Here is a 54,414-nt window from a genome sequence, read left to right on the forward strand (position 1 = left end):
CGCCGATGCAATTCAAGGTTTTTACTGTGACTCACAGTCACAGTCGTGATTGAAGCGATGTGTCGTTGCCCTACATAGGTACCTGCTTGTACCCGCCTATAGCGACATCAAAGCGTGGAGCATTTCGAGTTGGGGACCAGACAAGCTCTCGCCAATCAAATGTCGTGCGACCAGCCATAAGCTCACTATTGGAGAGCATTGTAATGTATCGATGTCGGCGGATGCCAAAGGCTATGATTGTCAATGCATCAGGCGCCCAGAGATTGGGGGCCGTATTTGGAAGTTTTCACCGGTCAGTCCATTTGTAGTCTGTCTCAGAGAACATCGTGCAAGGCGACAGCTCACACGAGGCTAGGTGCATACATATACTCCTCATTACCCGGACCTATAGACTCGGTGGTGCAGTGTCAGAGATATGCATGAGAGCGTGCTCGTCACAATGGGTTTGTGGCTGTGCTCGGCTCGACCAATGAGAACGCGTCGCAAACTGGGAGTCTATTTTGGCCTCCAGCCTCCCGCTTCGCTGACCGTCATCTGCATCTCGAATTGTATCAACTCGCATCGCTCATCTGCAGGTTTACATGACAGTTGCCTGTATCTAATGCTGGCATGAACATCTGACCACGGCCTCGTCTACCTAGGTACTCCCAGCGAAGACAGAGACAAGCTGACGAGCAAAAGGGCAGACGTCGCATCAACTGCAGTAAGCTTATCGCCATCTCATCTCAAGTACGTTCTGACATGCTATATCTAACCTGCATCTACGGTGTGAGAATAGCTGCCGCAGCCAAGATCGCCTTTGCCGTCCTCCCGATAAACTCCCCTGCCAGAGTAAAATTGCCCGCAGCAACAGCCTCTGTCACTCCAGGATATGTAACAGGCGCATAACCAGTATCGATCCCAGGAGCAAAGACAAGATGCCGATAGAACTCTCTGCCTGGAAGTCCGCCCTGGCTGACGAACCCGCGCCCAAAATCGCGCGCCTTGTGGTTGAGCTGTCTGACCAGAAGCGAACTGTTTGAACTCACGGCCATGTCCCGAGCAGCATTGAACTGCTGTGCCGAATCCTCGAATGTCGCAACTGCACTCTCAAGCTCTTCTACAATTACTGAGGTTGTCGCGTTCGCAGTCCCAATGACACCCCTCAAGTCATGGAGCCACGCCCGCATCTCGACCCCATAATTCGCGGGCTCAAGCGGTACAACCTCTTCGTCAACCAAGCGATACAACATTAAGGTCAAGAACTGGCCGATTGCCTTGTGCATCACGAACCCCGGATCCGCAAATTTAGTCATCCAGTGGTAGGAATCGAAGTTCGAATGCGTATGATAAATCGGGTCGAGTGACGCTCGTGTGGTGCCCATATCAATAGCGGAGATGCCCACGCCATGTACGAAAGCCGTATAGTCACTCTGTGCACCTAGAGTATCAATCTCGCCAGTCATTTCCTCCCATTCGTCATATAGGGTGCGGTTTGCGCCATGCGGCCAGATGACCTTTCGCGCTGTGAACGTGGTGAGGGCGTGGAGATCGGGGGTGGCACCGAAATCTGGGATGGTGCCTGCTATGCCAACATCGATGTTCAGGTAGGATACTGCGGAGGATTTCAACCAGGGTAGGTATTCTTCGACCCACTCGGTGCTATGACTTCTTTTAGCTGGAGTGCTCATCGTCGTTCCGACTTGATGGCTCACCTTCCGACTAGACCGTATTCCTCAGCATCCCAGCTGCATAGCACGATGGTTCGCTTTGGCTTCCAACCCGTCTTCACCAGAGCACCGATTGCTTGAGCCAACTCAATGAGAATCGCGGAGCCCGAATGCGGATCCGCTGTGGACGTTAGTCTTGTACAACCTCGCGGCTTGCGTTCCCGACTTGCCTGCTCCGCCGATCATCCAAGAATCATGATGATTTCCAACGATAACAACCTCGTCCTCGTTCGTACCGTTGATAATACCAATCGCGTTGTGGATCCAATTGGTCTCGCCCCTCATCATATTGCTCATCGATAGCACAGCTTTTGACGGCCCGGAACTGTACTCAACCCCATCGATTCCACCTACCCAATTCGGTCGATCCGCAGTCTTTGCATCAACACCATGACCATTCAGCGCGACCAACAATGGTTTCGCTTCAATCCACGAAATCGGCAAACTCGGGATTGTAGGCACAGTCTTCTTTTCCTTCCGCTCTACGCCCTCTTTAGATGGGTATCCAGGTGTTGTCGGATCTCCGGGATACGTGCTCAAATCCATGACACTACCTTTTTGAATGCTCGTTGGATTTCTTGCTGGTCCGTCCGGGTACGTGTCGTAGTTCTTGGCTGTCATGTTTCTGTCGTCCCCGGGATCTGTGAAGATCACAGCACCGATCATACCAAAGGCTTGTGCGTTCTTCACTTTGAGACCGCGAAATGGGCCGCCGTATTTCGCGAGGGCGATTTTGCCTTGAAGCGTGATGTTGAGGGCAAGAAGACGTTTGAAGTCTTCTTGGGAACCTCGGCCTGGTACGTTTAGCATCGAAAATAATTTAATACGAGTAACACGTACCGACGTAGACGTACTCGGCCGATGCGTTACCTGAACCGGAATACCCATGGAATGCAGGAACCCTGTCAGCATCACCCGTTGTTTCCTCTTCATCAATTACTTCTTCTTCGAGAGTTGCGTGGTACATGCTACCGTTGCCATAGTCAAGCGACAAAGCTCGGTGGACTGGGTAGTCAAGGTAGACGTCTTCCTCTCTGATCAGTCGGTGTGTTAAGCTGAATACTGCGAGAGACGTACGATAACTATCTAGCCTAGTTTCGAAGCCATGTTCAGCCCATCGCTCAGCAGTCCATTTCGGAACCGCGTCACTTTCGCCGGCGAGGTTTCGTTCATGCGCTGCGTCAATCAGTAAACTTACTATTGATAGCAAAAGTGAGGAGTTTGCTGTTACAATAGTAGCTTGACCATGACGCTATAGACGTGTTATCGAAGGATGAGACCAAAATCTCTTCGTTTGGCGTCAACATTGGAGGGAATATGGGGGACGTATCACGCCGTTGCAAATGGCGATCATGGTGTCGGTAGTGATGTTCTTTGTCGCATGCAAGAACTTTTCTAGAGTAAAGCAAAGCCAAAATGAACAGCATCGTCGTTAATTCCATGAACCATAAGGAGGTGCTGATGACGAAGGGTTACCCAGGTCGTGGAATGTACATATAGTGCCAAGTGGCGGCAAATGTACCGGTTTAGCCAACATCCAGGTTAGTTCTAGTTCGATCCCGGTCGATGCACTTTATGTCCTCATTATATTCTGTGGGGTATTGAGGACCTATTCATCTTTATGGCAGTAGCGCTCATCGGCAAACAAGGTATGATGTAACGCTACACATGATATTCTGGTCAGATATGCAGTATCATACGTAAGTGATTTGAAGTTAGTGGAAGACAAGGGTAGCAGGTTTACGAGCATTCTTACGCAGAACGTGTTGCTAGCTATATACAATTTATTTGAAGCTACAGGGAAGACCCTTCAACAAGACATCACATCGACCAGAGGTGCTACTAAGCACTGACTTCCACAGCACTCACTTCAACACCAGAGTTCTTCGCGTCAACAGCGACAGGCTTCGCCTGAGGAAGACCGTAAACATCAGTCTCATCTTCCTGCATGCCACCCAAGAGCAAAGAGCTCGGAGCAGCCGCCTGATCCGCAGGCGATGCAAGGAAAGCCAGGAACTTCTCGTCATGCCACTGACGCGAGGTGACGTAGCGACCCTCGCTGTCCTGGAACATGGTCTCGTCCTCAGCGCGAAGGAAGTATGCAACCGAGTAGCGATGCTCGGTGTAGTCGTATGGCACAACACGGTGGATGCAAGACTGGAAAGTGTGGCCGCTGGCGAAGCGAAGAGAGTCGCCGACGTTGATGATGGCTTGGCCCTTCCTGGGCTCCACGAAGCCAAACTCTTTGCTGCCTGGTGGGCGGATCTGGAGGCCCCACTGCTCGGTGAAGAGTACTGTCAGTGAGCTGATGTCGGTGTGCTTCTGGTGGCCGACGTTGCCGTCCTTGACTGGGTGCGAAGGGATGTAGTGCATCATAGACAATGTGCTCGTGGAAGGGCGGTGGTTGCGGTGTAGGTTCTCGAAGCGCGCACCACCCGTGAGGCCGAACGCTGTTGACAGAGCTGCCAAAATGGCCTTACCCATGATGTTGTTTCCCGAGATGGCGTTCTCGATGACCTTGAGATCGGAGCTGTTCTTGATGTTGCGGGGAATGTGGGGTGACTCGCGTTGGATCTCATCGCGAGAGATCTTGACCATCTCGTAGCCGTCTCGCTTGCCTTCCAGCGAACCGTTGCGTGAGCCAACAGGTTCGTATCTGAGAAATTTTAGTACTTGCATGGATATTGAGGTATGCTGGGCTTTGGAACTCACCCAAGGTGAGGAGCGATAAGTCCATACTCGTTCTTGATCTCAATAGGAGACTCGAAGAAGCGGTGCATGGCCTTCAACAACTCCTGGTGGTCATCGATGAATCGACGTCCATCGACATTGTTGAGGTCCAAGTAGAAGAATCCTTCTTTCTTGCAGCACTCAAGAAGCTTCTCAAGCTCAGCGGGCTCTTGCGAAAGGATCGCGGAGAAGTCGATCGTCTCCATAGGGTAGACCGGAACCTGCTTTCCGTTCCACTCGACCCTTCGGGGTACTTCGGTTACCGGAGCCATGTTGATGATTGATGTGATCGTAGTTGTAGTGAAGACGACGTGCTCTCTGATTGTGTTGGAGCTATGTTATAACGTACTGCGTATTCTTCAACGCTTTTTTCTATGCTTTATAGCAACCTCTCGCGCGTTCATCAGATACGAATCGGGATGCACTCCCTGTTGACATGTTAATTGGCCTTCATCTCGATGATACATGATCTGTTGCCTTCCAAGATCTAGAGATGACCATAGATTGGGTTTGGTTTCTCTCTGTCCCGGATTCCAAGTGTATTGTTTCGTACCCCGCATCTTGTGCAGCTACGAGGACCGCCGTGAGGTCGGCATATGGAAACAGTTCGAGTGCTACAACAAGGGCTGCCTATTGTGCTGCGGCTGAACACCTGATCGGCTTGTCGATACATAGGATTACTGAGCCTTCCGCATACACGTGGGGTCGCTGCACCCTGCACATCTGCCATCTATCCTTTGTATGGATAAAATCTAATATCAGAACACTTGACCAGATCCCTAGGGATGGCGTAGTGGGATCCTTTGCCTCTGTGAGACCACCAGTAAGGTCATGGGTTGTAATCTTGATGCGGTCACAGGTTGTATCGAACATATTGTCGGCAGCTGGGCAGTAACTGCCGTAGATGAAGCTGTAACTGGTGGGGCTTCCGCGGGGGTAAACACCCTGAACTCGAAGCTGGCGACATGACTCGAATGACCTCAATTGAGATGTACATGCAGCTTAAATGATTGCAACAGTACGTGGTTGCTACTAAGTGGAGTCGCAAATAAGCTGTCTAGTTGCGGCGACGCGTCGTGGTCTCGCGATGATGGAGCTGGGAGGTCAGCCCTGGAGGATCAAATTCATTTCCCCGCCACGTGCACATCACGCGCGGCTCATGAATGTATTTCCTCATTTTTTTTTCAACATTCACAAGACAGAACGGCAACAAGACTCGTGACAGAAAAAGATGTATGGTATTGATACAAATAACATGACGCTGAAGCAATTTACAGCTTCATACCCAGCACCTTGTGCACCCGCAGCGCCTGCCTGATACTCAAGTCAAGCATGATCTCCTCCGATCCACCAGGGATAGCATAAGCCCTGACATCCCTATACAGTCTCTCAACCTTCGCGCCTTGTCCACCACGGCTGTAACTCAGACCACCGAAGATCTGACTTGCTTCCCTAGCACAGAACTCGAATGTGGTGGTACTTTGCGCCTTCAAACTGGCAATAGCACCACCAAGCTTCAGCATAGCCTCCATCTCGTCCATCTTCTGGCACTGGTAGATGAGGTTCTCCATCCAGTTGTAGCTTGCCTCGATCTGACGTGCCATATGCGCGAGCTTGAGGCGAATGACAGGGTGGTCGATGAGACGCTTGCCGAAAGTCCTGCGCTTGTGTGCGTACTTTACGCTCTCCTCGTAGCAGACACGGGCGAAGCGCAGACATTGGATGATGATGCCGATGCGCTCGTGGTTGAAGTTTGTCATGACGACCTTGAAGCCCTGGTTCTCTTTGCCAATGAGGTTCTCGACGGGGACCTTGACGTCCTCGAAGGTAACGTAGGTAGTGCCGCTGCTCCATACACCTTGGCAGTCCATCTTGCGAGTGGAGACACCACCGGCGCTGCGCTCGATCAGGAGCACTGACACACCGTTCATGCCCTCTCCGCCAGTGCGGACAGCGGTTGTGAAGTAGTCGGACCAGATACCGTTGGTGATCCACTTCTTCTCGCCGTTTACGATGTAGTGTTTGCCGTCTTCGGAGAGCTTGGCTTCGCAGGTCAGGTTCGCGACGTCGCTACCGGCATCTGTTGCAGTTAGTAATTGATTGAGCCATATCGAGGACAGGATGGGGAAACTCACCAGGCTCGGTGATGGCGAGACAGATCCTCTTCTTTCCGCTCAATAGGTCTGGTCCAATGCGCTGAACGAGCTCCTTCTTGCCGAACTTGAACAGAGGAGGTCCACCAATTCCGTATCCTCCGATCAGGCCCCAGACGAGACCACCGCTGCCTGTCCTTGACAGCTCATCGGTGATGATCATCTCGTGGAAGTGATCCCACTTCTCTGTCGGCACACATTGGACCCGCTTGTCTGTGTATTCTGTAGGGAAGTGCATGCCGAGCATACCAGCGAGGTATCCGCGCTCGCCCATTTCCTGGAAGATCTCGTCGGGCACCTTCTTCGCTTCGTCCCATTCGGTGACGTTGGGCATGAGTTTCTCCTCGACCCATTGGCGGACTTCATCGCGGAGGGCTACGTGGGTATCGTTGTAGTAGGGAGAGTGGTACTGGATCTGGTGTTAGCGATGCCAATGCGTGATGTGTAGACCGACATACTGTTTGGTACCACGACGGGTCTGCGTATGGGATGAGGTCGCCGTAGGCATCGAAAGGCTCGGAGTCCTCAGCGGCAGCCTCGGTTGGCTGTGGCGCAATAACACCGGAGTTGGCCTCTGGCTTGACCACATCCTTCTTCGGCGCCTTCTTCTGCTCGGGCGCAGCAGTAGCAGGAGGAGCTGGAGGCGCGGCTTTGCTGTCTAGCGATCCGACTTGTAGCTGCTTCTGGTACTTCTTAAGGATGCTGTCATTGTGGTACTTCCAGAACTGCTTCGAGGCGTCCTTTCCGGCGACGCGTTGGAGGACTTGCGACTGTCAGCTTCGCGAATCATGTTTGTGCATCGAGTTTGGACATACTCTTCTTGCCTCCTGGGTGCTCCTCCTGGAAGTTCGTGAGATCATAGACATCCTCATCTACGATGATCCACAGGTCGCTTGCTGTCTTGTGCGACGCGACATCAGCGGTTGAGAAGCGTTTCGACATGTTGGTAAGTGTCAACACGTAAGAGGGGTAGTTGTAGTAAGGAGAGCAGAGTGATGAGGTGTCGCTAATCACAGGACAGCCCTTACTGACTTATAAGAGGCTTAGCAAGTTTCGGGACGTCTTCACATGCCAGGAACTACTCCACGCCAAGGCAATCCGGGGAACCCGCCAGCTGCTGAAAGTCGGCCGCACATAGCGCGTTCTGGAGTGCAGCAAGCCGCTGTCTGATGATCTCGTGCGTTGGAATGCGAGCGCTGCAATTGGTTGTTGCCGTCACGGACCGGGTGACTTGCTGTTTGGAGCTTCACGTCATACGCGCAAATGCCGAGGTATGCCGCATTGGGACGCTCACGTGTCGACATCTCAGTCTTCACATGCCGAACAGAAGAGGCTGACATTCAGATGCTCAGCGAGCCGTCGCATGGGTTACTCTGACACCTAGTCAAAGCGCAGGGGACGCCCCAGGTCGTCGAGCGAGGAGTCCCGACGAAGCTATGGCGCGTCCTTCCAACGCGTTTCGTGGGGTCTCCGCATCACGACCGCGTCATTCTTCGTCGCCTTCAAGAACTCGATGAGCATTCAAGTTCAGCCATGGAGACAACTTCTCACCTCCCATTCATAACTCAACGCATGCATAATACAGGATGTCTCGACAAGTCCAGGTAAAGAAGGGGTCTGAGATCCAAGCCCCAGATGGTCCCCAAACTGATGGCATGATGCGCATGCCCGCAATTGTGGACATGTCGGACCAGATCTGTGGAACAGGTAGGGCTGATGTTGTCACTAACACTTCGACTACTGACGATGACAGTAATGATCGCAAAACCTCATACAGCTTCTGCGATCCACCACCATGGCGATGAGGGTACATCCTGTATTGCACCCGTGTCCCCCTTGATGCGCGCTCGGGCGATTTCGTAATATTGTACGAGTAGTACCTGAAATCTTGGCAGACACCATCGTGTACGCCGCGAAGGGTCATGGCGCCCTAGTCAGCGGAACGAACGGCAATAAAAGACAAGAGCTAGCACCAGGAGATTTTGCACTCATACCAGCGTATGCAGAGCATCAAGAGATCAACGATAGCGATGAGGATGTCGTTTGGATCATCACACGGGGTGGCAGAAATCCTGTTGTCCGGAACCTCGAGGTTTGGTCAAAAGACTGAGATGTTTGCCAGCGCAGCCCTGTCAAGAACCCCTCTTCGGGCACGAACACACAGATTCATTACCGTCGCGGGACCGAATTACATGTCCTGATGCGTTCAGTCATCCCGTATGTTGATTAGTCGCATTCGGCCCATCTACGTCGAATGATAGCGGTGAAACTGACCATCTGCCACTCGATATCACAGCAGAACGGGAACTTTGCATCATCTACAAGGCTTTCAAGCGGAAATCTACGTCAGACATGCCTGTTTGTCTAAGCGGTGCTGCAGGTGTCGATAACACATTGGCGACTTGTCGCTCACATGTTGGGATCATGGGCTCTCATTGGTCAGCAGGCCCTCTCGTTACAGCGCCCCAACATTAATGGTACAGCATACATTGCCTGGTAGATGGCGAGATGCATGCCTTATATTTGAGTTTGAGCCCCCCTCAGTCCAGTGCTATCACTACCCTCATTGTCTCAGCCCCCTATATTACTTGACCCGTCCGGACCGCTCGGCATACACGGCACCCACGGCACGTGTTAGCCACAGTTGAGCCACACCAGAGACTGCGCCATACGTCCACGCAAAGGCAGTAATCATTCATTGGAATTCATACTCCCTGAAAAACGCGTCGTTGAGTACTGATTTGGCGGTACCGAGAACGCTGGCATGGTGGTGACCCATACTTAGCAACACACCGAGCGCCACACTATCGCGTACTGTTCACTTCTTTGTTTAAAGCGCCACCTTTACCTTGTGTTTGGCATATTCTACTTTGCGACTGCAGAGATGTCGTCTCCTACGAGATCGTCTTTCTTCACAGGCATTTGTACTTTTTCCATACTAATCTCAACCGGATGTGTGCAGGCACAACTTGATTACAGCAAACATGTCAATGTCTTGTAAGTAGCAGATTCCATGCTATCTGTACTGCACTCACAGCTATCAGTCAAGGAACCCAGGGCGGAGGAAATAGATTTCCTGGGGTCGTGGCTGCACCCTTCGCGATGGTCAAGCTTGGACCTGACGTTCAGTTCATGAATACCGACGCGTACTCTGGGTACCTCCCCGAGGGCAACATTTTCGGCTTCAGTATGATGCACGAGTCTGGGACAGGAGGAGCGCCAAAGTACGGCGTCGTAAGTCAGATGTCAGTGGTCGGTGAGGTGCCGGATCCCCTTGCAGATCTGTCCCAACCACGAGCATCGCCAGATCAAGGGAGTCTTGGCTACTACAAGAGTTCGCTGGCAAATGGGATCACAGTAGAACTAGGCGCGACCGAACATGCCGGGCTTTACACTTACTCTTTTCCAAACGGCACGGCGTCGTCCATTGTAGTCGATGTCTCGCACGTACTTCCCAGTTTCAGGGGCCTTGGGTGGGAGCAACACTACTCGGGTGGTAGCTTCAGTATCGAAGAAGATGGGCACTATGAAGGCTCTGGTATCTATAACAACGGCTGGAACCTATCACCAGATTGGACAATCTATTTCTGTGGCCGGTTCAGCAAGCAGCCTGTACGATCAAGGACTTTTAACGGAGGTGCCAATGCATCAGACGCTTCGGTATCAGGAAGTGCCCGTCTTGGCGGTGTCTTCACATTCAACGAACCAGAAATAACATCCCGAGTCGGCATCTCCTTCCTCTCTACCTCTCAGGCTTGTACAAACCTCGAAGAAATCTCCCCAGACACCTCACTCACCACCCTCGTCTCCCGCGCAAAGAACAGATGGAACAACGAAATCCTCAGCAAAGTGCAAACCTCCTCCTTCGACACCTCCGATCTCTCTCTCATCTACAGCTCCCTCTACGGCGCCTTCCTCATCCCCTCGAACCGAACCGGCGAAAACCCATCTTGGAACTCCACCGAACCCTACTACGACGACATCTTCACTTTCTGGGACACGCACCGCTGCCACACCTCCCTCTTCCACATCCTGCAACCCACCGCCTACGAAGAGTTCCTCCGCTCTCTAATCGACGTCTGGCGCCACGACGGCTTCTTACCCGACGCGCGGTCTTCAAACTACAACGGCCGCGTACAAGGCGGTTCAAACGCCGACAACGTGCTCGCAGACGCCTACATCAAAGGCGTCCGGGGCGCGATAAACTGGGACGATGGTTTCGCCGCCATGCGCACCGATGCTGAAGTCGTTCCACCCAACAACTTCGACCCTCAAGCGCCTGATTCCTCGACGAAGGAGGGCCGCGGCGCACTCCCAGATTGGCTCGAATACGGATACATAACACCAGCTTTCACCCGCGCCGTATCGCGTGCCGTGGAATACTCAACCAACGACTACGGCCTCCACGTCGTTGCCGCAGGTCTAGGTAAAACATCCGAAGCAGAAACCTATCTAAACCGCTCCCGCAACTGGCGTAACCAGTGGGACCCCAATGCTTCCTCCTACAACCACACCGGTTTCCTCGTCCCGCGCCTCGCAAACGGCGATTTCGTTCAACAAGACCCTGCTGATTGCGGCGGCTGCTACTGGCCCGACGCGTACTATGAAGACAATAGTTGGATCTACAGTATGAATGCTATCCACGACGTCGCCGAGTTGATAAAGAAAGTAGGCGGCAACGAGCGGTTTGTAGATCGTTTGAACAAGATCTTCGAGTTGGGCTTCTTTGACGCCGGGAATGAACCTAGTTTTACTACGCCGTATCTTTATAATTTCGTCAAGGGGGAGCAGTGGAGAAGTGTTGAGCGGAGTAGGGGTGTATCAGACTTGTATAATGCGGGGGTTATGGGTTTGCCTGGAAATTCTGACGCCGGGGCTATGGAGGCAAATTTGCTCGTAAGTCATCTTTTCAGTCTTATCTTGATAGCTGCTGGAGACGATGGCTAACAGTGCATGTAGTGGCAGATGATCGGTCTATACCCAGTGACGGGCCAGACAACTTTTCTCATTCTCTCCCCATGGTTCTCAGAACTTACGCTTGATCTTGGGAACGGGAAGAAACTTACTGTTACGACTGCTTTCAGTGATGGCGGCGATCGGAATACCGCGCCATATGTGCAGAGTCTGAAGGTCAATGGCGAGACGTGGGACAAGGCATGGGTGGCTTGGGAAGATGTCTTTGAGAACGGAGGCACCATGGAGTATGTGATGGGAAGTAGTCCCAGTCACTGGGCGACAGGAGATCTACCACCTAGTCCAGCTTCGGAATAGAACAGTGATCCCAGTCATGTTCACGTCGGCAGCATATGTCTAGTTATCATTTTCACTGACAAAGAAGCTTGATGTGGTAGTGTTGAGAATAATATTACTCAAAAGACGGTGGTATGCCATCAGTATGCTATCAACACCTGTCACTGTCGCAACCAGAGCATACAGAGAAAATATACATTTCGATCCAAGCAGTCGTAATCTGGTAGTCCATAAGTCTGCAATGCAGCATGCCACTGTACGCCGACGCCTGTCAATGCGCAAACAAATAAAGTGAAGTAAAGTAAAGAGATGAGAATATCGAAAAAGCTGCGTGGTGTCTTTGAAAAGAAGCAAGTAGCGTTGTGGCGTGGGACTGGCCGATAAGATCTAGGTGACCAAGACAGGTTCCCGAACGACAGCCGGACACGAATATTTTTACGGCGGCGGTGGCGTCTCCTCAGGATGCACGTAATCGAGATGATATCCAGTGGAGAAATAACCAACGTGGTCGGACATGATCCGAGGAAGGGTTGATTCCCATAAGGCTCGCTGTTCTTCAAGTTTCTGTTTTCGTTTCTCTGCATCCGCGGTCCCCGCGTCAGTCTGTAGTCTACGTTGCAAAAGCAGTGGTGCGCTACGGCTCGTGGGTAGCGTGGGGGAATGGCTCCACTCGTTTGCCCACGTATTCGCTCTTTTGTGCCCATGGTTCCGTGGGATTGTTGTGGCAGCACCATCGTCTTGGCTGCCCAGCTGTTCTAGTCCAGGCCTCCTCCGTACGCGTCGCAGTCTCTGGGATAGACCTCGTCTCATCGATTCGCCCGTTGTCTCCACAGCATCCGAGGGCTCCTGGACATCTTCCTCGTGTTGTATCGTTGCCGTCTTCGCGATGATCGGAGATCCAGGGGAGGGAATGTCTTGGACATCCTACACCAAAGTACAAGGTTAGTAACTTTGAGGTGCGTAGTGTGCGGGCTACAAGCCAAAGTCAGTCCTGCTATAAATGCAATAGATAGCCCTGAATTAAACAAGAATTCAGTAAGCTCAGTTACGATACGTACTGGTGAGTTGAGCATGCTTTGACGCTTGTTCCTGCTCTTCTTGATGTGGCTCTTGAGCGCGCTCGAATCGAGTGGTTTGAGAAGTTCGAAACTGCAAAGCAGTTCTCCCGAAACCGACATAACGGCGCCCCAGTTGTCGAATTCGCCACAGTACTGGGAAGTGTCAGCAGGAGTGTGACTGTGGGGTATAAAACATTGCTTACGTTTGGAGCTGAAAACACAGTGACCAACACTCGATCAGTAAAGAACTCATAGCCATCCTCTACCACCATGTGTGCTCTGCAAACAAGGTCGAAGTCATGCCTTGCGAGGAACTCCATGATGACCTTCTTTCCAAAACAATAACTAACGCCTCTTTCGTTGGACTCCCAATCATTCTCCATATCCGCAGGATCACTCCACAAGAGGTCGTTCAGCAAGCCATAGTCGGGTACATCGGTAGGTCGCGCGATTTGTCTAATGTCATCCATATGCGACAAGCTTGGAGACAGCCCACCGTGAACACAGAAAATCTTCTGCGCAACAATAGCTGCAATAGGGAGTGTGTTGAATGTATCCACGAAAGCCTTCCATACTTTGATATTGCATCTCCTCTTGCATTCATCGTAGAAGCCGTATACACGTGTAACGTTGGCGCATTCGTGGTTGCCGCGGAGGAGGAAGAAGTTCTCGGGGAACTTGAGCTTATAGCAGAGCAAGAGTAGGATAGTTTCGAGGCTCTGTTTGCCGCGGTCTACGTAGTCGCCGAGGAATAGGTAGTTCGAGTTGGGAGGGAATCCGCACATCTCGAACATGCGGATCAAATCGGTGTATTGGCCATGGATGTCGCCAACAATCTTGACAGGGGGAGCGAGCTCGAGCAGTGCGGGCTGACTCAGGAAGACTTCGCGGGCAGCAGAGCAGATGGCGAAGATTTCAGCGTTCTTCAAGCTGACCGTCTTGGTGACTTTTCCAGCATAAGCTGCATCCAAGAGTCGCTGGATCATGTCGTCAAGGTCCATGGTCTTGAGCGCGGTGAGCTCCATGGGGGAGCCTGAACCATCAGTGGGCGCGGGGGGCTCTGGAAGCCTGGGGATGGGCTGGTCTTTCTTCTGTAGAATTGACTCTCCCGGCTGAGCAGAGGCCAAGGGCTGTGCTGCTCCCGTCGGCGGAACGTCCGAGACGTGGTCGACTTCGCCGGTTTTCTGTGCCTTGCTCACTCCTTCATGTCCCGTTCCGAGTGTTGCGCCGTGAACAGGTGAGGGCGGCGCTTGCGGTTCGTCTTGGTCTGATTCAGCCTTATCAGCGGCTTCCGGAGTTACTTCTGCGGGAGCGGTCGCTGAAGCCGAAGCGACCGAGCCCCGTCGCGAGCCTTTTGATTTGGTGGAAGCTACATCTGACTTGTCAGCTTTTCCGTTGGGGTCGTTGAGGGCGGCAATAGAGTTCCGTGGGCTGTCGGATTTGCCAGTGCCGGGGATCTTGTTGCGCAATGAGTTGCGAAGGGAGCGGGTAGAGTCTTTGGTGTCGGATCGCTCGAAAGAGCGGTAGTACTCGCGACCGAGAGGTACGCCGTCGGCACCGCCCTTCTCGCCCTTCTTGTCCTTGCCGCTCGACTGCTGGTTACCCATGATGGGGGTTGCGGACTAAGCGAGCGTGTGGAGAGGAGTATGGGGTGTGTGTATGTCTGGTGAGAGCAGTGGTGTCCTGTCTCACAGCCTGGGGAAGCGGCGGCGGCGGGTTGGGTTGGAAAGTGAAAGCACGAGCCGATGGTAGCCCTGGCGGCTTCCCAGGATGTCTCGGAGCGATGACGCCACGTGCAAACACGCTCTCAGGTGATGTGTGAGGAAGTAGGTAGGCAGCGCGCAGAGACGGTGTTAGGGCGGCCGGTAGAGGCGGGCGAGAAAAGCAAGGAAGCGTGCCTCCGTCGGCGCTGTCGTTATCTGCCTCGGAGACTGGCAGGCGAAGCTGGGCGAGGCGACGGGGGAGCGATCGTCTTCCAGCGTGCGCGCCAGATCGATGGTATGCGGGCTGTGAGCGGGTCGGGCAGGCTCACGGTGTGCGGGCAGTGCTGATGCGTCTGCGTGCGGGCGTCGTCGTGGCAGCGGTGATATCAACCTCTACGCGAGCAGAGCGGGGATTTAGTTGCGATGTCAGCCGCAAACCTTAGTGGCAGCCAGGGCATGGGCAGTGACGCTGGTGGGCGAGCTGGCGTCCTTCGGGCTCTGCGGACCGGTGAATAGCAGCGTTGGAAGCACACTAGCGCAATCAATGAGGGCAGACTAGCAGAAGCCCAGACAACCCCGGCGTTGAGGCTGTACACGACCTAGACGGCAACAACACGGAGATCACAGCGATGCGCGACTGCTGGAACGGCTATCGTGAGAGGGGCAAAAGCTGCGGAGAGAGAGAGCGCCGCAGACGGTAGCGAAGTTGGAGACGAAAGGCTGCCAAGCCAAGGACAAGCCGACAAGGATGACGACTGGGCACACAAAGCGAACCGCCGCCTCTTCTCGGTATATCCGACCACGTCCTGGACCGACACATCAGACATTACGGATGCCGGCATGGCCAGTTGACACGCACCACGGCTGACAGTCAGGCGCCCACGATCCATGGGTGTCACTTGCAAATCACGCATCACGTTTTCGAAAACCACTCCCACTGACCCCACGAACGGCATCACCGTGGGCCCACTGCCAGCAGTTCGCCCAAGCTATGGGAATAAACGAAGCTGCTGCAGTTACAACGCTCCTCGGACCCCACCGCTCCGCCACTCACGTTCGAGAGCTTACGCAAGCATTCTTGTTCCGCCGTGCGGCGCAGAAACACAGTTGCCCATGCGCCCAAGGCCACTCGAGAAATCCCGCTGTTGCGACATTTATTCTCCTGCTGCCCAAGGGGTAATTGAGCGCGTGCTGCACGACGTCACACGTGTCAATGAAGTAAAAGCCTCATCATTCATGCTTTACACCGACATTTGCATTCTGAAATGAACATGAGGTAGTCTTCTCCACCTTCTCATCACGTCAACTGTCCAAGCCGTGGCGCCAAGGGCGGATATCTTGGGTGCACATGTGACCAGACTGGTGTGTGCAAGACGCCACATGCATCGCCGCAGTCTCCAGTATTATCAACAGCACTTGACATTGCATCCATACGAGTCCGCTATAGCTTATTCCCTAGGTTGACATGGATAGCCTATTTATATGTTAGCTCAACCTGCATGAGAGTTTGCTAGCGTAACGTACCTTCTTGTTGGTGTATGCCTCAAGACCAGCCTCGCCCAGCTCTCTGCCAATACCAGACTGTTTCACACCCCCGAATGGAATACGGATATCGGAATCGTTGCTCGAGTTAATCCACACCATGCCCGCTTCAATACGTCTGGCAACGCGATGAGCCTTAGTGATGTTCTCAGTGAAGACGGCTGCACCGAGACCGTATGTTGTGTCATTGGCACGGTTGATCGCCTCCTCCTCTTCCTTGAACGAGCTAATAACGACGAAAGGACCAAACACTTCCTCGCGGTAGATCTTCATGCTGTCTTTGACGTTGGTGAAGATGGTGGGTGAGACGAAGAAGCCCTTGCCACCAGCGTTCTTGTACGCTTCTCCACCTGCAATAAGGGTGGCGCCCTCCGACTTGCCAGACTCAATGTATGACAGAACGCGGTCGAATTGCGTCTTGGTGACCTGCGGCCCCTGGAATGTGTCGTCTTTGAAGGGATCGCCTACCACAGAGGTGGTCTTCACATGCTCCTTGAACGCCTCGACAAACTTGTCGTAGATGCCTTCTTGCACTAGGATTCTCGATGTCGCCGTGCAAACTTGGCCCTGGTTGTACCTACATGGTGTGAGCTCAGTTAAGGAAATAATGTAGATACGACTTACATGATGCCAACGTGACTCCATTTGACTGCTTGATCAAGGTCTGCGTCGTCAAAGACTACTAGAGGTGATTTACCACCTGTTTCAAGGGTGATGTTCTTCATGTTGACAGCCGCCATCTTCATGATCTCTTTTCCTGTGGCTGTAGATCCTGTGAATGCAATCTTGTCGACGTCGAGATGTTGGGCCAGAGCAGCACCCGCCTTCCTTCCCTCGCCGTTAATGAAGTTGACGACACCAGGAGGGAAGCCAGCCTCCTTGACCAAGTTTCCGAGGTACAGGATAGAGAGGGGTGTTTGTTCAGCGGCCTTCAAGACTACTGTGTTACCAGTGCAGAGAGCAGGTCCTAGCTTCCACGCTGCCATTGCAAGAGGGAAGTTCCATGGAATGATCTGACCACAGACGCCAAGAGGCTCACGGACTGTGTAAGCCAGCTTGAGAGGCGAGGTATCAATGACCGTGCCGTGGATCTTGTTGGCATATCCTGCGTAGTACTTAATAGTGCCAACAACCTCACCCAAGTCGTCGTTCAGCGAGACAGAGTAAGGCTTGCCATTGTCCCATGTCTCGATGGTTGCCAGAGTTTCCTTGTGTTCTTCGATCAATTGGGCAAACTTGTAGAGAAGGTCAGCTCGGGCATTGGTGTCCATGTCTCGCCAGTCTGGGTTCTTGAACGCTTTCCGCGCTGCTGCTACGGCATCGTCCACATCTTCGGGTCCAGCGGCATAGACGGAGACGATCTCGCTCTCATCACTGTACCATGTTAGTCATAGTTACTAATCAAGACAGCAAGCGTACCTCGGGTTGATCGAAGTGATAGTCTCGCCCGACTTCGACTTGACGAATTCGTTGTTGATGAAGAGACCCCTTGGCTGCTGGTACTTGCGACCGTTCGGCGCCGTAAGCTCAACGAAGAGGTCAGACATGTTGGTTTGAGTACTGTAGTGTCTCCACAAGGGACGGTAACAACTTGTAGGAGCTCTGCGTATGGAAGTTTGAAAGGGAACAGATGGTTTGGAGCGAAGTGAAGCGCGAGTGAGTGCGGAGTAGAGACAGGACATCTCCCTGGCCGGCGAGGAGACAGCTAGCTATCTATAGGCTGCAGACATGTAGGACGCTGATGACGACCGCGGGACAGCCGTAGCTTCCCTTGATAGTGTGGACCCCGCCATCGATGCCCGTACCTAGCTTATCCGCATGCAACTGCCTCTTTCAGACGCCCGTCGTCCCAGTATCGGCCTCTCTCATCAACTTTATCAACCACGGCTATAGATGCGACACGTCCCCGAGGTCCACGGGCTGAACAGACGCGTGCCGTCATGTGAGTAGGCGAAGCGGGCTGGGCAGTCGCCGCGCGACGCGTCGGCGTCCAGAGTCGGCAACAGCCCTGTCGCTACCCCACCACCATCACGAGAAACTCACGCGCGCATCCAATAAATCTTCTTATTCCCGATCCTGCGCAAACCGAGACTCCCCACCGACTACACACCGGCCGCAATCCAACGTTTGTCACACAATGTCGCGAGGCAGCACCACAAAGATACAAACCCACTTACTCAGACTGCCGCAGACTCTCGCCGCGCTCCCTCTCGCCCTCGCAGACCCCACCGTAGACATGGTGGAAGAAGCGACGCTGCCCATTACCCCCGAAGCCGAACGCCCCGATGCCTCGATAGACGTTGCCCACTCGCTCGAATACTGGAACAACGTCTCGCCAGATGTCAATGGCATGCTCGGCGGGTTTCCCCAAACTTCGCGCATCGATCTGCAGGGTTCTTCAAATTTCCTCACAAAATTGCGCCGGGGCAAGGCGCAGGGTTCTAAAGAGCCGCTGCCGCCTCTCGAGCGTGTCGCAGACTGTGGCGCGGGCATCGGACGTATAACAAAAGGCTTGCTGTTGGGCGTCAGTAAACAAGTGGATATAGTAGAGCCAGTGAAGAAGTTCACAGATGAGCTGGTACAAAGTCTAGGAAACGGCGAATACGCAGGCGACGGAGACGCGAAGTCTGGCAAGGGCCAGGTGGGAGAAGTCATAAACCTAGGGCTGCAAGACTGGATACCAGAGCCGGGCGCATACGATGTGATCTGGAACCAATGGTGTGTGGGACATTTGACGGATGCCCAATTCGTTGTCTACATGCGGAGGTGCGGCGAAGGCTTGAAGAAGGCAGAGGGCGATGCGACAAGCCGGAGCTGGATTGTAGTCAAGGAGAACATGTCTACGGATATCCACCACAAGGACATCTATGATGACGAAGACTCGAGTGTCACGCGGTCAGATAAGACCTTCAGGGCTCTGTTCCAGGAGGCGGGGCTGAAGATTGTGGCGACGGAGCAACAAAGAGGGATGCCGAGGGAGCTGTTCCCGGTCAGGATGTATGCGCTCAGACCTGAGTAGACGTATGGACATTCCTTCTGTTAGTGGGCTAGGGTGTCAGGCGCAGGAATCATGATACCCCAGGCGTCTTTATTAGAATGAACGCTATTACCATGCTTACACTCATCTCAACCCTATGGTATCAAAACTGCCCTACCCCTCATCGTGCCTCTACACCTCACCAATCTCCGCAAACTTATGCGCAAACCCAAGCGAAAGCACCGGTACCCCATCCACAGGTTCATGTACCGGCAACTTCCCTACCGTAACCTTCTTCTTCACCACCTTCGGTTTCGCTGCATCCTTCTCTTCCGTTTCCGGTCCCCCAGACGTATCCATGACATCTTCAAATTCCTCTTCCTCCTCTTCTTCATCCTCGTCTCCTTCCTCGCCTTCTTCCTCACCATCATCCGCACCCTGCGCACCAGGATCCGGGTAACTAGCCGGATACTTCTGCCTGAGATACTTGATGTCGAAAACCTCTTGATGCGCATGTTTCCAGAGATCTACAATCTCATCCGCGGAAAGCACGTTTTTGACGCGGGTAGTAGGGATGGCTTCAGAGTCTAGTCGTTCCGACTCGGGCACGGCGTCTTCGTCGTCTTCCTCTTCTGTGGCGGCTGTGGTAGTTGCGTCTGGCTTGCGGGGCGCGATACCCCATTCTTCGGGCACAAAACACCACTCTGATGCTTTTCCGACTCGCTCCTCGACCCAGCTTTCCTCCATGGGCTCTAGCCTCTTTCGTAGCAACGTGCCTGCCATTCCTGCTGCCATACCGCCTCCGGCATTCATCGGGAAAGAAGGGTTGGGAAATGGATGGAGAGCTTCGAATTTTGCGGTGTTGGTTGGTAGAGCTTGTATGCTGGTCATTCTCCGTCGCACGTCTCGCTCAACGAGGACTGCATTGCCCGCGCTGTCGACCATGGGGTTGCCGGCGGCATCTTTGGATGGAATGTGATGTTTTTGCGTGACGAGCTTGGATTGGTGGCGGTAGCCGCCGTTTATGAGGAGATGGATTGAGTTGAGGTAGGATGTTACTGTCCTGGTTGTTTGCTGGATTTGGGGCCTGGTTTCTCGTCAGCACGTTGACCCGCTGGGTACGGTGATAGTACAAGTTCCGCACTTCAAGGCTGATAGGAACACAATAAACGGAGATATCTTATCGCGCGTACGACAGGTATGAGACGCGAAAAGATGACACCAGAAGACGCGTCACGAGACAAAGCTGTAGACAAACACACCCGCATCCCAACGTGAACTCACTATCAGCCGCTCACTTACCAATCTACAACCTCGCCCCGACTCATCTTGTACTGCATCTCGGCCTGCAACCGTTCCATACCCTTGATCATCGGCATCAATTGACTGCGCAGCTGGTCCAACAGCCTGATGTCCTCCCGATCGGGCGCACCCTGGAAGTTTTGATTCATTTTGACCTGTGGTTCCCAGCTCTTGACTTTGACTTCCAACTCTTTTACACTGAGGATTGACCTAGGTTCGTGCGAATGCAGAGTGCTTGGAAGGGAACGAAAGCTGATGTGAAGATGTGGAGGTGCTTGAGGATGGTTGGAGTGATTGGTTGATGAATGCGGCTTTAGCACGTGGCGCTTGTATGATTTGGGATTAGTGTGCTTGGCGTGCAAGGAAGCTTGGGCAAAGGACGACCTGTTTGCGTTCCTTCATCGGAGCATGTGCATTGGTACACACGCGGCTTCGCATCGTCTAGCTGAGTGCGGAATAAACAACATTGCATTACCGGTAATGACAGGCAAGTTTCTGGGAGCAAATCTGAATACATGGCAAAAGAAGCACCTGCCGCCCCGATGATCCCCCCCGTCCCTTCTCCACTCAGCTTCCAACCACCGCATTCACTCATCAAACCTTCTCTCCAATCACTGCAATGATGCTAGCGAAGCCTCCGTCGGGTGTAGGCTTGATAGAAAGCTTTCCCGAGGCGGAGTCCCAATCGGCCCTGTGTGTAGTGTCACTCTTATCCTTCGATCCATGCGCATTGATGCCAATGGGGATGCCGAAGAGACGAATACTTCCGCCACCGGATGCAGCGCTTGAGACCTGCTTGTCAAACTCCTTGATCGTGTTGCCGGAGAACTGAACTTCGAAGGCGAGGTTCGAGACGATGACGAACTGTACGACGCGAGCCAGGCCCTTGACTTCCTCCGGGGCGCCGCTCTTGAGCTTGTAGGCATCTTTGCCTCGGATGTCCCTGTATCTGGTAAGTAGCTGTCTAGGTAATGTGCTGAAAGGAAACGGAGGCAATGGGATACACGCACCATGAACCCGAGTTAACGTTGATCGCTCGGAACTGGTCGTCCCAAGACATAGTGAGGGTAGTCTTGAGTTGGTCCTCGTGAGTGAACATGGAGCTCTCTTTATTGTCCACGCTGGCGTTGACACCCAGTGAGATCCAGGGAACGTAGTCAACTGACACGCCACCGCCTCCACTGGTATGCGTGAAGCTCTTCTCGTCCACCTTGCTGCCTTTGTTGAAGTCGATAGTTGCTTCACCGCGCGGCTTGTTCTCAACCTGCGCCGCCTTCAACCACTGTGCCACTTGCACAGCGTAGGCTGGGGCTGTGTAAAGTGGGACGTAATAATCAGTTGTGGGTGGTGCCACGACGCCGGATTTCCGAACTTGCCTCACAACGGCGTCGGCATCCGGACCTCCAAGTGTCGTAACGGGCATGTTGGATCTGAATGAGCTGTCAGGTCCTGAAGGTCTTATTGGTACGTTATCAAACTTACCCTGGCATCGGTGTTACACCGTAGATAGCATTTCGAATTCGCTGCTTGTCCTGCATGTACGAGTTTGACATGTCGCCATAGGCATCTCGAGTAGCAGAGTCGACAGCAGATACCGTGCTATTGTAGTCCGACTCTAGCGAGTTGAGGTGCTTTTGCTCACGACTCTTATAGGTGAACCATGTGTCACCCGGAACCATGAACTCTGGCTTCAGCTTGAGATTGTCCCACTCTGTTTGTGCCTTGACTGTTGCGGCATCGAATGCTTCCTTCGCTGACGCCTCGTCGAGCATTGCTGTGGCCAAATTCAGTACATTAGTAGAATTGCCATCTCCGCCCTAATTCGTCATATGAGTCTTCGCCTCTTTAATGCGGGCGATCTCAGTACTTACAAGGTCAACATGATCCATGTATGCCAGGAGCGCACGAGAGTATGACTTCGACTTGGTAGGGGCGTAGAACAAGTTGTCGGTGTACAGTTGACTATCGCCGATCTCGTAGATACCCATGTTGGCGTACATCGGATGGATCAGACTCTCCGGTCCAGCGGGTGGTCCACGCTGAGCTCTGGTGCTGAAGAAGTAGGATGTATGCTCGCCGGTCTTGTCTCCAAGTTGAGTTTTGATGGCATCGCAGTATGCAAGCCAAAACGACTTGTTGGCCTGGTCTTGAGCCATGATTGATAGCAAGATTTAGCGTTTCGGAAAAGTGGGTGTATAGTAAGATATAAAGTACAGTGATGATTTGCTTTCGATGATGTTGTTGTTTTCTTGTGATTACAATGGAACTATATATGTAATTGACCTTTGAGAGTTGGCCACAGTAAACTAGTACCATTTTGTGCATACATTCTTAGGTCGCTGTAACGATGGTCTGTTCTGTCCAGAGTCCTCCGCAGATTACGCAAAGGAGTCAAGAGGCTGGCTGAAGACGCAGCTCCTGTCTGATCCGTTGGCGCCACAATTATGAGAAGTCGCAGAGTCACACCGCGTAGGTACAGCGAGTATAGGACGTCACATCGAGAGGCGCCGTTTCGACACGCTGAGTTTGATTGCGTCGGTGGTGTATAGCTTCATGCAACCGGCCAGATCGAAAGCCTAAACTTCGAACATGTGACATATGTCTGAGCTTGATTAGCAATGGTGTGGGAGAGCTGGGCTTGAGCGAAGTCAGAAGGACGCGCTCTCTAGAACAAGTTGCCACAAGTGCATTGACGTGAATCTGCAAATACTGTCAGAATCGGAATTGGCATGTGGTTCCAGCATTTGCACAGAACTTGTCTATTGCAAACATCCACGAGTCGGGAAAGAATACATTGCGACTGGCTGCAAGCACCGATGAGACTGTCCAGTGTTCGCGCAATTGACCCCCTCTTTTCTCGTGATGTGGACTTACAGTCCGGTGCTGTGGCCTAGGTATGCTTCACAGCTCCGCGATCCATAGTTCCAAGGTTGTGGCGCATTTTGTTTTGATGGAATATAGCTGAGATCAGGTCTGTAGTGCTTTACATCGGTCCGCCCGAATGATACCCGCTGTTCATTCCAGTTAGCTATCAACCACTGGAAGATGCAGATTGAGAGATGGCCAGGAACGGTGCGTAATCTAATCAGCTTGGTCTGGCAAGATGGCTGAGCTGGGTAATGCGTGTGTGCTGCACGATGTCACCTTCGCACAGGACGGATACGCATTAGGCGATATCTCGGCGGGTAAGGCTGAGCAAGCCTGCCTTGCGGATCATCGTCCGGACTGCAGGTGCGGATGTGATGAGCGGAGTGCAGGAACTAGCTTCCCCACTAGTGCATTAGTATCTCTAGAACCCCTCCAGCTTGAGGCCTCCTGCAAAATACACCACTGCACGAGAATGACCAACGCAGGCTGTTGATTTCGAATTATTGCCATTTCAGCTGCGCCACACACTGCAGACGAGCATCACCCTCACCCCTCATCTGGTCCAGAACGGCGGCCGCGCTGCTAATTCTTCTCCTGTCGTTCGTGTCACTCAGCTGGCGTTGTCCTCTGCATTCGCTTTGCACGACTATGCATCACAGGCCGCATTCGGGCTCAGCTCGAAATGTGACCTCGAGATGTAGTCATGACTTGCATGCTCTACCTAGATACTGCGTCAATATTTTCCTTCCTATCCCTTGCTGAATGACCAGCGAATAGCTCAGCTTCAAGGCATGGACACTCAAGCTTTCGAGTTCCAAGATAACTTCTCCTTCTCACTTGTTGACGGCTTACCCCGAAAACCTAGCGTGCAACCGTCGCGCTTTTGGAAGGCACTATCATACACCTTCCTACCCATCCTGGCCGGAGGGACTGGCAGCCTCGAAGATGAGGGGCAGGCAATGTTTGTGGCTGCGCAAGGCCAGCCTGGCATCCCAGAAGGAAGGACGCTACCTCAAGAAGTGACGAACTACCAAATCTTCATCAAGTCAGATGTAGTACAAACCATCAATCGCCCGTCTTACTCCGCGTCTAATGGGCGATCGTACTTTGAGCTTGTCTACAGGTAACGCTTCACGTTCGCCTTCCATCTGTGCCGAGACTCAAATCACGCAGGTACCTCCGTTATGCTACAGCTGTACGTCAGACTCGTCACTAAAAGCCGATACAACACCAGGGACAGCTACTGAAATGACTCAGGGTGCCGAGACCCCGGATATACGTAACGCTCGAGAGGCGTTATTTGACGCAGAAGCGAAGAAGGAAGTGGCGTGGAGAGCCGCCCTGCGCGACTATACGCCCACGGGCGCAACGTCTTTCGTGGATGCATTGAGTCACAACAAAGCGTATCTGGATGCATGGGAGATCGAGCAACAGCGGTATGACGAGTACAAATCTCTGCAAACACCGGAAATGGAAGACATGCTGAAGCAGCTCGATATCATGAAGTCTGCAAACGACCGACTGTTATACAAGAAGAGGTCTGTACTTGCCCTTCAAGTGTTTTCTATAAAACTTGGCTAACTTTTCGGGAGTAATACCATGCCTTGTATTGGTCTGAGCCAAGATCAAGTCGCATTACCAAAGCCCCTAGAAGTAGATACCAAGGATATCTTTTACCGTCCCCAGCATTCCCTCAGCGACTATGAACGACAGTACACGGCGTGGCTCAGCCAATCCAAAAAGTTACATGGGCCTCACGATGTTCATATGGCGGAGGTGGATACTCTAACGTGGGCAGGGCTTGGTCATCCAGACCTCGACCAAGCAAAGCCACTCGACATAAGCTCCAGTACAATGGGCCTATACAAGATAATCGGCATACAGCTGTGGTTCATAGGTGGTTCAACAGCTCCCGTAGCTCTTGATGTGGAAAGAGGACTGTGGAACCAAAGCTTTCGTGACCTGGGTAAGCTGTCTGAGGATGCGCCATCGTACTTGCGAGAACCAATTTGTAAAACGACAAAATTGCTTCTAGCTTGGGGTCTGCGCATGGAAATAACGTTTCCAGCTTTCGTGTCTGAGGCAGATCGCAGAAGTTTCATTGCGTCTTTGAGGTATTCATTCCAACAGGACGAGCAGAACAAGGACATGTACTTCAGTCAGACTGGCGCGGATACGTATCCAATATTGTTGGCTTCGCTCTCTGATATAGTTTAATATGCGAAGTAGGCAATTTGAATAGTTCTTCTTTGATGCAGTCCTCCACTCTTTCAGATGCTGTGGATCAATCATCAATTCTACCAAAAAGCATCACTATTCAGTCTCAATCCACTCCAGCTGAATAGCGCGCCATCGGAGTCGCCACCCATGTCAATGACAAGCAAGACGTGTGGTAAACCTACTCGATCGCCTGAATATGTGCCTTGGTCTAGACAAATGTCCATGTCGCACTAGAGCTGCATCATCCGCACTGTCGGCTGTGGTCACCAACATTAGTCTAGCGATACCATGCTTGCAACGCTGTGGCTACCTGATGCCCGCACACCCTCAGTTTAGCACGAGCGTTGATGCTGATCGCCGTAGTTCGATCGACCAGGAGTGATGGCTGGCTGATACCTACAGAGGTCCAGCTGAAGGCTTCCGATTTGGAATTATCGTTGATACAGCCTTTTGCTGTTGGTGTGGGAGACGACGAGTCGCTCATACGGCCATGAGGAGCTATGCATCCACCCGCTGGTGTAGACAGCCATTTGGTCAACTAATACTATTTAATCGTCCAAACTCCCCAGCTAGAATCCAACTCATCATTCCCAACATCTGTCTCCTTGAGCACTCACTGCACCCAACCACCCAACCGAACAAAATGATCGTCCTCCACCAAACCAAACTCGAACACTACCACCCGGAACGAATGGACTCAACACAGTACTGGCTCGAAACCCCCTGCCCGCCAATCAGCATCAACCAAAATCTCTGCGTCCGCATCTACAATCTCAGCGTACCCAGCGGTATCCGAACGATAACGTACGAATGGTTCGTGCGCGGTGCCGGCAAATCTGGATTCGGCTTACCCCTCCAGTGGTCAGCAGATGGCAGTGAAGTCATGGGCAACTGGCAACGTGGAGGGCCGGTGGGATTATTCGATGGTAAAGGACCTTGGGAAGGTTTTGGCATTCGTGTAACTGCGACTACGGCAACTGGCGATCTTACAGGTGATGTGCAGATATTGGGACCCGAACAAGCAGGATGATAGGATAGGGTTGGAAGATGTGTATCGTCCCTTGGTGGAGGCCTTGCATCTAAACTGATACGTTTTTAGGCAGCGTGGACATAGTCACTGGTAGTTACATATCAGATGTAGAGCTTGGATAGTGTTCATTCTTCGTATTGATCAGCGACCGTGATTTCGTATCTACATAGCGCTTCATATCATATCGACATCCCTGGGTATTATTTCCACCAAACCACCCTTCGCTTTCAATTCCTCCCGAACGTTGTCCAATGCCAGCATGTACCAACCCAGTCGAAGAAGATATTACATAAATGTGTGCGTGTCGTTGTCGTGATGCGTCCAGGCTTGCGCCATTCTTTGTAGTTGTTGTTGTAATGCTAAGCCGCCATTTTGCTATGCAAGCTGAGTGAAAGAAGAACAGAACGAGGGTATAAGGGAAAGTCAAACGCTTGAACGCAGCAGAACGCCAGTGAAACCCATAAATACAAGAAACTCATTACGAGTAGTAGTGAAGGAAATAGCCACCAGGACTGTGAGAGCGCAGCTCGGAAGAATTGAAAATGATGTTCAGACGCTGACGGTTCGTCGGACGCCTACCTCGGGCTTCTTCGCGTAGCCGATGAGGAGTTTGAAGCTAGTTCCGCGCTTCTCGCACTCGTTGATGAGGCTTTGGTCGCGCCAGATACTGGTCTCCAGGAGGTTACCGGAAGCAGCGGCGCCAGGTTGGCCGGCCTCAGGTAGGACGAGCGACTCGTAACAACGTGAGTACCACCATCGACCTACGCGCGCCACCATGTCGGTGATGCCGGTATCGTTCGATTCGGAGGACGAGGTGGCGTTGAGCAGATCGGAGAAGGAGACTTCAGGCTTGGGTCCTTTTGGTGCAGACATGTTGTTTGTCTTGCTAGAAGAGCTGGCTGTGCTGCCCTTCCTCTTCGTGATGTTCTGCTTGACGTCATCGAGGTTGGGTAGCTTGCCGGCAACCGGAACGCCGACAACGCAGCGATTGCACTCAACGAAACCCTTGCGCCCGATGCCAGCCATGACTTCGTCACTGATGTTGCGAAGCGAAATACTTTCATCTGCGACTTGCATCCTCATCTTGAGCCCACGAACAGCGCGACGAGCACGGTTGCCCATGTTGACTAGGTCCATGTCAAGGACTGAGAACTCAAGGTAGCCACCAGGTCTAAGGACACGCTTGGCTTCAGACAGGATGAAGCGGTGTTCGGATGAGGGAAGTGCAGTCGGGAAGCGAAGTACGACGCAGGCGAAGAAGTGCATGGGAAACGGGAAGGCCTTGCCGAGAGAGGGGTGGTAGATGTGACGGTGGTTGCTTAGTGTTGACAATGGCTCAGAAGCGCCCTCGGTTGATGCAGTGGGTGATGGATCGGGGCCCATGTCATAGACAGTCGCCTCAGGGTATGTGAGTGCGCAGTAGTAAGACCAGTCTTTGCCAAGACCATCGATGACAAGTACGCGGTCCTCGCTTGGGTCTCTCAATTCAAAGTGCACGGGGCTGAACAAGACGCGTCCGAACGAGAGCCACTTGCTTGTCATGAGAGCGCCAAAGCGGAGGTTTGCCATCGACAAGAGTCCGTCCGCCTGGCTTTCGGCAATGTCCATCATACGCGTGTCGCGGTAATGGGTGGTGCTGGCACTGTCGCGATCTTTGCTGGACCTTGAAGCAATGGTGGCCTTGGACTGTCGAGCACTCTGCAACAACGAGGCTGGGAGACTGGAACGAGTTGAACGCTTTGTAGCAGTCCCAGCTGATAGCCGAGGACTGGAAGGTAAGCTCAGTCTGCCAGTAACAGGGTCAATGACGCTAATCTTGCGCTCGCCGTAGTCAGAAATGAACTCCGAGAAAGAGATCGACGATGTAGGTGACTGCGTCGAGTGCAAAACAGCAAGTAGACGAGAGCGACGAAGATGAAGTGAGGGGTTCGCAACTTCATCGTTGTCTGATCCTGAAATGTTGCGCGGCGCTTTGGGTCTCAAAGGCATTGGCTCGAGAGAAGGGTGACTGCGAAGGCTGTTGTTGTCTTCCTTCGTGCGAGAGGTGACAGGCGATAGCACCTGATCGATCAGGTCGTCATACTCATTCCAGAGTTCATCGTCTGAGAGCGGCGCGCTAGGACTCGGTACGACAGCGGTACCAGCAGCAGGTGCAAAGCTCCAGATACCTGAGCTACTTGAGTATGATACCTCGGAATCTTTACGAGGTGGGAACTTGAAGAACTCGCTCCGACGGTTGGCCTCGTCTTCCATAGGGCTAATAGTAGCGATAGCCGATCCGTGGGTCAGCGCGGTCAGACCGTGCAGAATGGGATATGGCTCCACCGGACCAGCAGTTGCGACAACAGATCCAATGGAATCGAAAGACGTTCGTGGAGGAGCTGCTGGACGAGGTTGGTTTGACACAAAAGGACGGGAGAATGAACGCGAAGACGGGCGAGGTGCTTGACGACGACTAGAGACGACCTGAGGGATACGACCAACTTGCGCCAAGCGACTTGGTCGAGGGGGTGGGCTCGTAGGCGGCGGACCAGGCGATGGAAGATTCTGAGGAAGAACAAATTCTTCTTGTGCAGGTGCATCGTGAACTGGCTCTTGCTCGGGCTCGGGCATGTGAGAGGGGACTGCTACATCCAGCGGCGGCGCAGAGCCTTCGTCGCGCATCGGCGAAGGTTCATGGAACGGTGATGAGGGTCGAGAAAGGTCCGTAACAGGGGTCAGGTCACCCAGCGAGTAGCGCTCAGAGTTTCGGGAAACGGATCGAACATTCGTGTCGATACTCAACTTGCTCTGTTGCTGTTCCGGTTGTTGTTGTGCTTCAGAGCGTAGAAAGACCTTGGGTGAAGCCGAGCGGGGTGCTGTCAGGGTAGATGGCAACACTGGTTTAGGTGGGAGAAGCATGGACTGCATTCTCTCTTTCCTTCCTGGTTCGTCGTCGGAGAGGGCGCTCTCAGTCCCCTCGTCGACCTCCTGCATCAACTGCTCAATGTCGTCCAATTCAAGCCCGGACTGGTCCATCAACGCGTAGTGTGCGACGGAGCGAGAAACAGTTGCTTGGTTGGAAGGGCTGGCGGTAGGAGCAGCTGGTGTTGGGGCGCGTGGTCCAGCATGGGCACGTTGAAAGAAGTTCCATCTTTTTGAAGGCTTCGGCGCCTCCTTCTCGGCCTTGCCTTTCTTGGACGACTTCAACCAAGAGCCCTCTTTGATATCAGCGGCTGTCTCGCTTATCGAGTTCTTGCGGATCTTCCCAGTGATCCGGCTGTTCGATCCTGACGGTGCGCTAGGGCCCTGTGCGCTTTGTAGAGCTCGTGACGTCCGTTTCGAGGCCATGGAGGGTAAGAAGGATCTCTTGGTATCGTCATCACTCTCGGAAGGTCTTCGCAATCCCATAGTCATCTTCTTCATCGGGGATCCATTGCGTGAACTGTCCGGCATAGCAGAAGGCAGCAATGTTGGTCGGTTCTTCTCAAGGGCTGATTGAGATGTGTTGCTCACTGTCTTGTTCAGTTCCAATCCATGACCAACTGAGACGTCTAGACTGCTAGTGGAGTGCATTGGTTCGGGGCTTCGAGACAGCTCCGAGCTAGTGCCGGTACCTCTGATGACGACAGGAGCGAGGCGATTGAGGAAGAAGTCGTCCATCTCGCCGCTGGTCGTGCTAGTCATGCTGCTCTTGCGAGTTGAGGGGGTTTTGTCCAGGCTCTCAGAAGTAGTCCCGGCGCTGGCGGATCGGCCAATGCTGTTTGTACTGACTGAGCTTCCACTTCGACCTCTCACTGCGTATCTTCCATAGCCTTCGTGACCGGTGCCTGCAGCTGGCCCTCTTCTGTGAAGCTTGCTCTCAGATTTCGCTGTTGGGGTAGGCTCAGTCTTGGTACGACGCGTGAAGAACCCAAACCTAGAGGTTTTACTTGGGCTTGGAGCGGGCGCTGGTGCTGGTGCTGGTCCGGTGCTGGTCCGTCGTGGCTTTCGATCTTGCTGAACGTCGGGTGTCGGTCCACGAACTGGGGCTCTGGTAGCTGCTGGCAGTGTTGAAGAAGGATTCGGCGAGGGATTTCGGGAAGAAGGTTTGGCTGGAATGCTAATTTTAGATCTTCCAGCAGTAAGTCCATTCCTAGATTCCGATGAAGCGGTTCTTTTGTGTTGAGATGGGAAGTTGAGCATATTGCTCTGGATGATTGGGGATGGGCCACGGAGCCCCGATAATTCTGGTGTACCATCTCTGCTGGGTCTTGACGGTCGCCTTGATGTTGGCATGGACGCGGGCGACTGATCGGCGAGATGAGCGAACTCCGGGGGCGCCTGCATGCGAGGTCGTTCTTCTGCTCTTGGAATCACATCAGACGTCCGAGGACTCTGTGGCAGAGTAGCGAGACCGTTAGGTGACTGGACGTCCTTGTGTTTCGCGCCATCAGTAACAACGGTGGATGCTGCTGATGATGATGAGGTGGAAGACTCTCTGACGGTGGAGAGTGTGTGGGGATGACGAGTGCTGACTTCGTCCGGAGTCTTGTGTCGGGTGACTGGCGGTCTGCTCTGCAGAGGGCTCGCCTGCCGTGTTCGATTCGAGGCTCTCGATAGCGTTGTACCGGGAGAGTAAGACGACATCGACGTAGGGGTTGATGAGACACTGAAAGGTCCAGGGGAATCCGTGTAGCGAGACGAAGGCGTCGCTGAGAGTGCATACTGCGGTGTTGGGAGAGGAAGTATGTCTGTAGGGCCGATCTCATAGTCGTAGAGTGGGTTACTGTAGGAATCGACCTGAGCCTCTGAACGAGCAAAGATGTTGGATGATGGCGGTATCGAAATGCCCAGAACTGTCTCAGAGAAAGGATCCTTGTATCCTCCGGGTATTCCCTCCATTAATTGCCTATCATCTTGGGATGAAATTGAGCCGTCTCTTATCCGCGTGACCTGCCTGCCAGTTGCAGACCCAACACTTGTTTGTTTCCTTCTGAGCACATTCGAACGAGGACTCTCGATGGTTGAGGCAGAAGAGCCTGAGGCGAGCGAGGGTGTGCGTATGCTTGGAGGAACTTCAAGCTTTGGTAACCGGGAAGTCGATGTATGTTGTGAGGGTTTCGAGTTTGCGATACTCGGGTGTTGAGGGAACATAGGCGTAGACCGGCTGGTCTTCCTTTGACGCGAGCTAAGTGCTTGTGCGGGACCTTGTTGACTCGTCGAGACTTTGGCGTTCACTTCTTCGTCCTTTGAAGGCCTCCTCTTTTGCAGTTTAGATTGGCCTGGGGTGGGTAGTTGTGAGGTGGTTGTGGTAGGGGTGACAGATCGTTGAGGCAACCGAGTAGTTGGCGCCCGGTCCTCTGTCCTCCTTGGGGGAGGGTATTGTGACTTATAGGAAGCCATTTCGGGTAACCTTGTGTAGCCCGGGTAGATGTGCAACGGAACCCTGTGTACGCCGAGAGATTCATGAAAGCATGTGCTTCTCCACCTATGAGACCCTTGAAATCGAAGGCTTTGACGTGGGGTAACCTGACAGTCGAAGGTTTGGGACCGTCAGCAGTTTCAGCTCGGGAAGCCGTGATGTACGAGCGGCTGATGGCGGGAAGGCTAGAGTAACGGGACGGAGGTGGCGATTCGGAAATATTACAAAGACGTGAGTTTGCAAGTCCATGAATATAAGTCATCCAGCCACAAGGTACATGCAGTCCTACGTCCCCGTGCAGAGTTACGGTGAGTTGTTGCGACTCTTTCTCGTGTGCCACATCTATCGGCGGGACCGAGATCGTAGGGTGTGGCGCAGCGGCAAAGCCCGAGATGGGGCTGTGCAGGGATTCGCAGTTGGGACCAGGAAAATCGACAACGATGCGTACACGGAGCAACGAGACGACGAGTGATATTATACTCGTGCTTTCAACGGCAACTCGCGCGTCCCGTCTATTCCTCCCTCAGGGTCGACTGTCCAAGCGCGGGGCTTGCACCCTAAGTCGCCTCAGTGGGGCTTTCGCGGGTGAGCCGTGTCGAGAACGGAGGACCAGTCCAGATGCTCAAACGAGGTAGGCCTGGCTGATGCGATAGTGTAGTGTTTCTGGCAGGCTCAACGTCGCAATCTGTTGGTTAGGAGCGATTCGACGCTTGTTGCGGTTGCGGGGTGCGTAGGCTTGCATATGTATAACGTCGCGACGGACGCATCACGACGCGTAGACTTGATCGCAAAGAACCGGCGCCGGCGGCCTTGCGAAGTTGGGCTTGTCCGGCACGGAGACATGGTGGGCTATTACGGGCGCTTGCGCTTGGATAGGCGGGTGGAGGCCTCTGGCTTGATGAAAGAAGGCAGCCAGTTGAGTTGCTGGATGGCCATGGTGGGTGACGATTCGTAGACAGACCTTGTGCGGCGCCAGCCAAGCGGAATGCCCAATTGGCTGTCAGGTTACCCCTACTCGTCGTTTACCCACCAACTTGATGCCGTTTCAGATACTCAGCAACCCTTACCAGAAGCCTCGTGTTTGCTATCAATTTTCCACGCTCGTCTCGTGACAGGGCTGGCATCATGAGAAGCTGAGGCTGCAAGCTTAGCGAGAGGCCTATATGTGCGCCCGTCAAGTCGCGACGATACTCGTTTGCAAAACTGCGCTTCCAGCTGCAATAGTATGCCTCCAACTATCCTCAGCTGTTCCAAAGCACGCGATGATCAGCCATCGAATACTCTATCGCACTCGAGAAGGACCGATACAGGCACTCGGAGCTCGCATGCACCTGTCTTGAACAGGACAGAGCGCACATTCGTTGAGAAGCCTTTTACCGTCGAGGGTTGTCTGACTGTTCAATCAGGACCCGCAGGGCAACAGGCGGCTTGCCCATGCAGAAGAGTCATATGCTGCTCTGAGCGATTTTCGCGAATGCACGTCCAACGGTTCCTGCAACTCTTGTTGCTATTCTCGTGACCACTTTCATGCATTGGCGAAAAATCCTGCAGATGCGCTTCTGGGGTTGTGGCATTATGCCGTCCAGCCGGAAGGCCCGTTTCTGGCAAGCTGAGATGTGGCTAAGTGCATCAACTCGGCTCTTAGTTTGAGGCTGAGCAGCCGATCGCCCTCGCCACTGTGACAACGCATCAAAAGCCTCGTAGGTCGCGAGCCATCAAGATCATTACAACCTGACCTTTCTCTACGATGGCGAAAATATCCTCTTCTGCTAATCGCAACGGTCTCATCCACGATTCGGGGGCAGGGCCGCTTTCTGTCGGCCATGTCCCACTGCCCAGGTCGCGCCTAATCCCACTACACCTGGTGATCCCTGTTCTGCACGCTCATTCGCACGCCATAAATGTGCGAAATGTGAGAAAAACGGGTAGCCACCGCACTTGACGGTCATGTGACGACGCCTTACTGAATAGAGAAGAGTCTGGTGAAGGACGACTGCCAATGAGAGATGGAATCCGGCTTTCAACGCTGTCACTTGCAGCGGCTACAAGCAGGGGGTTCAGAGGCCTCATCCGCGCAAACCACTTGCCCATCCATGATTGCGACACGAAGCTTGACCGATGTGATTTTCCGATGATCCTAATCAGCATAGATGTTGGTATCCTGTTCACTGCACCTGAAAGGTTGTCGTAACGTTGTTGGTGGACCCAAAGAGATATTGCATACCTCAACACATACGTCAGCGTCGTCGAGTCTAGAACATCTGGCCAAAACCGATTCAGTGCCAGACACAGTTTGACGTTACTAGTTTCTGATGTCGCAATGCCTGACTTCTAGGTCCGTCCTAGTCACTTAGGCTGTGGTTGCGATCCAAACACCAGCTCTTGATAGCCGCCGACTGATCAAAGATATGACATATTTCGGTGACAATCTGCGTTTGTAAGGCAGTGACCACTGCGGGCCCATCAGCCATGGTGACCCCGTCCAGGTTCATGCTCTGGCCGCACCCGTTAGTTGAATCGAGCAGAGAAGGTAAGGGAGGGCGGCACGGCGCGGTTACTTCAACCTCTGCGAATCATCTGGCGTAAGTGCTGTATAGCCCTGTGAGCTGTGGTGGAGCTCGGCCCGCTGCGGTACCAATCTTGAGCAAGTCGTTGCGAAGTGACCGTGCGAGAGTGATGATGATTGTCTAGTGCGAAACTTAAAGATACTGGACCGGGCTGGTCGTTGAGCCGTTCGGAGACACTTGTGAGACCAAAGGGCAGTCGGCGAGTGTGACTCTTAGTATTAACGCCTCGCAACGCTGCTAGTCGCCGTTCATCGGGCGTGTATCCTTTTGAAGTGTGTTGTGCGAAGTGAGGAGGTCGATCACACGGGTGAGTCCACACAGTTCGTTCCTATGCCCTATATCATCCTCAGAAAAGGCTCCGATGCCGGCGTTGACTCATTGCGTATCTTGTGTGTCTCTTGATCACGGAAAGTCTCTTGGAGAGCTGGAATTCCGGGATGTGACGGGGACTTCCTTGGTCGTAATGTGAGCGATCGTAGGCACTGAGACAACGGCCAAGGATATGTCCTGTAGTACCATTCTCTGGTATGCGCGTGATGCGTCTCATGAGCATTTGTTTCGTTAGATCTCTTTTCTTTTTTCTAGAGTACGCTTCGACACACCTCCGCTCATTTTGCAGTGTTCACAAGAGCTTCCGGCGGAGGTTTGCTGTGTTGCAAGCTTAATGCAATTGCCGCCTACATTCACCATCTCTTCTGCTTCAAAGATCTGTAGCACACATGATAAGGGTGGCTGACATGTCCTGACACTTGGTTGGTCAGTTTGAGAGCACGTCACGTGATCGCGCGCCAAATCAACCAACATCGCTGGAGGACGCGTCGATGCAACCACATCTCAACTGTCAACATGTCGAAACAGCAGAAGGTTACTCAATACCAGGAGCGCGTTTATACAGCCCTTCAGATGATCCCAGAGGGTCGCGTCACGACGTATGCAGCCATCTCAAAGGCTTTAAACAGCTCTCCTCGCGCGGTGGGTGGTGCACTGCGCGTCAACCCGTTCTGTCCAGAGGTACCATGTCATCGGTGTATCGCCAGTACTGGTGTACGTTTGTCGTTATCTGTGTGTGAGTTCCAGTACTGATTGAACAGTTCGTTGGCGGATACAAGGGTGACTGGGAGAAAGCACCCAGCGGCCAGAACCAGGATTCGAAGCTGCAGCTACTGAATGAAGAAGGGGTCTCGTTTGATGAAGATGGATTCTTGGTCGATAAGACATTGCTGTGGGATGATTTTGACGTGGAAAAGTTGAAGTAATTGTGATGGAAGCGTGGAGAGTCGCGTTCGCGAGGCTGAGGCAAGTGGGGGCGGGGCGATCAATCAGAAAGTTTTGGTGCAGCCAACACGTCGGGAAGGAATGCACTGGTAGCAGGTGCTGTTATATCAAGGCTTGCGCACAACCTTGGAAGTCGTCTTTCTGCGCACTACACTACAATTGCTTAGCAATCGTCAGACACAATTGCGCAAATTTGCCACTTGAACATCGGTTACCTGCGCATACCTGAGTTTACAACAACACCACTTTCTAGATTACCGCTGCATCAACTTTTTCACTACTACGTCCGATCATCAGTATGCCGCCGAAGAAATTCGTAAAGCCGAAGCCAAAGGGCAAGGTGAAGCCGCCGGAGCCGGAGACTGAGAACGACTTCCTTGAGGCTGCGGACGAATTCGAACAGGCGGCAGGCAAATGGCGCGCAGGAGACGCCGCGAAGGCTGTTCGCTTCTTTAACCGAGCGATAGATGCGTATAATGAGGGCCTAAAGCGTCATCCTCAATCATTCGATCTTGCCTACAACAAGTGAGTCGTCGCGGTGCCTGCTTGTTCACTCAATGCTAATGGTACTAGAGCGAACCTACAATACACCATCTCAGAAGATGAGCGCATCATCCCACATTTCGGAAACAGAACTGCGCTGTTAGAAGAGACCTTGATGTCGCATCGCTACGCAATCTCACTAAACCCCACAAATACCGACATTCTTTTCAACGCTGCGCAAGTACTTACCTCATTAGCAGAGGCCGGTTTGGAAGCCAGCTCACCGGCAGCCGGAAAGCAAGACGCGAGACCGTTGCTTGAGGAGGCGTTTGATATCCTCACAAAATGCTTAGAGAGCCAGCAGCAAGAGTACTCTCAGATGCAGGCCGAGATTGCCAAGATCGAAGCCTCAGGGGAGTACAAGGAGGCTTGGGAGGGTGAACGTCAACAGCCAGCGGAGACTCAGGAACAAGACATGGAGACTGAATCAGGGGCTTCTGAAGCGCCGGGTGACTGGGCTACTGTTGAAGAACCTCTAACACCGACAAGCATCCTAGAGACATGCACAGCTCAGCTCAGTACCCTAACGACACTACTAGGACTATACAACCCCGCCACAGATCTATCAAGTATAGAGAAGAAAGCACAGGACGGGATAGATACAGCCATAAACAAGATCCCAACACTTATAGACCTTGTCGAGAAGTCGCCCGCTCCGAAAGCCGTCGATGAGCCCAAAGCAGGCCCAACACTGTCCATATCCGCGCCAGAAGAAGCAACCACAACACCCAAAGACGATGCAATACTCGCGGCTGCCAACTTCCAAGCTAGCGTTGCGGAGATGCAATACCGCAGTGGCAGAACAACATCGACAGAGTACGCCGGGACTGTAGAGCAGATATTCAGCAGTCTAGTACAAACTGCGACGCAGAACGCGAGTCCCGATCTCGCAGCCATCAACGTACAGTCTGCATATGCCGATGCGCTCATGGATCTCGCTTCAGCACTAGCAGATGGCACCCAATATACCCCATCGGAACCCACATTCAGCACAGACGTCGAGATACAATGGACAGCTCTTACGCAGACCCAAAATTTGCTCACCAAACTATCCGGCGCACCATACACCTCTATTTTATCCCCGTCACGGCTGGCCGATGTCTTCATAGCAAGGGGCGATACCGACCTGTTCCGCTTCCGCATCTCGCTCTTCGAGGGTGCGAAGCCAGCTTGGGCGAAGAGCGGACCGACTTTGGTTTCCAACGCTGGTGTCTTCTACCGAGGAGGCAGGAGCTATGCGGAGAAAGCTGGTGTACTCGGAGTGCGGAGCACGGCAGATGCCAAAGCGGTTGTGGCTGAGATACTGAAGGCGGTGGCGAGTGGCTCGGAGATGACGAAGGATACTTGGGAGGGGAGGACTGCGGATGTACCAAGGGTTTTGGAGCAGATGGTTGATGAGGGCATCGTGGGGCGCGAGAACGTCGATGGGTTGATGAATTGGGTTTAGTAGAGAGACGTTTTTGTACGAAGCACCCATATATCGGTTTGAGTAATGTTAACGTAACAAATCCATCTCTGCATGTCTTGGGTTTTGTTCCATCACCCGAGCCTACCCATCGCATCAACGTTGTCATGGTTTGTTCCGGATCTTTTGAGTCCGAGTCCGGAAGCAATACGATGACGGAGTGATGGTTTTGCTGGTTTCTGGTCGTCATCAGAAACATCCTCTTCATCATATGGGCCGGTAGTTTCTCGAACAATTTCTGCGCTCAAAGCCGTCGGCATTGGGCTACGCAGAACTACAGTCGGTACTCGCCTCAATGTGTCAGAGATCGTCTCCTCAGGGATGGGATCATGGAAAGACTCTGGCACTGGGGTCGTGCTTCTGTCTACATACTGAGAAGTTTCTGCATAGTTTGAGCTATACTGATCATCGTGATCCACTTCGACACGATCGGAGGAGAAGGACCCTGCTGGCCACCGAGCATCGTATGGGGGCCTCTCTTTTTGAGGAGGTGGGTTGTTCGGAATTGGTGAGCTGGATACAGGTGGAAATCGCCTGTCGAGTAGCGGTTGATCATATCGTCTCCTCAGAGTACGTTTCTCTTCCCGCAAAGCTTCTACCTCTGCCCGCAGAGTTTCTGACTCTGCCCTTAAATCGTCTAACTGTACTTCGTATTTAGTAGAGTTCTCGATGAGATCATCCCGGAATCGACATTGCAGCTGATAGATCTCGGCGTTGTGAGCCTTTCTGATATCTGTCAACGAAGCCAAATGTGCTCGTACTGTCTTTTTGAATCTCCTTTCGTTGTTTTTCTCCAGGTTCTTATTTATCTGCTGCAACTCTTCAATTGCTGCTGTATGTTCTTTGGAGGAAATGAACTTTCTCTTGCAGCAACTACCAAAAATAGAGGATGCCGGAGTTTCATGCCCATACATATCGTAGAATGTGACACTACTCAAAAGCTCCGATGCTGTTGGTCGCTCTGCGGGATTCACGGCAAGCATGAGCCTGATCTCGCCTTCAAGGTAATACACTTCGCGTGAAAACTTGTCGTCGCGGTTTTGCAGCCATGAGGACAATTCGCCGATGTTGGCATGAAAGGACGGATCGGCCGATCGATTCTTCCTTATCTGGTCTAGTGAACCACGTCGGTGCAAGCACAGTATTTCGACAAGGACGCATCCAAGGGAAAACATATCCGCTGCTCTTCCACTAGGTTTCCAGTCGGCAACTCTGTAGTTCATGTTAATGTTACGCTGTTAATGCTGGGGTTGAAACTCACTCTGGAGCAAAGTAGCGCGGTGTTCCGCGTTCGTTATTTGTAGCACTCTGCGAAAGGAGCGTGAAGTCTGTAGCGCTTCCAAAATCGCTTAACCAGATTTTCTCACCGGACAACAAGATATTGGAAGGCTTAAGGTCCTTATGACGAATTTTCTGGTCGTGCAAGTATGCAACGGCTGAGATCAAGCAGCCTATTTTCGAGTATACCAGTTCAGCTTTGTGCTGTTCGTTTTTCGCGGGGAAATTGTAGCTGAGCTCTTCGAGTCGCGACCTATGGATATAATCCATGGAATCCGCTTCTAATCCGGGCTGCTTCTCTGTAGGAGCTACGTTTGACCATGCCTCAACGTCTTCAAAAAACGTATGCAGATCGCATACTGCCACTGGATACATAAGCACGCCCAATATCTTTTTCTGGGTATATGTGCCAATCAACTGTGTAATATGAACATGGACCAGTTTCGTAAGGATTGATATCTCCTTTTTCTCGATCTCTTTCACTCTTCGGGTGAAGTATATCTTCTTGTGCGCAAGCTTCCGTCCCTGTACAGTTGTTTCGTGGACATCTCCTGTAGCACCTCGGCCCAGAAATTGGCCTATTATTGGTCATGATCAGCTCCGAACTGTTAGTTTGCTGAACTTCGTACAAAACATACCTTGTGTCAGAGGTACCGTTTCCCTATCGTCAAAATCAACATGGACGCCTCTCCCAGTCTGTGACCAGTCTTCAATGGTGATACGACCATGATCTACTACTCCAGCCTTGTCGACAAGGCTACCATTTCCGTCCGATAAATCGCTCTCAGTATCTGAGACGCCAATAACGTAGTTAGAAAGGATAGTAGAATGATCGGAATCAGTGTCAGTTTCTCCGAGATCGTGCGGTGAAGAGGATGCCATGGTGCGAAAGCCGGGTTGCTGCTGGAATAAGCATGACAAGTAGTAGAAGGAACTTCGTGTCGGTCATCGCAGTTGATTAGTGCAGGCGCGAGCCAAGTCGCGGCTGAGCCGGACTGCGCCTTCCATCGAGGTGTGCTGCAGAATGTATCAATGTCAGCCAATCGCATCCATTACATTTTTGGAGCCCCCAGAGCTTCTCTGTGTACAGGAATCATGTTGCACACGCTTGAAACAACACCAACATGAAGGTGAATTCATTACTCATCGCCTGAGTATTGAACAATTGTTGCGACGGCAATCATTCTTCATGTTCTCGGATTCAATCATACCCGTATCCTATGTGCTATGGTGCCTTGGCCTTTAGCGCCTTGCCTCAAAAACCAACTTTTTTTGCTCTTCGACTTCTGGCATATCCTCCCATGTCGTACAAGTACATATTCCAGTCTCCGTATTGTTTATCTTTGCCCAGCTAGCCTCCGCTCCTGGACCTCAGACAAAGCCCGGCTACCGCTCAGGAAAGCAACAACTCCTACAACGGCCGCAGCCGGCAGAGTCTGGAAGAGGTTCCAGCTGGTGTAGTACAGGAAGAAAATGCCCTCCATCGCCAGGATAGAGCCATAAAACAGCCCGTGCGACACGGGTGCATTGCCCAGAGCCTTGCTCAGGTGGCTGGTGTTCGCGCCCAGTGTAGCCCATACACCGAGAAGGATCGGCAGCGCAGCAGCAACAGCAGCCGCGAACACAATCGTTATGATCTTAGGTGGAGACTTAGCATCCTCTTTGAAGATGTGGTGGATCTCGGACTCGGCGGCGTAGCGGACGGGCGGCTCGGGGATGCTGAGAGGGACGCTGGGGTCGCGGGTGACGGCGAGGTCGAACGCTTTGCTCTTGTATGGCGCGGAAGATCCGAACGATCCAATGACAATCGATGCGACGATTGGTTTCTCGGATGTCAGGAATTGGTGGGGTAGGTCCTTGTGAGACTGGATTTGTTAGCTGTGCTGGCAGCCATTGCAACGCTCAACCTACCAAATCGACCTTTCCCTTGCCGCTGTCCTTTACACTGAACACAAAAGACTCTTCCAAGCCCGTTGTTGGTTCGGTCAGAGTAAGGAATGCCTGATGAGGTCGCTTCGCGGTGCTTCCATCAAGGGTTGTGAGGACAAGCTTCAATGTATCTGTTGCGCCCAACGATACAGATTTGCCCAGCGGTGTCGAAGGACTCAATCTAAATGCCAGTTAGTCCTGCAACAATTGCACAAAATGCAAGCTCAAGCTCACTTGTCCTTTGAACCTCCGCCAACACCAGCACCTTTGCTGGTAATAGTCACGGTGGCATCCTCAAAGCTCCATGAGGAAGCTGCGGAGACGATAGCCGCGCCCGAAAGTAAAAGAGAGGAAACGAAGCCTTGAAGAACCCTCATCGTTGCTGATTCGGAAAGAGTGAACGCGGAGCTGTCAATGTTGCGCCGACATAGACGTAAGCGTGTCCTTTGCCAAGACTTCGGTCGGCATCTTCCGGCGCTAGTCGCCCGTTCCTTCCCTCGTCAATTCAACTCACACGCGCGGAGAGCGACGTCATTCGATTCACATCTGATCATCATGTATCAGTCCGGAGGTCATATTGAGCTGTAGTCAAAGCATACTCACAATGATGAAAATCCTTCGATCGTTGCGTCTCTCTGCAAGAACTCACACATACAGACAGCCATACTAACGGACCTTTCTCCTGCGCAACAGCATCCTCCACCTGCGCTTGGTCTTTGGAACCTCATCCTCTGGGCCCTCTGGGCCTTCTGGATCCTCTGGACCCTCTGCATCCTCTGAATCATCCAGATCTGCTATCCACAGCACATTAAGTATCAATCTTACCCAATGTCTTTCATCCTTCGGAAACATCTCCATCCACTCCTCTTCAACAGCCACCAAACATGCCACATCCCCACCCTTGTGCCTTCCGCGCGTCGCATCACGATACATCTCCAGAAACCGAACCCCCCGCGTCGAAACCAGCGTCCCAAAGACAGCGAATCCCAGATCCGGTACCCGTAGGTGGTAGTTATTGAACGCAAACGGATCCACCATTACATTACTTCTCAGAACCCTATAAGGATCATAACTTAACTCTCCCAACCCAACAACAGACTCTTTCCTCAAGTCCTGTATCCTCTTCTCAATCACATCTGTCGTAACCGCATCTCCAATCCTCCTCTTAAAATCCAATTTCTGCTGCAGCTCATCCAATCCACGTGGCGGATACACAACGGCATACTCCGGTTCCCCATATATATGGTACCGAGCAGTGCTATAGTCGGTTTGCCAACACCTAGCTATGGCTTCTGAGATGTCGTGCCTGTCACACTCGCTGACGTTGTCGGAATAGTATTCCGGTTGTTGCCACCATTCTGTTCGGCAGAGGGGACAGCGTCGCGAAGAGCCGGATGAAGTGTCGAGGCTCATTTGGTGGATACAGGCTGAGCCGAGGATGTGGTTGCAGCCGGGGAGGTTTATGATGGCGAGGGGCTTGTCGAGCATTTGGAGGGCGAGGTTCTCGCTGCCGTAGGGGAGCTGGCAGATGGCGCATGTGTCTTGTTCTGAGAATGGGTGTAGTTGCTTGGTGGAGGTGTGGTTTGCGATGAACTGTGAGTAGGTTCGGGATGTGGAGCACTTCGTGCAGCAGGGGTTGTTCTCTGCTGGAGTAGTGGACATGGCTATCTAGATATTCAGCAGTCTTGGGGAAGATACTAGAGGTCGTGGTAGAAGGCAGATAAATAGATTGACGAACACTTCAAGCGCGTTGAATGAAGAGCAATCTTGAATTCCATGCTTTGCACGATCTGCCTCGTCAGGTAGAGTGATGAACAATTCATGACTAGTGCCTGCCACGCTTGATCTTGTGGAAGTGAAGTGTTGAATGTGATTTCGAAGTGGTGAATAACATAATACTAACTCCTGAAATATTCGATGGGTATGTTTCATCGTTTTAAGTTACAAAAGGTTGCATCTGTGGCTAATACCACAGCCCCGTAGCGCGTGAAGCGCAGGTGTTCGTGTAGTGACAGACGCACTGCTTCCGAATTCCCAGATCATGTCCGTACAATATGCGGTGTATATACAACGAAGGTGTGTCGTCCGAATCGTGACAAGAAGCGCAGTGCATCTCTTCACAGTCCCTTCTCTTGATCAAAGGGTTCCTCATGGTAGTCAAGTTCTCCGTGACTTTGTGGATTTATTTTCCGACAGTCTTATCTTTCAATTCCTTCGTCTTCTCAGCGACCATGTCAGTCACACCCTTAGCCTCCTCTCCCACTCCCCTCGCCTTCTTAGCCATTCTATCCTTCCAGGCCTTGTCTTCCTCGTCTCGCATCTCCAACTCCCTCAGCCACCTGTCCCTCTTGTCCATGCGCTCCTTCTGAGCAACCTGCTTCTCGTACTCCTTGCGCTTCACGCGATCCTTTTGCCAGTACATATTTCCTGCGACCAGTACGGCGATTGTGAAGGCTTGGGCGTATAGACGTCGGCGGAAGTACATGTTGGTCGCCTTGTGGTCGCCTTTTCGCATCGAGCGGGTTGCACCGATGATGGCCCAGACGGTCAGGCCGCAGCCGAGGGGGACGAGGGGCTCTTCGCGGAAGCGGCGCCATATCTTGTCGAGGGTGTTTTCATTGTAGAAGTCGCTGGATGACGTAGTTAGTGGGTGTAACTTGTTAAATCCTCAAGTTTATCTAGAAGAGTTAATGAGTCCACATACGCATTCTCGTCGAAAGAAGAGGGCAGAGGCGCGCTGTTGGGTGGTCCGAAAGACATGGTGGGTAGTATGCCGATGCAGATGCGGAGGCGGCGGAGGTGTCGCGTGGGTAGAAGTGTACAATGACACGGTCGTTACATGAACCCACAGATCTAGAAGACTGCGCTAGCTCTGAATGCGCAAATTGAAGCTATACAGAAGCCCTGGAAGCGCTATAACAGGTATAGAGTGGGTTGTGTACGGCTTCAAGATGCGGAGCAATCGATTATCTCACCACTTCGGCCATCGGCCCTTCATGATGTTCCAGGCCCGATGCGCGCGAGTGGTGCCTACAACTCCATGACCAGAGCTGCGCGAACCACGACAGCCCGGGTCAAGCATCTCTATCCACTCCAAACCACCACGTCGCCTTCAATGAGAGACGAGGCGACAGGCAAACTCCCCTCGCTGCGCCATGAACGATGAGGCCGAGTCGTCTCGAGCTACTCAGCGCCATGACAATACGGCGGCATCCCACCTGGCCGATCTAGAGGATGCGCTGGCCCGCTTTGAAGAGGCGGAAGAGCGAGAGAAGCAGAAGCACGTCAAGCAGAGGAAATTGGATGCGAGGAGGAAGCGCATACAGATGCTGGGCGAACTGTTGCGGGAATTGGACATGATCGTCTACCTGGAACTCATCACGCTCTACCACCTGGAGTACGCTTACCGTTCACATGCTGCTGCTTTGCGCTAATCGTTTCTGCAGCTGCTCGTTCTTCTGGCTCCTGTTCAAGGCACTTACACATGCCTTCCTGCTGACGCCCATCCCCGACACCGCGACCGTCACCCGCCCACCAGACGAACCGAGGCCCTTCCTCCCGCTGCTCCTGATATCGTTTGGAGTAAACTTCCTCTTACATCTTACATATCCCGCGCCCTCGGCTGGCGAAGATACCCGAGGCTATCTGCACGGCGGCTTGATGATAGACTTTATCGGGCAGCAGGGGCCCACGAGCAAGTGGAAGCTTGGGGCGCTCGACATCTGCATCCTGTTCCTGCAGCTTGTCATGGTCTCGGTACACGTCAAGAGGCGGGAGCTGAAGAAGAAACTGGCCAAACTGTCAGCTGGTGGGGGTGCATCAAACACCACTACCACCCGAGCCACGTCAGACTCGGCACCGACAGCGACGGCAGCGGCGACGAATGATAATGCGAACCGAGATCAGGATGCCGATGATGAGGAGCGAGGTGTGTTACACCGAACCGACACGCTGTCAGACTTTGGCATGGATCCCGAAAACGAAGAAGACGCCCTACTATCATCAACCTCGGAATCTGGCCATGCCGACGCTATGGAGCTTCTCAGTTCGGGCCAATGTGTCATTGGCGACTTCACCCTCATCGACACCCTCCTCCAAGAAAACCGAGATTACGCGGCGTACCGATCAACGCGTACCGAGAGCGGCAATAACGACATGCCGGAAACGCTGCAGCGGCTCAATACCTTGCGAACTCGTTTCGGCGTGGGTGGCGGGTGAAAGCAAGTAAGACGTTATCTTATCATCGCCTTGCTCCGATGCACGTGTTCCAACCAGATCCGCGGTGAGACTGCTGTGACATACCATGCACGTCGTCCCAATGAATTATTGCATGCAGCACACAAAGCCATCGCGTACGCCTGGCTCATGCACGTTCGGCTCGGGTGCCCCCACGCGTTCGTTTCCCGTTGTAAGACGGCTGGGATGGATGGCTTATTGCAAGCATTGGTGGCGCCCGGCTTACACTACCCTAGTCACATCATGCGACGTGCGGTTGTGTGATCGCTTAGTTGTGGCGGTACACCGAGCAGATCACCATGGTCTTTGTATGCATGAAGGAGCCTAGAGCATATCGGTTAAGGCGGTTTTGCGGTGGAAATATCACTACATTACCATCCCACACCAGGTGCGCATGATGCCAATGTCGCTTGAGATTCCCGACAATTACTCTATGCCGTTCCTCATATTATGGCGCTCTATCGGAGAGCGTTATCTACCTGGTCTTAAGCAATGAAAGAGACGTGGGTTATAGCAAGCCGGGATTGTTGGTCAGAGCTAGACGATTCCAAGATGCTTGCCAAACGGCACCCACAATACTGCAAAGATTGCCAATACAGTCAGCACTGGTACTGCTGCGTTTTGCCAGTCACCGGGAAACTTGATCAGCCAATAGATCCAGAAGCCGAATGCGGCGAGTAATGGCACGAGGTGATAGACTGCCATGAAAGCGAAGGAGATCGCATGGTCAGCCTCTAGTCCCCAAGCAACAGCGATGGCGTCGTCGGACTGTATGTCGAACTCGCTTTTCTTCTTGGGGATACAGCCCAACCTGTATGAGCGGCATGGCAGACTTACGCAGTCATGCCATGGGTTGAGCCATGGCCATTTGCAGTTCATGTCGCACGCTTTGAGGCAAACTGCGAATGTTTTGGGGGAGATCATTGGGTTCGTACCTGGTCTTGGGTCGTATTCATAATCGTCTTTGACGCCAGGGTAGTCGGGGAGGTCGTCGCCTTGGGATAGCACGCGTCCAGTGTCGAACTTTTCGAGTTTGACGAAGCGGCAGAATCTGAAGCGAAATGGTGAAATGAGTCTCTTGATCCAATTTCGGTGCTTCTTATATCGTGTTTTGAGCTCGCGGAAGAATGCGGGGTCGTTCAGTAGAGCTGTATTGATCTGCTCAACTTCAAGAGACCATCGCGAACCTTGCACACCGAACAGAACGCGCAATGACGGGTCTGGGATAGCAGTTGGTGGGACAGTGGATGGCTGACCCGAAACCTGTGGTGCAGAGCTGCTACTGTTAACTGGCGAAGGGTTGGTGGTATTTCCTCCTGCAGTTTGAGAACTAGCCACTGGTGTTGAGGTGACCGAGGTTTTCGTGGGAGTATAGCGTTGGCTAGCTGTCGATGAATGGGAAGGGCTTGCTGCTGTACCAGCAGCCGCCTTAATCCAGGTCATCGGGAGACTCAAGTACCATTGGCTAGCTCGTGGCTCCGGGGTACGATCGAGGGACTGTGTAGAAGTAGTACTGGGGTACTTTCCAGGGCGCTCGATGTGACAGCAAAAGCATTGTTTTGGGTGATTTGGCAACGAGGGCAAGGCGTATTCAATAATGTTCGATTCGAGTGAAGACAGGGTCTCATATAACTGGATTCCGCCAAACTGCGTGGCTTAGCGGTCTTGCTCGAGCGTCCATGAAGAGTCAGAAACGTACCTTCCACTCAAGACGACATTCTCCAGACGCGACGTCAGGTATACGAGGAGCTAACGGCCACCAGTCCCATTCTACCATCGTTAGATCCTCGAGAGAGGCCTTGGTTCTGTTTGCGAGCGAACTGTCGTTCACAGAAGTCATCCCTGTGATATATCCCGGTGTGTGTATAAACAGCTCCCATATTGGCCTGCGTAGGGTTGAGAGTGCAAGGTCTCTACTGAGAAGATGAGGAATTGTATCGCATCTTGGATCTTTGCCTTCTCTAGACGACAAATTTATGAAGAAACTGTTGTCTGCTTTCGCGTCAGAGGTTTGATCCTTCCAGCATGATTCGTTGGCGTCAGCAATCTCCAGATGAAGGACGATGGCTGAAGCAATGTGCTCCCATTTGGTAATTCGCTGAGCGTCGATATTATCCCTCCGTGCTATAATGTCCTTTGCTGTCGCACTCGCGAGGGTATCGCTGTAATAGCAGCGTAGTAAATCAGAGAACCTGGTGATAAATCGATCCTCACCCATGGTGTTCAAGGCGTATAGGTACAACTCAAGTAGTGGTGAGTCGTGCCTGAGTAGATCAAGCAAGTCACGTTCGAGGCCGGACTCCGCCGATTGTGCAAGGGCACAAATTCGAAAGCCCGGCTTGATGAGGTTCGCGATGAGGTTCACTCGCTCGTCTATATACATTTTGTCGTCCTGCTCACTTAAAGACTTTCTCGACTGCCCTTTCGACGATACAAAATGTTGGAGGTCGGTCCGGAGCAGCTTGAATGCTGCACTTTGAATCAGAAACTCGCGAACGTTCGTGAGATCTTCAAAGCCAGTTTGATCGATGTTTGTCTCTTCTTGCTCATCTTCATCAGACAAGTCCTCTTCATCGGCAGATGAGTCCTCATCCCGCAAAAAAATGGTAACTCTTTTCCCTTCTACTGCCTCTAACTCCGGTGCTTCCCCTAGTTGATATATCTCCAGTATCTTGTCCGAAATCTCTCGTGCCTTCAGTGCTACCAGACGCGCAGCAAGAAAGTCCAAGCGATCCTGTGCCTCATCTTTGAGCCTGTCGACAAATGTTAAAAGCATTCGCCTGAAGGCCTTCACCAACTTCCGGGGTCCAATGACACCATTAATTGCGTTTGTATAGAGTGGATGGAGGAACTCGTCGTCTCGAAATATAGAAACCAACTCTCGAGTTGCCGTAGCGATCTGCACTGGGGAATAGCCACTGCCCTTTGACAGATCAGTAGCGGACGAAGCGAGAGACACAATAGAGAACACGGAACCTTCATCCGATGATGTCACTGACACATCGTCATCATGATCGAGTTCCACAGAAGACCCCGGATCGTATGTATTCGAGTGGGTTGTTGTTCCCTTCTCATCGACGCTGTCTTGGGTTTCTACGTCTGTGTCAATGGAAGCTAGCATAGATGATGAGCTTTGCAGGACGACATCCTTAGGAACGGCTTTTTCGGACTGAGGCCAATCAACAATCTCGGTCGATCTCGGGCGAGACCGCTTTCTGAGCACCGGCAGCACTTCGACTTCCATCCCTTTCGCTCTGGCAGTTGGACCAGTTGAAGCCGTTCCTGGAGCAACATAGTAGGATCTATCCATGGGAACGAATGGTTTGCGAGAGCGATGGCGTATGCTGCGTTCCACCGCTTTGAGGAGACTACAGACTTCCACATATCCAGCAGGAATTTCCACGCGAACCAGCTTGCCATCCTCTTCGACCGTGCTGTAAGTTGTACCATCTGACTTCTGGTACAGGTATCTATGCACGCACTGTCAACCCAGCCACTATCAATACCTTATGACTATCGACTCACCTGGCTACCTGCTGCGCTAAACTAAGACCCACGTTACATAACTGCTCATGATTGCGGTGAACTTCGTACGGATTATGGCAGTAAGCACACTTTCGAGCATGCATTTCGAAATGGTAGCATGCCCAACTCTCCGCGGTATTTGTTGGGCGAGAAAAGCTGTCTACGGGATCTTCGAAGAAGCCGACAGCCCCTCCCACAACTCGTTCGCGCTTTATCTGCGGCATAGTCGTGCGCGCAGGCGTCGTGGCAGTGCCTCCGCGATCTTGCCCAAGTGCTCTGGCAGATCTTGTCGTCGTAAGATTTCCTCAGACACGGCGATATACGACTCTCAAAACCATGAGCTATACTAGCCACTTCTGTTGTACAAGATTACTGTAGAGGTTAGGTGAATAAGACCCCAGAGACGTATCCACAATCCCTCTGTGTTGCTCTGGTGGACACTAGGCTGCATTAAATTCACCCACCCCATGCACGCCATCTACTCAAATCACTGGCTTTTACGAGCAGAATAGTAATCTTGGTAAGGTACCGCCCGCTCTGGGGAAGTATCGACGACAGGTGCGCATGCGAGTCTTACACTACACTGCGCGCCTGACTCACCTGCATGCATCAGATCATCTCCGCATTCACCCAAATCAACCCCATAGCAAATGTAACGTCAACATGCGCCCATCTCCCCAGCATCGCACACCGATGACGGCAGCGCCGGGCGCCAGTTTGCCAGACGCCCCATACCGCCCGACGTCAGCCGTCCTACCAGTGGCGAAGAAGAGTCGTGTGTCTCGCCAATCTCCGTTTTTGGGGGCGAGATTGGGGCCTCCATTGGACGCTCAGCGTTGTGTGCTGTCCAATATCGAGGTTCCGTCTGACGGCAGATTTAAGCGGTCGTGCCGACATGCACAGCATGCGAGATCTTACGGGTAGCCAGTGCCGCTCTGCTGCAGAACCAGGTGTCTGCTGCAAGACTTACATTGCTTGCGCAAACGTGGCGTGAGTGCTCTCCCGCGCAGGGGGGAGGGGCTGCGTGTGATGGCACGGTGTATACGAAGTGGTCTACTGCCTTCCAGAGATGGATGGATCTCGCTCGTGGGATGGCCATGCGAAACCTGATTGCGAAAGCGGGAATAGTCAGACTCGACACGTCGGGAAGTACAGTTGTCGTCCACCAATACTTGCTGTCGCCTATCGCGCCTTTATCTCAAAGCAACTACACGTGCGCTGTGTCACCCACCTATACCTAGGTACCCACCCACATTTATTTCCACATGGCGAACATGGAAGGTAGGAATAACAAATCATGCTATGGAGCAGCTTTTGGAGGACCCTGCATAGCCATGTCGTCTCGGAGGCCCTTTTGCAGCGATTCGCGCGAGCCGCGTTTTGCTCACATCGATTCCTTCGATTCCCAGAGTCGTCTCGGAACGGGAAAAGTGCGATTGTACTTCGGCTGCCGCGACGCGAAGCTGCGTGGGATGAATAGCATAATGTACAAGGTAGTGAAACGAAGGAGGATGGCTGAGTCTCCAGTCGTGGCCAAACTCTGCGTTTGCGTCCTCGATCACACGAAAGGTCGTCGAACGTTACTCTCTCATCTCATTCGCAACCGCACCACATGCTCGCGGATGACGCGCGCCCGGTCAACGGGCGGGTTATAACGGAAGCACGGATCGGAACGTCGAACGACGCACCGAAACCCAAATCCCTCTCATGGTTTATTCGCCTCGACATGCACCCACACAGCGCCAAGAATAGCATGCCACCACATGGTCCCACCTCTTGATGATGCGTGTGGGGAGCTCAACGATTGGCGGAAGCTTAACCTGCCTTCTGAGCAAAAACTAAACTTTGTCTTGAATTTTCCTGATTGGCGGGGTTGGCTTGCCTTGCGAGGGTGCGAGTAAGCAAGTGATTTGACATCTTATGATATGCAGCGCGTGGGCCGACTGAGTTGCATCCCCGTTCCTTGTTGTGTGTTGCATGCTGGCAAAAGGAGTTAGCAGGCTCACGTGACTGGTTCCTGGGCTCGGTTACCTGTCACTCCTTTACAGGGCTTTGTCATTGCTGACATGCATGGGCCACGGCGTGTTGCACCGCGTGGCTTGCATGGTTGGGCTCTGAGCTCAGAGTCCTGGGGAAGGCGATGCACATTTTCCGACAAGGATGATGCTAGTGTGATGCATACGTGACCCGACAAGACGGTTCGGCGTTTGGGCTAGCTGCAGCATGGAGGGTGGGTACGTGCGGGATTATAGAACTGGCGAGCGTGCCATACGCGATGCGCGACATGCGATGCAAGATGCGATGCTGGACTCGTTGCGACCTTGCTATACCTAGGTACTTGACCCGCTCCGCCGGCTCTCGTTGGGGTGTGACACCTGAGTGGACGGGTTTAGTCATGTCTGACACGACTCGCCGCATATTGCATGCCGCCGCTTGAGGCTATTGGTATTTGCGCCAGACTCCATACGTACGTTGACAACGAATCTTGATGTAATGGGATTCATATCGGTTACAAGCTGCCTTCAATACGTGCTACCGAGGACGGTTGGGGAACTCGTGTCGAAGCGCAAGTGCTCACGATCATGCATGTAATGGAGTGGGGTGTGCAAGTCTTGCCCCACAGTTCTGCAGATTCCTGGGCGTATTCTAGTTGCGAAGATCAATTTTGCGCAGCAGGATCGCCATGTCTTCTCGAGTCAAAGAACGTGTAAGGGGTTTATCGCGAACACATTCGGCAGGTGCGAAGAATTCAGTTTGAAAAGAGCGCCGTGCGATATTTGCTTTGTCGTCCTGCAACGTAAGGCGAAAAGACCATGTAACCCTCCTATGCGCCAGATATACAAGGTCATTGAGTCAGTCGTACGATCCGGTGAGGAATCTGCTCATGGCCCGCTCTATGGAACAGCATCGTCGTGCAGTAAAGCAAATATTACATGCAGGCGGAGGAGCGCGATGTCATCGCGTGACAAGATGAATCGATAGAGGTGCACAAATAAGTCCGAGAGAAACGACTTTGGCGCTGTGCAGATCCAGTCCCATGGAGACAGCCCCTATGGCCTTGTATCGACATGGCAGGAATATGCGGTGTGAACTATAGGTACACGTGTCGAGAGTCGGTCATCTGGATGTGTGTGGAGTCCCTCTAAACCGCGGACGTACTGTACTCCCACATGAATGGACCCGTTATGCAGGTCAAAAAGATACCAGCTGCAAGGGATGCAAAATGGGGAAGTTGATCCGGAAAGTGAATCCCAGATACCCCCATAGACTCTGCAACCAGCAACATGAGGTTTCTTGTGCCGTGATGCTGAAGCAGAAAAACGAAAGCACGCATCGGCAGTTGCAAGCGACCGAAACGTGCTGACAAAACCCGAGGCATCTACACTCGCGGTCGGCCCGAGTAGCGAGAAGTATTCGGGTAAGCACAGCAAAAGAAGATCATGAGCCGGAACCGCTGCAACATGCGCAGTCTTACAGCCTTGTCACCCGCCGCAGAGGTAAACGGTGAGCAAGTGTTGATCCCAGACACAGAAGCCGGCGTGATTGGGTGGATCTTTGTCCCCGGTCGCGGCATGTCATCAATCAAGACCCTTGTACGACGGCGGCTCTGCCTAGGTAGTTCTTCCAGATGCGTAGGATCACGGGTCAAGCGGCTGGCTCGTGGGTAAGCTAGGTTACATCCTTGCAACGCATGCTGCAGCTTGGAGAGATTTTTAGTGCTGCTCTTTGCACGTCCACCCGCATCATCATTGCGAGTCAGCTTTACACCGGATGCTGGTAGATATAGCGTTCGCGGATGTGATGGCATCGAAAGTGGAGAGATGGCGGTGAAGGTGTTGCGTGCGCGCTTCGGGGGCCCGGCAAATCTGAGATTAGGCCCGATGACGAGGGTGGTGATCAAGAGCCATGTCGTGCATACAGCGGCACAGCAGCTAGCCCCTAAGTATGTCATCGTGATGATTGGCCCAAACGCCCAAGTGAAGAGTCCAATGAGTAGCGCTCTGGACAATTCGATTGCGACATCTTTCCTGTTGCTGTGTGGGTGATCCTGGTATAGGGCTAGTAATCAGTCGCGGTGTTTGCGACAGCCAACTTGATGTTGCTGCTCGTATGTCCTTGCATGCTATGCAAGCACCGTGGCACAACAAGATTTTACTGCCTGGACAGACACTGTCAGCAGCATCTCAATCTCTAGTGTCGGGGAGAACGCCGTCGATATTGTATTTCTCCGGAGACTTCCCCATCGAGGCAATCTATGGCAGGCCGTCTTCTGTCAGCTTGGAGCGGCTTCTGGAAAACGATGAGAACCACAATTTGGCCGAAGGCGGTATGTTCGTCCCTTGATCGCTGTGCGTAAAGAAAGGTGTGCACAAGAGCAGGATAGTTGATGGCTGGACCGTGCGGATGTGATGTTGATATTCGGACCGTCTTGAGGAAGGTTCAGACTACTGCGAGTTGGGAAATAATATGGTGTGGTATAATAGACCATCGGAGAGGTCCCAGGCAACGTTGTCGATATCGATCCTATGCCCAGTCTACCCAGAGTCTGCGGCCTAGTGTTTAAGTTGACAGAAACACGGGCGTCTGTTGGAGTTTGGACCTAGTGACCAACAGTGACGGGCTGTCAATAGACCACCCAAATGACGAGAAAAGAAATTCTCCAAAAGGCGCTATAATGCCGTACATAAAGTTCCGGGCAAGCTCGAAATATGGCGCCGAAGAAGCCAACGGACCGCGCCGGAGGCGTCTCCGTTAGCTGACAAGCGAAACACGGAACTTAAACTTTGGCCAACACACATCTTCCTGCTTTCCAGTACAATGGTCATGTGGCTACCAACCTGTCTGACGGGATTTTGGGGACTCTGTCTAAACTGATTCGTAAAGGTGTTGCGAGCACGAGGCTCTAGTCACACACGTGTCTGTGCGCCTCCTGGTAGTCTTTGCGGTGAGTATGCAGCACCAACGTGTCGCGTCTGGTGACACTGTTAGGTGCACTACTATTGCCGGACGCTTGTCAACAAGGTGGACCTTTCATGAAACCATGAGAATTACAATGACACACTCGGGAACACTCACCTGGAGAGCCGGAGACCGGAGAAGACCGCCGACCTACTACTATGGTAGTCTCGAACTCAACATCCGCCACTTCGGATCGCTTACCTAGAGTGAGTTTTAAACTTTCGACGGGTGTCTTCACCAAGGTGCGACAAGAGTGACGCATTTGGTATGATGTGATGGCGCCCGTCCGAAGACCCTTTAGTGGTCAGCGACGTCTGTGAAATTGAGGCTGCACTCGGTATGGCGTCGGCCTCGTTCGCTAAGGCGACAGCCGAATAAGGACTTGTAGATTCTGGAGTTGAACGTCGGCATTACCTAGTTCGTCATGCCGTATCCGAAACTCAATTTTGATCATCGCCTGATTTCGGGGAACATAACAGTCGAGTTGCATCGATTAGTCGGTCTATGATACGTTGGGCGTGAACGTCGCATTAGGTTCAGACGTGCCGGCTGTCTCGCCTGCGAGATCCCGAAGAGAACGGCGATTAAATGAATGTTACCACGGCTAGTACCATTCGCGTGGAAGCAGTTCCTAAGCGGCGGTTGATCCCGGCTTGTGACGGAACAACACTCCAGGGACCGTCATGATGGCAGATGTTGCAAAGTTGTACGG

At 52.7% G+C, this 54,414-nt stretch overlaps 17 protein-coding genes across 17 annotated transcripts; 6 read left to right on the forward strand and 11 right to left on the reverse strand.

The window, feature by feature from the left end:
- Positions 1–761: 761 nt before the first annotated feature.
- On the reverse strand, positions 762–3,016 carry J4E84_003097 (uncharacterized protein; the record flags this gene model as incomplete). The annotated part of the gene is made up of 6 exons (XM_049385715.1): positions 762–1,641; positions 1,695–1,830; positions 1,880–2,503; positions 2,550–2,735; positions 2,787–2,885; positions 2,941–3,016. The coding sequence occupies 6 exons, from the start codon at positions 3,014–3,016 to the stop codon at positions 762–764; spliced, it is 2,001 nt and encodes a 666-aa protein (XP_049246592.1).
- Positions 3,017–3,551: 535 nt separating this feature from the next.
- On the reverse strand, positions 3,552–4,711 carry J4E84_003098 (uncharacterized protein; the record flags this gene model as incomplete). Its single annotated transcript, XM_049385716.1, has 2 exons — positions 3,552–4,365; positions 4,422–4,711. The coding sequence occupies 2 exons, from the start codon at positions 4,709–4,711 to the stop codon at positions 3,552–3,554; spliced, it is 1,104 nt and encodes a 367-aa protein (XP_049246593.1).
- Positions 4,712–5,710: 999 nt separating this feature from the next.
- On the reverse strand, positions 5,711–7,534 carry J4E84_003099 (uncharacterized protein; the record flags this gene model as incomplete). The annotated part of the gene is made up of 4 exons (XM_049385717.1): positions 5,711–6,519; positions 6,575–7,001; positions 7,051–7,355; positions 7,408–7,534. 4 exons carry the CDS (start codon positions 7,532–7,534, stop codon positions 5,711–5,713), a joined length of 1,668 nt encoding a protein of 555 aa, XP_049246594.1.
- Positions 7,535–9,694: 2,160 nt separating this feature from the next.
- On the forward strand, positions 9,695–11,863 carry J4E84_003100 (uncharacterized protein; the record flags this gene model as incomplete). The annotated part of the gene is made up of 2 exons (XM_049385718.1): positions 9,695–11,488; positions 11,552–11,863. 2 exons carry the CDS (start codon positions 9,695–9,697, stop codon positions 11,861–11,863), a joined length of 2,106 nt encoding a protein of 701 aa, XP_049246595.1.
- A 414-nt stretch (positions 11,864–12,277) lies between these two features.
- Positions 12,278–14,507, reverse strand: J4E84_003101 (uncharacterized protein; the record flags this gene model as incomplete). The annotated part of the gene is made up of 3 exons (XM_049385719.1): positions 12,278–12,766; positions 12,901–13,053; positions 13,104–14,507. 3 exons carry the CDS (start codon positions 14,505–14,507, stop codon positions 12,278–12,280), a joined length of 2,046 nt encoding a protein of 681 aa, XP_049246596.1.
- A 1,581-nt stretch (positions 14,508–16,088) lies between these two features.
- On the reverse strand, positions 16,089–17,692 carry J4E84_003102 (uncharacterized protein; the record flags this gene model as incomplete). The annotated part of the gene is made up of 3 exons (XM_049385720.1): positions 16,089–16,722; positions 16,770–17,519; positions 17,565–17,692. 3 exons carry the CDS (start codon positions 17,690–17,692, stop codon positions 16,089–16,091), a joined length of 1,512 nt encoding a protein of 503 aa, XP_049246597.1.
- Positions 17,693–18,282: 590 nt separating this feature from the next.
- J4E84_003103 (uncharacterized protein) lies at positions 18,283–19,164 on the forward strand (the record flags this gene model as incomplete). Its single annotated transcript, XM_049385721.1, has 1 exon — positions 18,283–19,164. One exon carries the CDS (start codon positions 18,283–18,285, stop codon positions 19,162–19,164), a length of 882 nt encoding a protein of 293 aa, XP_049246598.1.
- Positions 19,165–19,314: 150 nt separating this feature from the next.
- On the reverse strand, positions 19,315–20,573 carry J4E84_003104 (uncharacterized protein; the record flags this gene model as incomplete). Its single annotated transcript, XM_049385722.1, has 2 exons — positions 19,315–20,209; positions 20,425–20,573. The coding sequence occupies 2 exons, from the start codon at positions 20,571–20,573 to the stop codon at positions 19,315–19,317; spliced, it is 1,044 nt and encodes a 347-aa protein (XP_049246599.1).
- Positions 20,574–21,018: 445 nt separating this feature from the next.
- On the reverse strand, positions 21,019–22,580 carry J4E84_003105 (uncharacterized protein; the record flags this gene model as incomplete). The annotated part of the gene is made up of 4 exons (XM_049385723.1): positions 21,019–21,367; positions 21,435–21,854; positions 21,907–22,241; positions 22,296–22,580. 4 exons carry the CDS (start codon positions 22,578–22,580, stop codon positions 21,019–21,021), a joined length of 1,389 nt encoding a protein of 462 aa, XP_049246600.1.
- A 947-nt stretch (positions 22,581–23,527) lies between these two features.
- J4E84_003106 (uncharacterized protein) lies at positions 23,528–24,873 on the forward strand (the record flags this gene model as incomplete). Its single annotated transcript, XM_049385724.1, has 4 exons — positions 23,528–23,642; positions 24,070–24,415; positions 24,466–24,487; positions 24,550–24,873. The coding sequence occupies 4 exons, from the start codon at positions 23,528–23,530 to the stop codon at positions 24,871–24,873; spliced, it is 807 nt and encodes a 268-aa protein (XP_049246601.1).
- A 2,218-nt stretch (positions 24,874–27,091) lies between these two features.
- J4E84_003107 (uncharacterized protein) lies at positions 27,092–30,097 on the reverse strand (the record flags this gene model as incomplete). The annotated part of the gene is made up of 1 exon (XM_049385725.1): positions 27,092–30,097. One exon carries the CDS (start codon positions 30,095–30,097, stop codon positions 27,092–27,094), a length of 3,006 nt encoding a protein of 1,001 aa, XP_049246602.1.
- A 5,241-nt stretch (positions 30,098–35,338) lies between these two features.
- J4E84_003108 (uncharacterized protein) lies at positions 35,339–35,748 on the forward strand (the record flags this gene model as incomplete). Its single annotated transcript, XM_049385726.1, has 2 exons — positions 35,339–35,536; positions 35,584–35,748. The coding sequence occupies 2 exons, from the start codon at positions 35,339–35,341 to the stop codon at positions 35,746–35,748; spliced, it is 363 nt and encodes a 120-aa protein (XP_049246603.1).
- Positions 35,749–36,065: 317 nt separating this feature from the next.
- On the forward strand, positions 36,066–37,757 carry J4E84_003109 (uncharacterized protein; the record flags this gene model as incomplete). The annotated part of the gene is made up of 2 exons (XM_049385727.1): positions 36,066–36,292; positions 36,341–37,757. 2 exons carry the CDS (start codon positions 36,066–36,068, stop codon positions 37,755–37,757), a joined length of 1,644 nt encoding a protein of 547 aa, XP_049246604.1.
- A 2,633-nt stretch (positions 37,758–40,390) lies between these two features.
- Positions 40,391–41,359, reverse strand: J4E84_003110 (uncharacterized protein; the record flags this gene model as incomplete). Its single annotated transcript, XM_049385728.1, has 3 exons — positions 40,391–40,918; positions 40,965–41,163; positions 41,217–41,359. The coding sequence occupies 3 exons, from the start codon at positions 41,357–41,359 to the stop codon at positions 40,391–40,393; spliced, it is 870 nt and encodes a 289-aa protein (XP_049246605.1).
- Positions 41,360–43,164: 1,805 nt separating this feature from the next.
- Positions 43,165–43,742, reverse strand: RCF1 (Respiratory supercomplex factor 1, mitochondrial; the record flags this gene model as incomplete). The annotated part of the gene is made up of 2 exons (XM_049385729.1): positions 43,165–43,612; positions 43,687–43,742. 2 exons carry the CDS (start codon positions 43,740–43,742, stop codon positions 43,165–43,167), a joined length of 504 nt encoding a protein of 167 aa, XP_049246606.1.
- Positions 43,743–44,137: 395 nt separating this feature from the next.
- On the forward strand, positions 44,138–45,200 carry J4E84_003112 (uncharacterized protein; the record flags this gene model as incomplete). Its single annotated transcript, XM_049385730.1, has 2 exons — positions 44,138–44,379; positions 44,429–45,200. 2 exons carry the CDS (start codon positions 44,138–44,140, stop codon positions 45,198–45,200), a joined length of 1,014 nt encoding a protein of 337 aa, XP_049246607.1.
- Positions 45,201–45,755: 555 nt separating this feature from the next.
- J4E84_003113 (uncharacterized protein) lies at positions 45,756–46,680 on the reverse strand (the record flags this gene model as incomplete). Its single annotated transcript, XM_049385731.1, has 4 exons — positions 45,756–46,007; positions 46,056–46,105; positions 46,154–46,481; positions 46,678–46,680. The coding sequence occupies 4 exons, from the start codon at positions 46,678–46,680 to the stop codon at positions 45,756–45,758; spliced, it is 633 nt and encodes a 210-aa protein (XP_049246608.1).
- Between the last annotated feature and the right edge of the window lie 7,734 nt (positions 46,681–54,414).

This window comes from Alternaria hordeiaustralica, assembly GCF_023758085.1.
Source record: "Alternaria hordeiaustralica strain BMP 2776 chromosome Unknown scaffold_4, whole genome shotgun sequence".
Taxonomy (NCBI): Eukaryota; Fungi; Ascomycota; class Dothideomycetes; order Pleosporales; family Pleosporaceae; genus Alternaria; species Alternaria hordeiaustralica.